General features: G+C 28.3%; 3 protein-coding genes and 1 long non-coding RNA gene across 5 annotated transcripts in view; 3 read left to right on the top strand and 1 right to left on the bottom strand.

Annotated features, from left to right (window-relative positions):
* The window catches only part of LOC129961748 (uncharacterized), a 5,579-nt gene extending 3,211 nt beyond the window's left edge, over positions 1 to 2,368 (top strand). The window contains exons 3-4 of the long non-coding RNA XR_008783823.1: positions 577 to 693; positions 1,699 to 2,368. This is a non-coding gene — a long non-coding RNA (uncharacterized LOC129961748). The remainder of the gene's footprint in view (positions 1 to 576; positions 694 to 1,698) is intronic.
* Positions 2,369 to 15,971: 13,603 nt separating this feature from the next.
* Positions 15,972 to 21,449, top strand: LOC129959023 (uncharacterized). Its single transcript, XM_056071797.1, has 3 exons — positions 15,972 to 17,121; positions 17,769 to 20,813; positions 21,205 to 21,449. The coding sequence occupies exons 1-3, from the start codon at positions 15,972 to 15,974 to the stop codon at positions 21,447 to 21,449; spliced, it is 4,440 nt and encodes a 1,479-aa protein (XP_055927772.1).
* A 4,175-nt stretch (positions 21,450 to 25,624) lies between these two features.
* Positions 25,625 to 34,663, bottom strand: LOC129961952 (piggyBac transposable element-derived protein 4-like). Of its 2 annotated transcripts, XM_056075600.1 has the most exons (3): positions 34,622 to 34,663; positions 29,975 to 30,004; positions 25,625 to 25,987 (listed from the first exon to the last, which is right to left on the bottom strand). In XM_056075600.1, the coding sequence occupies exons 2-3, from the start codon at positions 29,988 to 29,990 to the stop codon at positions 25,680 to 25,682; spliced, it is 324 nt and encodes a 107-aa protein (XP_055931575.1). In that variant the 5' UTR covers positions 29,991 to 30,004; positions 34,622 to 34,663; the 3' UTR covers positions 25,625 to 25,679. The 2 variants fall into 2 exon arrangements, with proteins under 2 accessions (XP_055931575.1, XP_055931574.1); XM_056075599.1 differs by lacking the exon at positions 34,622 to 34,663 and having other exon boundaries at positions 29,975 to 30,205.
* A 407-nt stretch (positions 34,664 to 35,070) lies between these two features.
* On the top strand, positions 35,071 to 62,678 carry LOC129958478 (ubiquitin carboxyl-terminal hydrolase 31-like). The gene is made up of 11 exons (XM_056070978.1): positions 35,071 to 36,177; positions 41,905 to 42,147; positions 44,928 to 45,017; positions 50,488 to 50,681; positions 52,020 to 52,128; positions 52,763 to 52,941; positions 53,126 to 53,249; positions 55,159 to 55,278; positions 55,989 to 56,235; positions 57,784 to 58,062; positions 59,303 to 62,678. The coding sequence occupies exons 1-11, from the start codon at positions 35,329 to 35,331 to the stop codon at positions 59,530 to 59,532; spliced, it is 2,664 nt and encodes an 887-aa protein (XP_055926953.1). The 5' UTR covers positions 35,071 to 35,328; the 3' UTR covers positions 59,533 to 62,678.
* Positions 62,679 to 72,089: the final 9,411 nt, after the last annotated feature.

Here is a 72,089-nt window from a genome sequence, read left to right as displayed (position 1 = left end):
AAATTTTGTGAATATCTTTATGCAAAAAAGCTTGACAATTATACTTCAAGCTTGAATTTTAACCAACTCGCGTATAATTAGGAAACGGAATCTTATGAAATGCAGTTAGGAGAGATTCCATGGGGAGAAGCAAGATTAACCCCTCTGCATGCGGAAAAGAATCGGTAATCAAAATTATTAGTTAACATAAGGACTTGCTACTATGAAAAATACTTATTCTAGTGTTAATTTGAATTTTACCGAAAAGTAACCCTTCGTGCTTGGATGGTGCCCCTCACTCGCCGTTCAAGTCTGTGCATCGCTAAAATTTTATTCTCTTAAAAAAAAAAAAAACCTAAAGAATGGTAAGGCAATAGACTTGAATGGCGAGTGAGAGGCACCATCTGAGTACAAAGGGTTAACTTTCTGCTCACCTCAAAATACCCTTTTGCAAACTTTTATTGTTTTAATTCCGATCGTGTTCGATCCGGGCGAGTACGTGGTCATGATACATTTGACTTTTCAAAATTTCTTGCATTCTCAAATTGAAAAATATAAATCGTGGCAGCATTTAATCGCAAATGCCTTTTTTCACAGGTTATTTCCGTCGAAGCTCAACTATTTGCTCTTGCCAAAAAGTAACAAGTGCCGAAGTGTGACGACTTAAACCTTGGAACTAAATGCTCTGACCGCAACTGAAGGAAAACTTAAATGGTGAGTTCTGAAATCCTTGATCGATTGACGGGAGTGAATTAACTGTGCGTCTTCCGTAAAAGCAAATATATTTGCAACTGAATATTCAAAGATGGCATTTGACTTAATGGGAATGTCTAGTAACTGCCTGTAATGTTACTAATCCTAATCTTGCATCGTTAAAATATCGTATGCTGTGTACTTGGAAGGGGGAAAACTATTAATTTACAATACACAGTTTACACTATTTGTTGGTGCATCTCTCGTGTTTCTCTTCTCATTGCGAAACATTGTATATGAAGTTCCGTAGGTCGAAACAAGAGGAATGGAATATTCATAGATTAAACATATTATGACCGTTGTTAAGATTGGGTAATCTAGCCTCATTACTTTCGTGATGACACTTCAAATGAAATGCTTGGTAGAATCTACTTATGCTTGAGACGCTACGGTCAGATTTTAGTTCGTAATCGCAAACCACAATTTGTAAATAAAGTTAAATTCTCGAAAATGCCTAGAGGGCTGAATCCGAAATTCGCGGGTACGAAGCCAGTACCTTGATTCAGCTATCAGCGCAACTATTTCTGCGTATCTAAATTCACTAGCTATTGTTCTTAATCTTTATAAAAGAATCCTAAAGTTGTACTACCAGTATTAAATCTTAGGATTCTATTTTCCAACCTGTGTCCTCTCCTTACGAGTTATAAGCATTTCTCTCAACATTCTATACATGTATAAGAAATTTGCGATAAAAATGATCCCAAATTTAAAACTCTAGACTCTAAGCTATGGGTATATTTAACATAAAACCAAACCTGGTGAATGAATTGCTTCATAACCCCTTTCATCTGCTACTGTAAAATGAATTGCTCCATTAGAAATCTTCCCAAGCCCGAAACCATTTTTAGGATGGCAGTACTGTTAGCTCGAGCATTAATTCTTTTTATGCATGAATTATTTGTCATATTTAATAAAATATTACTTTTGGCATTTGAATATAACGAGTGTCACCAATTTTCTTTTCAGGGCTCCCAGTGAATTCCATTCATGGAAGATGAAGATCCAAGTTTGCTTCAATCTCGATAATCGTGGATCATGTCGACTCTTCATTCTGAAATCCAAATAGTAAACTAGATGGTAAATCTACAAGTACTGAATTTACTATTGCATGCATGAATAAGACTGAAGTCGATGTACCTAGCTTGTATCGCGTCGTTTACGAGATAAATGAAATGTAAATTGAAGTTCTCAGCGATTAGTTTGATCTAGTTTTCTTCTTTAAGCTGTAGATTAAAAATTAACTTTAATTAGATAGTAAATGGTCATTAGCCTCTATGCAGGGAACTTCAATGCATCTATTAATAGTGTTTTCGAATCTTGTAAACTCCTTAATTAAATTTTCCGTCCTTAAATTCGGATGAAACGGACAAGACTTCCTCAAACTAGATGTCCTGCAGAATTTGGAGATTAGGCTCGTAGGCGCTTAACTGTTTTGCCCGTATGCCGTACGTGTATGGAATTTCGATAGTTGTAAGCAAAAATAAACCATCCAGAACGATTTTAATTAAATACAAGTTACTTAAAATACATAGATATGCGACGTATTCAATGGATTTCTTTTGAATCAAAAAGGTGTCATTTTATTAGATAGTACAGAAAACAAAACAGTTGTTCGATTCGGTGGAAAATCGGTATCGGAAACTACAAGTAAAACCAACTATATTAAACTGCCCAGTCGAAGGTCCTTCTAAATATTCATTTAGTTAATATGCGTTCTAGCTCTTAAGTTAAAACTGAACTATAGAATTCTTCAATTAGCATGCGTTATCATTAATTTAGTTCTACTACACTCGTTTGTATGGAGATAATTAAGGCAATAACCTCGAATTAGCAGGACGAGTATGGTTATCAACTTCAACACGCTTTCTTGCAAATAATTAACATGATTTGGTCCTTTCAGATAATTTCATGTAGGATTAATCTTGTAAAAAGTGTCTTAACGCAAATTTTTAAAAGTATTTGCAATATTTTCAAAACGTTCTCGTAGGAGATTCCTAGGCTTGATTTAGAAAGGCAAGTTCAGTGGTCAATCTAAGATTTTTATAATCGCCAGATACTGACTGATGTTTCCGTTTTATTAATTCAATCTTTGGCGTAATTCAATCTCGCAATAGCTCCAGGAATTTGGCTATTAAGAATCAATCCTTCGCCAGCCACTGGTTTAAAATGTCTATCCAATAAGTTTGTATGCGAGAATTTACTGCAACAGTCACTTTAAAATCGGCAAAAAAAAGACCGAAAGTTTCAGTTAGTATCTAAGCTGTATTATCGGTTCGAAGCTCGGTTATTTAACAAAATATAAAATCAATCGTTGAAGAGCTTTTGAATTAAAATTTTCTACGAAATCTAGCTATAACCACAGGCGGTCATGTAGGATAGAGAACGGAGTGACAAATCTCCAATTCAGTTAAACGAGGCATTAGTTAGGAATGTTAAAAGTAGAAATTGCACTTGACGGGTCCATCTTGGGTAGGTGAAAAGATAGACTAAGGCTTGGAGAATGGGTAGTTGGAACGGAGATTAACGCGTTAATATGCTGGTCCCTGATTACTTTCCATCTAGGCTGTTTGGGACCGGCGGTCTAAATGGAAAGTATCGGTCCCCAGGGAACCGGTATTTAACGCGTTGCCGATAAATTAGGTTGACGGTCATCTTGGGAAAATGGGAGGTGAAGAGGGTGGCATCAGTAGTTATAGTAATTTATATATTAATTGAACATCGTGGGAAGGAAGGGGGATTGAACCTGTCGAGTGTAATTTCTGCTTCAAATATTGTCCTGCGGGAGTGTTTGAATATACAAATGTGTTTATAACATTTTTTCTTAATGTTTTAAATGTGGAAATGTCCCATATCGTTTGTACTTTGCAAGAAATTCGTGTGCTACAGTAGCTTTAAATTCGATTTGAACTAAAATTGACTTGCGTAAATGTTCTTGCATAAATGTAGGAATTTTTCTTGCCTTTACATGTGAAATGGATGGTATTGCCGATGTCGGAATAGATCAGTTTTTGAATCTTCATCAAAATTAAATGTGCATTGAACGCTAACCGGTCAGTATCCTGTTCATCTACTAAATTAATCGCTAAAGATAATTTAAGTATCTCAACTTTACTAAATCGTCGGATGCTTCAAAAGTAATGAAATCTTAATGATGTTTGAAAAAACACTTTAAATTTCTCATTTAAAACGTGTCGTCTCTTTTTGTAGTAAAAATTACTCCTCAAACTATTTTAAAACTTTCAAGGTCTCGAATTTGGCAGGCGTTACAAATTATTTGCATGAAAGTGTATACATATTTTTATTCGTTTGTTCCAATACCAAGTGGCACAGTTTGGTCGAAGGCTTTTGGGCCCTAATGCACAATTCTAATATTAATGTCGCATCTACTTCAATGAATTTCTCTAAACACGTCTCGGTTACGATCATATTGACCATTTCGCCCCAACTTTCATGGGAATCGATCGTTTCCCTCGTCTGTTTACAAAAGGTTCTCGAAAATTACGACTAAAACTTTAATTGTGAGTTAAACTTATCAAAATATAGTACAACTCTATTAATGAAACGCCTGTAGGCTGAAGCTTTGAAGAACTTCTCTAAAACCAATCCACTTAATTCATCAATTGGTCCACTTCGTTTTGTGATTGTAAGTTAAATTTAAAACTGTTTCATTCGAATTTCAAGTTTTTAAACATCCGTTTAATCTGTTGGGAATGTTTAGTTAACTTAGCTCTCATTCAATTACCGTAATTTTCTTTGACATGCAAATTTAAAAGAAACGTTATTGGCGGATATATTTTCGTGGAATAACTAAAATTAAAAATTTCAATCCTTTAATTCGCTAGTTAACATCCGTAGTTCCTTTAAGATGTAATTTAAGAAATCGTTTAAGAATACTGAATTTTGAAGTTCCCTTGCCATTTTTTTTAAATTTAACTTTGTATTGTAATCTTAATTGAAATTCTGTAAACTTGATAAATTAATTGAAACTGTAATGTATATTGAATGTTTAACATTTTGAAGCTGTTATTTCTAAAACTGTAGACTTCAAACTGTATTAAGGCTATATTTTAATCATTTAAATGTATATTTCAGGCAACAGCTGGAAGTCCAAGTTTTCCTTGTAACTGTAATATTTTCGGAATTCTTGTATATGTATATATTTGAAGGCTGGACGCTGTATGGGTAAAATCGATCCTCTGAAAATCCTAAATTTTAATCGTTAAATTTATTTAATAATGTAAATGGACAAACTGCTCGGATATCTTTTCTTACAGGTTGATAAAGGTTTATAACGGAAGTCGAAATGATGTGGAACCAAGTCGGAATTTGTATTAAAATTCGCATGTCCAGATGTCTTTAATTTCGGCTTTTAACTCGAGTCGTATCTTTTGAAACTCCTCGCAGTATACCGGACTTAAGTTCTTAAACCTTCACATTACCTTATAAAGCTCGAAGCACTAATTTCTACGAAAATAGCTGCATAGAAAACGTAATTAGTGTAAAGATTCTTGTCTAAACCTGGAACTACTTTTGGAAATCTTCCGTGAATTGAGGCAAAATTCAACTTTGATCCAAATTTGCATTTTCAATTCAAATTGATTTTAAATCGATGTAATTAAAGTGGTTAATTCGCTCTTTATATTCTCGCAATGTAAAAACAGGCCCGCCAGCTTCACCCACTGCTGCCAGTCTCGAGTTTTTGACATCTTAATGTATTACAACTGATTTAATTTCTTGTCCCATTGAATAAACGATATCGTATTAAAGAAATTTTTAAATGCTGAATGGGAGGGATAAAATCTTTACATCCGAGGCATAAAAATTGACCAAAATCAAACTAAATTTGCTCTATTAGATCGCTAGGTCAATAACAAATTACAATCGCCACTCGCGACAACCGTTTGAATTATAAATTATTGTAACTTATAGAACCATTCCTATTGCGAAATAGTTAATGACCAATATTAAAGAAACTTTATCTTAAAACTCCAGCTATTCTATCTAAAATGTCCAAACCAGACAAGTCCGTTATCTGAATCGTAGACTAGTAGATGAAAATATTTTAAATTGGCTTTTCTCACGATTTTTCATGTTAAAATCTTTAATTTAAACTTACGCAGGATTAAACTTAATCGATAGGTTCTGCAATTTAAATTCCTCTTTAGCTGAAGGCAGCCTATAGCTTCGCCGGCAAGCTATAGCGACTACTTTCGGCTTTTATTAACAACTTGGGCATTTTGATCTTGATGCCTGGCCAACATCGGATCAAAATGTTCGGTCAAAATGAATTTTTCGAATCGGTTTTTTGAGCAGAAGCTTTTAGTAATTTAACTGAAATATTTCAAAATATAAAGTTTTGAAATGCAAAATTAGGGAAAAATCAAAATATTGATTTGTTTATATAAGATATCGTGCCCTGTTCTCGTTAATTTCAAGCCTATGGTGCCCTAAATCTTTCAAATATCTTAACTTTGAGTAACGCTTGAACAGCTATCCAATTCCATTAGGTGATTATTTTCAAAAATGGAACTTGTCTGGTTAATATTTCTGTGACAATGTCTTTAAAATAAACTTCTCGCATCGTATATATTTCAGTAATTCTAACTTCTCTACAGTAAGTTAATATCTGGCTTTAATGATTAACTCGTTTCTGTTAACACGAGTCCTCTCCTCCTCCCTCTTTCATTATTTACTTGTAATCTCATTCCGAGTCTTCTATTAATTAGCCGATTGAGTACTTATAAATCGCTATAAAATCGCGAGTATTCCTTAATTTTCGTATGCTCAAGTAATACATATCGGTTGGCGCTGGTTCTAGTGGTTAGTATAAAGTATTTTAAATTTAAGTCGGCTTAAAAAAAATATTGGTTGAATCCCCTGTTTGTACAGCGAGGTATGAATTTGCAAGTATAATCTCGACATAAATTAATTTTAAAAGGAATTAGATTAGGTGAGTAAACGATTCCACTTTTTATCTGGATTTTTATTGATGTCAAGAAAGAAGGATTTTACAATATCGTGCGCACGAAGCAAATCTATGGAATTGCAATATACATTAATTTTTTAATTGTACCACTTTTTGACAACGAGCTTTGAGAAATCTTTACGAATCTTAACTTCAGTATTGGTATAAGCAAATTCGAACACTAATAAAAAGCTGCTACTTGATGAATTTTTAATTCTCCAGAAAATATCGCCATGATTTTTTCTAGTAAGGTAATGAAAGGGTTTTTAACTCTTTAGATTTTCCCACTTCAGAACTTAAGCTTCTGAAGAAAGATTGCCAGCGACTGTGCTAGCCAGTTACTGACAGTCTTCTAAATTCCTGAAGACATTCTGAATTCGATGGCTGATCACCATCGAATTCAAAATGCCTGGGAATTTCGATCCCCATGGTAAAAATGTGTAGCGTTGTTTCGGATATTATGGCGATAAATGTAGCGTATAACGTCCAAAAACTCTAATTACTTTTCTAAAATTGCGCCTTAAGAATTTAAATGCCTTTTATCGGTTATTTAGCAGTACCTAATCGCATCAATTTTGTAGACTAAACCGTTAACGTAGAAATAGTCTTCACCCATATTCGAAAAATTCAAAATAAACTAATTCTTCGAAAGTCCTTAAGATTTAATTAGCATAAATGTCTTTATACTGAGACTGCATTATATAGCCTACGAAATTCTTTAAAAGAAACCGCAATCGCTTGTTTCGTTAATTAAAAGCATGTCCATAATGAACTTCAAAAAATTTGGCCTCAATTTCGGCGGGATTTATAGATTTGAAAGAAATTGTTCTGTAACCTAAGTATAGGGTGGGTTCTTTCTTCAATGAGTTAAAACTTCCGGTATTGTGCTTCAGTTCTCCTCAATCGTACAGGGAGTCAAACTGGCAATTAAACGAATGTTTCTTGAAACCAAAGTAGTCGCTTTTTTATCCATATGGAAATTTAGACTAAATTCTAAGCAAAACCTAGGATCTTGTTAAATCGAGGACTTAGTATTTGATAAATTGTTACGATAAATCGTTTAAATTCAGTATTATATGTTGCAATATTTTATCTTTTGCAATAGCAGAGGAAAGTGATCAATACTTGCAGGATCGATTCGGGTCTTGGTTTTAAATTGCGAAATACATCGTCCAGCCTTGAGTAGTTGAATGGAATTTTATTTTGACGTGCTAAAAGCTTTAGAGCATCATCTGGAACTTTAATTTTAATGATTAAACTGAAATGTTCGAATATTTTCTGGCTGTATAATACAAACTTTCAGATGTACTCTTATTGCTGTGCTTCTAAAGTGTTATGCTATGTCTTTAAGTTGACATTCTGCGTGTGCGATTCTGTAACCGTTTAAACTAAATGTCTTATTATTTGCTGTATATATTCTAATGGAATAAAAGGCTTATTTGTGTACTAAAACTTGTAGAAACGAGTAGTCTAGTGCAGTGCAACTTTAATGAATTTTCTCTTCATATATTCCGATTTAAGTAGTGTTGCGTTAATGGAATGGCAATGGAAATTCTGTGGAACTTCATTAATTTCCATATGTATTAAGAACTCTCAAATGAAGCTATTGATTTCTATCTAAATCTTGCATGGTGCATTAAACTTCGTTCCAGAGCTAGAATGAATAGCTTCTGATTTTTGGATGTTTAAAGAAATTGTATATGATCTTTAGCACTAATATAAATTGCTAATTGGTATGCATCTATAAATAAAACTTGTATATGTAAGCATATTCATTCATTGTACTGCTGTATAGCAAGTTCAATACATGACCGTTTATGAGCGCACTTAAAGCTGGCATGCACTCATACTGTAGTAGAATATCAATCCTCCGCTTTTCAGTATCTAATCTATTATTGCTATCTTTAATTTAAAAGACACAAACAAATTTGTAATGTATTAAAGAAGCTATCAAACGGAGCAAAATGCCACAATCAAATTGAATGTTAATTGGAGTAGTTTTGAGGATAAAATACTAAACTGGAGTCTTCAAATTTAATGCCTGGCTGTGTTTTTGTGCACTTCTCAAACCGCATGAACCAGCTACAAATGCTATTCTTAACAGCGATTCTTTGTTAAGAAAATTCAATTTTATCTACTATTTGTCATGAAGTTGTAATTGACTGTTGTCGCATTTGTCTTTAAAATTTAAACTTTTATATTCTATACTACATCTGCCAAGTTTTTCTTTCAATAGACTAAAATGTGACTGTAATCTTAATACTGTAATATTAGATTTCATTTCTATGAAACTTGTGTTAAATGAATTGAACATTTGGATGATATTAATGTAATGGTATGAATATTTATTCTGGTGAAATGTAAACTCCTACAAATGTGTTCGATAATAAACCTGGTTCTTTAGAATTCGGAGTGTTTATTTGCTAATATATTCATAAATATTTTTTGCTGTGAAATTTTATTGCAATTAATACGAAAATACATTGTATAAATGATTGAAATATTCAAGACTTAAATTTCTAACTCCTATTGAAATTTCAATATTTCTAATTAGATCCCTATTCCGATTATCTTAAGCAGGTCGCAAAGAATAATTTGATTCAAAGGTTGTATTTAATTTGAAATTTCAATGCCAACACGCGTATTTAAATCCATTTGCAATTAAAGCTGCTTTCCTAAACTAGCTTCAACTAAAAGATGGCTTAATAAGCATCCGCTTTTTTTCGTGTAATCAATCTGGTTTGTAAACATCTAATTCGCTTTTTAATGATTAGCCAACTGAAGTGCCAATGTGTTCAAATAATTAGTTGTGAATTCTTTGTCGTAACTAGTCTTAAAACTGCTCTCTACATTGCAATCCAGACTATTGCAAGGATTGTATCAGACTTGATATTTGTTGTGCAAACTTATTCCCTTACCGTTCAATTTGCTTTTAAGCAATATTTGAAGATGAAATGAACATTCCGACAAAAAAATGAATTTTCTTAAGCTTTTAAGCCGTAGAATTCCTTGTTCTGGCAAAATAATAAAATCAATATCGTCTTGAGTTGATTTTTCAACTTCATTCTTAGTAGCGTTGCTTTTTTTTCTTGTGCAAACCAAATGAAGAGCCTCCAAACCATATTTTGTCAAATTCTGCGTCTTCATTAGTAGCTGAACTAGCTTTCTTAATTTGAATTTTGCAGCTGAAATAAGAAATGCTTTTGCTGCCCCCTTGGTTTGATACCAATATATTGTCAGTGGCAAGCTTTATAATGGATTCACAGGTGGTAGAAAATAACTCCGCTGCTGGAATTCTTGATTGCGAAAAACAATATTTTTGTCACGAGAGGATATTAATATAATATACTCTAAGCTCGCTGCCTCCATAACTTAAATACTTCGTTCCATAATGCAAAGTAATGTTTAATGGCATTTTTACATTATCTTAAAATCTGGACGCAAAGGAGTTTTTTAATGCACAAGTTCATCTATAACATACACGGGTAGAAGTCTCATTACATAAAATAGAAATGTTATTCCTTTAATAAATTAAGTACTTCGTTAAATTCATTTTTTAAAATGTCGCTTTCCTAATGCAAAAGTTCTGAAATTTCTAACCCTTTTCAGATATGCGAAAAAGAAACTAAGATATTAAAGCGTTTCAAAACTGAATTTGTAACTTGTGATAAGGCAAATACAGAAAGGTTAATCAATTGATATAACAACTGAGATACTTAGCTTTTCCCATTTAAAAAGAAAATATCTAGCTATTTTGGGTATTAACCAAAGATTCATTTTCCACGATTATTAAAAAAAGAGGGGAATCCCCCATGTGTTTTTGCTAAAATATATTTTAGTCTATTCTTTTGAATACTGTTCTAGAAAAAGGCTTAACTACTTTTTACTTCAATTATGAAGAATATAATATTTATTCATATACAATTGAGTTTAAAAATGTTAAATTGAGCCATTTTTTAAAAATAAAACTTGGATATAAATTTTTATAAAGCTACTCTTGCAATCCTTAAGATAATGCAATTTTTATGCCTGGAATAACAAATGAAGTTTGAATTTGTATAAAGTTTCTAAATTGTGTAATATTCATATTATGCATTTGTTGCTTGCGAACTTGAATAAATCTGAAGCATTTTGCACTTGTAGAAAAATAGTTGTTTTATAACTTGATATGTTAATGTTTTTAAGTTAATACGTTCTGCAAATTTCGCTAACTCTTTCGCCGTCCTGTCCTGTCCGCGAAAATTTCTGTTTTTCCCGTCTTGCGCCGCATTAGAACAAAAATAAAAACTCCAAGTAAACATTTACCAACCGTTTAAAAGTTTTAAAATGTAGAACGCTTGAAGCGTGTTCGGCAGTCCTGCAGAAGTTTCACTTGAACGCGCTAGACGCGTTATGGCCGACGAAGAGATTAATATAAAAATTCGAAAATTGATTGACTTATTATGTAATTTGCTTCTTTTGTGCCAGTTGATCTTCTGTGCACCAAATGCTACACTTCAACACGACCCATATTTCTGTAACAGTTTCTCCCACTGATATAATTCCGATATTTTATTTTTGTTTTTAATTTTTCTGCTTGTTTATTGATATTTTATAGAAATAAACGGGTGAAGTTGCTAGTTCCCATATATAGAATACTTGACTCGGATATCAGTTTATTTGAGACTGTGATTTATTGTGATAGTTGACTATAGAAGTCAGTTTAAGGATAATATAAATTTGTTTGAGATCTCTTAGGTATTCATGCAAGGATGAGATTCTTTGAAAGAAATGCATGCAGAAATGTAATTAAAAAGTTTCAAAGTCCCCAGGAAAGGCTACACCTAGTGAATATGGAAGTAGATATATTTAAACTGCATAAAAGTGACATTAGCTTAGTGAGTACAGGTTTTAAAAGGAACATAATTGGCATACAACCGACTTTTACCTCACTAATAATTCGGATGGATTTTTATTGATGTCTTCAAAACTTATCCTGGAATATTCTCTCTACCTCCCCTTCCTATAACTCAGCAACTCTGAAATTGCCAATATATAGGAAATAGTTGGTATTTGTGTATCCTATGATCGGATGGAATTTAACTTCTTGTTCTGGTTATTAAATAGGCTACACAAGGATAGTTGTCATTTATTTACATTAAATCTAGATATTTTAAGAAAATATATGTAATAGTTATAAATATCAAATTTAAATTTTTTTATTTGAGGCATTTTGATTTTTCTGCTAGGCTATTATATCACATTATGTAAACTCTTACTATTATCCCAAAGTGACTAATCCGACGCATCCTGAGGCACACGACAAAATTTGAATGACCGGACCCCCTCTAAAGCATTAGCGGGAACTAAGGTTAAGTCCGAAGGGCCATCATCAACCATAGTTGGAAGCCTGTCCCGCCATCGGTAGGAGGTAACCAGCCCCTACCATTTCTGTATCCACCAGGGGGTGTAGAACCAACCACCATACTGGATACTTCTCATCCTCATTTCTGAGGTGCCCTTTTAGTTTGCCAACTTTTAATATTATAGAACATACTTGTTTGAATCTATTGTTATAGAATGTTTTTTATATGTGCGAACCTAACCTCCTGTTGTCTAGTCATCGTGGGCATGGTAATTTAATAAAACTTGAGTCCTCGATTGTGTAATTTGTGTACAAAGTAAATGTAATTTTGTTTAGTTGCTTTAAAACGGGATGTTAATATAACACCAGGACGTAATTTTGAACCGTGGTCAGATGGCGAGAACAATACCTGAACTGGCATCCCCCTCTCGAAACAACCACACCACACCATCGGGAAGACGTTTGGCTCCGACGGATTTAACGTGCACCAGACTCACTTCATTGATGATTCTTCGGTGGAATCGGGTCTCGAACCAGGAACCCCATCAGAAAACCGCTCCCAAGTAAATGTAATGGAACTACGTCTGCTCTAGGATGTAGATAAATGATACGTATATTATGATTGTTAAATCTATCTTTAAAGTGGGTTTTCCAAAAAAATAATTGAAAAGATGGTTTCTAATGTTTCCGTTAATTTTGATTCGAAGGCGTTCCCTTCTGCAGAGGGGGGGGGAGGATAACGGCCTTACAAACCGTCTATGGACAAGCCGTGCTTCTGGAAAATCGGCAGTATATAAAACAGTGTAAATTACTATCACACAGCGTAAGTGTTTTACAGTATATTGAATAATATATTCAGAATTATCTGGCTCTTAATGCATTTTCCTTTTATTTACTTTTTCTTCTATAATGTATTCAATTGTTGTTTATTGCATAATGGAAATTGCTTATGAAAATAACTGAATAAGGTTTAACCATATGTGCTAATAATCGACTTAGTATTTTAAATTTTATTTCGATTAAGTCAATTTTAAATAAATTTTGTAAATAAGGATAATAAAAAATCAAATACAATGTGATTATAATTAAACTTTCCCTATAAGCAGCATCCTACAACCTCAAATTGCGACTAAATTTGGTATATAGACTATACACATGATACACGCACGAATTTTCGAAAGAAATTTTTTGTTCCAAAATGATTAACAGGGGGCGCCTTTTCCGGAAAAATCTGTCTGGACTGATGATCTGTCATGGCCTTGAAATATCTTGTGGGGCGATGAGGCTCCTTCCTACCTCAATGATGCAGTCAACACGCAGAATTGCCGCATTTTGGCTAAGGAAAACCCGCGGGTGCACACTGAAATTCCCCTACATTCTCCAAAGGCAACTGTTTGTTGTGGATTCACGGTGACATTCATCCTTAGGACATTTTTCTTTGAGGAAATAACTGCACATAGTCCTGTTGCATGTTCCGTTACGGGCCGTCAATAACATGAGAGGCTGCAGACGTTTGTTGTGACGCAACTACAGCAAATGCAAGTCCTTGCACTAACCATTTTCTTAAAGGGCGGGGCGCCCCACATATATACGAGTCCATGAAGGCACTATTGCTCCAACACTTCACAAACGAACGTATTAGTAGCTTCTTTCGTGATCCCTTGCCATCACGTTCGCCGGACCTAAATCCGTGCGATTTCTGCTTATGGGGCCACTTAAAAATTCTGATGTATCGTCTAGGTGTTGCGACGTTGAATGACTTAAAGAATTCCATAACGCTTCATGTGCGAAGCATCGCAACTGACCAGTTACGAACTGCTGTTGAACACACTATCCATCGCCTTGAAATTTTGCAAGTGAGTGAGGGTGCACATAGAACACCTTTCCCTACTTCGTCCTGGACACGATCAACAGCTGCTCCTCTTGTGCAATTTCGTCCTAATCTGTTCTTGTTTCTGCAAACTGAACTGTTTTTTTTTTTTTTTTTTTTTTTTTTTCTTTCTACTCGAACAGCGTACTGTTATTTTTTCCTTACCTTTACTTAATGTGGTTCGATGACAAGATGATCCGAGACCAATCAATAAATATTAATATTGTTTCTGTATTCCGTTTTGATCGTTTATTGTGTTAAATTTAAGGTTTTTCCGGAAATGGCGCCCTCTGTTGGGCATTTTGGAACTATTTTTCCCCCCGATCCTTGAACGCATCTCGTGTATAGTCTGTATACCGAATTTCGTTGCAATCCGTTCACCCATTTGCGTTGTAGGATTCTGTTTATAGAGGAAATTTAATTGTAACCACCCTGTACAATAAGATAGTAAAATGCGGAGTTGATTGAGCGATAAAAATATTTTATGCATCAGATTATAATAATAAAAGCTTAAGTATTTCGACATCGTCCGAACTAAAGCTCGCTTCCTGAAATCTGCAACAGGTCTATAAAATAATGCTAGGAATTAAATAGATGCTTTTGAATTGTATCTTTTATTTCTGAAATTAAATCTTTACTGAATTTATCGCTTTTACTTTAAAGTCAAATATGCAATATTTCCATCAACCACTAAGCCTTAGCTGTGGTCTGACACCATATTTAGAGAAATATCCACAAGAAAGCAACATTTTTGTTATCAAGATTGTAAGTAAGCACATGCGTAAATGATTTAACGAAAATAATCATAAGACCATACCGAAATAGACATTCTCATTATTAGATTAATACCTTGACTTTAGAAGTCAGTGATTTTAAGCCAAGTGTGCGTCTCTGGTTTTTTCAGTAGCGTCAAGAGTACAACTTAGTTACACACACGTCAACCCTTTTTACGGGGCGGACTTCATTCATGCATTTCATTCCCTCGCCCACAAATTATAACTTAGACCTGAATCAGAGAACGATCAACTCTGATGCAGTATCCCCAGTGGTATTACTCTCTACATGGGGGACAGTTGCAACGGGAAACGAACAAACTTTATTCGTTTTCGTAGTTTCCTGTAATTCCTTTTTTTTATTATTTGTTTTATATATATATTTATGATGCATCTGTTCATTTCCGGTCTGGTGGCGCCAGAAGGGATTATTATTTATATTGGGTTTTTTTGTAATTTAACAGTTGTCTGTTAGAACTCCTGAAGGAGTGTTTGTAATTTATAAAACTGCATTAAAAGATGTTAAACAAAACGACCTCACTGCTTTTGTCATGTGGAGAAGTTATTGGATATTTTTAGGGTAGGCAAGCTCTATCCCGGACATTTTGGCTCGAACTTTGATCAGCAGAAAGGTATGTGGATTCTTTTTTGTTGATAAATAGAAATTAAAGAACATCAAATCCGCAATATGGCATCCCTGCCGGGATCAGAGCTTGATAAGTTTTTGATAGAATTTTATGAATAAGCATTTGAAAATCGAAACTTCGATTTATTGGAACATTTTCGAACATGTTTAGAACTTTATTTAGATTTGAAAATTAGAACATTTTAGAACTCAAGAACAATTTCGGTTTCAATTTTGAAATATTAGAATTTTTTCTAACCAACTGAATTTGGTGCTTAGAAAATTAGATTTCCTTTTAGAATTACTTGCAACTTGAAGCAATAAAAAGAACTTTTGAAATATTTATGAATGGTTGGATTTCTGACACTAGCATCAGGAATATTTTTAGAAACGAAACTGAATTTTTATGTAACTTCAATTTAGAATTTTAGAATATTTGAATTTTTATGAAACTTGAATTTAGAATATTTGAATATTTGAAATCTTGTGAATTTATACTTTTGTATATTTATAGAAACTGAATTTTAAATGTGCTTTCTATTTGAAATTTTGAATATTTGTTTTTGAAATTTAAATGTGTAAAAATTGAAGTATTGTGGGGAATAATTTATTATTGAAATTGAATGCTTAGATTAGTAAAGAGTATTTTTTGAGTATTTAAAATGTCGGAACAACAGCAATTTGATTTGTTAAAACGAAAACGGAAGTCTTTACGCACCGCGGTAACGAAAGCTGTAAACGATTTAGAAACTGAATTGGCTAATGAACAATTAAATTCTAAAAAGTTAGAGGAATTTTCGGAAATTCTTAATTGTAAATTCGAACAATTGTCTATAGTTGATCAACAACTTGAGCCTCTTTTTAATACAGATAATTTTGAGGAAGAGTTTGAAACGGCGCAAGAATATAAAGTTTTACTTTGTCTGTTCCGCACTAAAAAGAAAATTAATCATGTTGCTAAGTTGAACTTGGATAATTCGTCATTAGTAGAAAACACGGCTTTGACTATTCCAACAGAAAACTTTCTTCCCCAGAATGTTGAAAGTATCAAAATTAAAATCCCCAAATATCATATAGCCAGATTTTTTGGCGATGATGCCTCTAAGTGGCTGACATTTTGGAACAGTTTTGAAACGGCTGTACATAACAATGAGTCATTAAATAAAGTCGACAAATTTAATTATTTAAAGGCTCATCTTGGAGGATCTGCATTAAATACCGTAGAAGGATTTCCTATTTCAGCAGCTGCGTACGATGAAGCAGTTCAATTATTGAAAGAACGATTTGCAAGTACTGAAGTATTGGTTCAAGCCCATATGAATAAAATATTATCTTTACCACCATTAAAAGATTCTAACGACATTCGGTCCTTCCGACAATTTGTTGATAACTGTAATGTTCAATTGAGAAGTTTGGAGTCTTTAGGTATTTCAACCTCACAATATGGAAGTATCTTGTGTCCAATAATCATGAAACTTATTCCGGCTGATTTACTTTTAGAATACAATAAATCAGAAAAACAAAATTCAGGTTCTAAAATTGAGGAACTGTTATCCTTCATTACTCATGCCTTAGCTGCCAGAGAAAAAACGCAGTCTATTAACAAAACAAATAAATCGTGTATTGAATTGCGTAATCGACGTATGGAGTTTAAATACCAGGATCGCGAAAATAAAAGAATAAATCAAAAAGGTATCTCTACTGCTACTGCTAATGAACTGTTAGTGACTCCTCTCAATGAAAATAGAAACAAAACGAAGAATAGCTGTGTCTTTTGTGAATCGATGACTCATACTACGAATAGCTGTGGACGTGCGATGACAGATCTTTCTCTACAGGAAAGAAAGAATATTTTATTGCGAAACGGTTGCTGTTTCAATTGCCTTAAAATAGATCGGCATCTTAGTAGGAATTGTCCCATAAATAAAACGAAATGTGAATTTTGTTCAGGATTACATCACAAATTTTTATGTTTTAGACAGCAACACATAGAAAGAAAAAATCTGGTTCAGACTGGGTCGACAGATCTAGGTAATCAGAGTGAAGGAGAAGTTTTTTACAAACTTTGGTTGTTTACATCAAAAATGGTAATTGTGAAAGGCTAGTAAGGGCAATTTTAGATACCGGAAGTCAGAAGAGTTATGTTTCGCAATACATTGCTAAAACTTTGGGTTTGAAGAGCCTAGGAAAACACAAGGTAACGCATGGACTTTTTGGCGGTCAACAAATGACTGAAGTGCATGATAGATATTCTATTAAATTATGTAGTCTGGATAGAAATTTTGATTTTACTTTGGAAGTTAACGATCAGAAGAATATATGTTTAGGAATATCTAGAATTACTGACTATCGTATTTTAAAGAAATTAGAGCAACTTGATATTTTTATAAGTGATTCTACTGTGAATAACAAGCATTGCATTTTTGATAAAAACGTTGATGAAATTCATATTTTGTTAGGAGCGGACATAATAGGAAAACTATTTACGGGTGAGATTAAACAAGTATCTAAAGGTCTCACAGCAGTAAATACAAAACTGGGATGGACTGTTATGGGAAAATCGAACTCTAAATCCACTTTTGAATCCAAAAATTCATTACTGGTGCATTCTTTGCTTACAAATCAGACAAAAATTTCGGACCTATGGGAATTAGATTCTTTGGGAATTAAGGACCCAAGTGAAAAGAAAACGAAACTTGAGTTGCAAGATCTTACTTTAAAACATTTTGAGAATACGGTCTCGCAAAATGAAGATGGTAGATATTATGTATACATTCCTTGGATCGATGGACATGATAAACTTAGTGATAATTTTCAACTAGCCGAAAGAAGGTTGAAAAATACTGTAAGATCTCTAAAAGGTAATGGTAGACTAATAGATTATGAGCAAGTGTTTTTTGAATGGGAAAATGAGGGGATTATTGAAAGGGTTAATGAAAATGATCATGACAAAAATAAGAAAATTCATTACCTACCACACAGACCTGTGTTCAAAGAAAACTCTACAACCAAAATCCGCCCTGTATTTGATGGGTCCGCTCGTCATGGACACTTTTGTTCTCTGAACTCTTGCATTGAACCAGGACCTAATTTAATTGAAATAATACCTGCAATCTTGAATAGGTTTCGTTTAAGAAAGATAGGAGTAATATCGGATATTCGTAAAGCATTCTTGCAAATCGCTTTACACGAAAACGATAGGAACTGTCTACGTTTTTTGTGGTGGGAAGGTGGCGATCATGAAAAGGTTATTATTTATAGACATTGTCGAGTAGTCTTTGGAGTATCATGCAGTCCCTTCCTGCTAGCTGCAGTATTAAATTTTCATCTAAAACGGGCACCTGAGCATTTGAAAGCTGCAGCTGAAAAGCTACTAGACTCTATGTACGTTGACAATTGCGTAACGAGTGTGGAAACATTCGAAGAATACTTGTTTTTTCAACGAGACTCTAGAGAATTGTTGGCATTAGGAAATTTCGACTTACGTGGTTGGAGACATAGTAACATGCATTCACCTATTTTGGAGGAAAGCATTGATCAACATGATCTCTATTCGCCCGAGGTACAAGTTCTTGGTCTTTTGTGGAATGTGGAAAGAGATACTTTGTCCATCTCTTTCAAAGAGCCCGTTCTTGAAGAAGGACCCGTTTCGAAAAGAAAAATACTTTCCATTACTCATCGAATTTTTGATCCAATTGGAGTCACCTGCCCTGTCACTCTAATTCCCAAACTGATTCTGCAAGAGTGCTGGAAGATGGAAGCGTCTTGGGATTTTCCATTGCCTGAAGACATCGAGAAAAAATTTGAAATTTGGCAGTGTCAACTTAAAGACTTGAAAGAATTAGAAATTTCACGGAGGCTGTCACACCTCGATCTTAAAGACGCCAGCTTGTCACTAGAGGTATTTTGCGACGCTTCAAAATTGGCTTACGCTACGTGCGCATTTCTTCGAGTTGAGAAAGATGGCAAGGTGACCTGCCAATTAATCCAAGCACGATCAAAGGTTGCTCCTTTGAAAGGTATTTCTATCCCAAGATTGGAACTTTTATCTTGCATGATCGGAGCAAGGTTAGCTGATGCGATAAAGAGAGATTTGCATTTGGAAGATATTGAAAGCACTTTCTGGTCTGATTCAATGGATGTTCTACATTGGATAAAAAGAGAAGGCCCATGGGCTACCTTTGTTGCTAATAGAGTGGAGGAGATAAGAAAACTATCTTCTGTGGAAAATTGGAGACATGTACCTGGTATTTCTAACCCAGCTGATCTCCCATCGAGAGGATGTACAGTGAGGACCCTCATCAAAAGTCATTGGTGGGAAGGACCTGATTGGATCAAAAGGTCGAAAGAAGATTGGCCAAAATCTGCTCATTTTCCAAATATGGAAGTGGTTAATTCAGAAAAGAAGAAGACTATTGTAACCGCTTCTGTTTTACAACTTGAGGAAAAGTATTATCATCGATTTTCATCGTATGTTAAAATTGTCCGAATTACAGCTTGGCTTTTAAGGTTTCTTAAGAATCTGAAGAATGGGAGAAATCGAAGAACAGTAGGTCCATTGAATTATGATGAAATCAAGAAGGCTGAACGTATTTTGCTGAAACAAGTGCAGTTAGAAGCCTTTTATGATGAGAACGACAAAAGGTTAAAATCTTTACAAGTTATCAAAGACTCTGAGGGAATTCTAAGAGTGAAAACCAGAATATTTTTTAGGGAAGACCATAGAGATTTTCGTCTGCCCATAATTCTTCCTTCCGATCATCCTGTTGTCATGACTCTCATAATGTATGAACACGAACATCATGGACATTCTGGAGTTCAAATGCTTATGTACCATCTTAGGGAAAATTACTGGATTTTGAAGTCAAGAAAAGCTATTAAAAAAGCTATAAAGTCCTGCATCATTTGCAATAGATTTGATGCAAAACCGGTTTTTGTTCAGGAGGGCCTATTGCCTCAAGACCGTGTGAGAGATGCTGAAACTTTCGAAATCGTAGGATTAGATCTAGCTGGACCTGTCATCCTTAAAGAAGAAAGAAAGGCTTGGATTTTGATCCTAACTTGCGCGGTTTACCGTGCAGTCCACCTCGAACTTTTAACTTCAGTATCAACTGAAAATTTCCTACTAGGTTTGAGGAGATTTATTGCACGAAGAGGTCGACCATCTGTCATCTATTCAGATAATGGTACAAATTTGAAAAGTGCTCATCGTCTACTGAAGGAAGTTGATTTCGAAAAACTGAAGAATATTGAAGAACTAAGACCTATTTCTTGGACTTTTATACCTCCAAATGCCCCCTGGTGGGGAGGATTTTGGGAGAGACTTATCGGCCTTATGAAGCGGATTTTAAGAAGAACTTTAAGAAAGACATCTTTAAATCATGAAGAAATGAACACAGTTCTTTGTGACTGTGAAAGAGTAATGAATTCAAGACCACTTACTTATGTTTCGGAAGATGCCGAGGATTTGGAACCCCTTACTCCAGCAATGTTCCTGAGAACCGGTTATTAGAGAAACCGGTGTGCCTGATTTAGACCTAATTGAAGAAACTAAGTTTAATAAAAGATTGGCCTACCGAAACAGAATCCAAAAGGATCTAAGGAAACGTTTTCGATCGGAATACTTGGGACAATTGCGAGAAATACAAAAGGTAAAAAGAGAAACTGCTTTATGTATTGGAGACATCGTTTTGGTTGAAGATAATACCAAAAGATTGAACTGGAATTTGGGGAGGATTTTGAAACTGTTTCAAGGAAAAGACAATAGAGCTAGAGTAGCTCTAGTTAAGACCAAGTTTGGTTCTTTTCTGCGTCCTGTGCAGAAATTATATCTACTTGAAGTGAGCGAAAATGATAAACCTGTTGAACACAATACTAATTCTCCTCTAATTTCAGGTGCTAATAGACAAGAGACTTTTCCCATCTCTTTAGATAGGAAGACTTCCCTGATAGAGCCCCCTGATGGTCTTCCACTTCCTTCTAAAGAATCTGACTGTGGAACCGACATGGAGCCGACGATGGATTCTTCGCCTCTCCTTCCGAATGAAACTTCTCATCCTGTCTTACCTGACGGAACTGAAAAATTGGAACCAAGGCGATCCCGTTATGGACGATTGCTGAGACCTGTCCAAAGACTATGAACTTTTATTTGAGTTTATGAACAGCTTATAAACTCAAAATGGGGAGTGTTGCAACGGGAAACGAACAAACTTTATTCGTTTTCGTAGTTTCCTGTAATTCCTTTTTTTTATTATTTGTTTTATATATATATTTATGATGCATCTGTTCATTTCCGGTCTGGTGGCGCCAGAAGGGATTATTATTTATATTGGGTTTTTTTTGTAATTTAACAGTTATCTGTTAGAACTCCTGAAGGAGTGTTTGTAATTTATAAAACTGCATTAAAAGATGTTAAACAAAACGACCTCACTGCTTTTGTCATGTGGAGAAGTTATTGGATATTTTTAGGGTAGGCAAGCTCTATCCCGGACATTTTGGCTCGAACTTTGATCAGCAGAAAGGTATGTGGATTCTTTTTTGTTGATAAATAGAAATTAAAGAACATCAAATCCGCAATAGGGACTTTTTGACCATGACAGATTTATACGTGCCCCAGCCACCGCACACACGGAGAGTCTTCGGGGGCGGGGTTCGAACTCGCAACCCAAGGGACGCGAATGCAACGCCCTACCAACCATGCTATCCCGGCCATATTTATATGATAATATATAATGAATGATATGAATATAGATTTACGAAGTGCCAGTCTAAGAAGAAACGAAAAAATATTTTGTTTCAAGTGCTCCGGTATGCAACTAAATGATTTCAGTTTGGACTTGCGGGTGTAGTCTCCTCAAAACTTTCTCACATACTCTAATAAAGGTATAATCCTAGGAAATCTCTTGTATTGGATACATTATTTACGAAGTATTAACCTTCCGTGTGACTTTAGCATTTTTACTGTATCTATAGACTCTATGTATAAGAATATAGAATCCTTAGCGATTAATCCCAGGCATGTTAATAGTATACGAAAATCGAATTTGTCTTTTAAATACATTTTTTCCCGACCGATTGAAACAAAAACTTGACACAAAATCTACACTTGCAGTTAAAAAATTCCGAACCAAATCTGATATATTTCAATCATTCCGCTTTTGAATTATCGCGTTTACATGTTTTTAAAAGAGCAGACAGTCAACTCCTTAATGGATTTAGTTCAAAATTTGATAGTTGCCTGCATTATAAATTTTAAATATGCGTAGCGAAATTTATCCATTTAACACTCACCATTTTATAATTATCGTATTAACTTATATTAGAACAGTCAGGCGGACAGACTGAATGAATTTTGCTCGAAATTTGATAGAAATCTACAAATTTCGTGTAAAGACGGTATACCAAATTTCATCTGTCTAGCTCAAAGCCTTTTTGAATTATCCTGTTCACAGATAGACACATTTTTTTCTAAAAATGTGTTTATCGAAATCAGATAGGTCTAAACATTGGTGATTCGTCAAAATTTCGAGTTCGAATTTTTTGCCTGTTACAATACTTTTTTCATACTCCATATACAAGAAAAAAAAAAAAAAAAGAATTTTTGCCTTTGTTGAAGTTGAGAAAGTACCAACAGGCTTATTTAAAGCTATCCAGAGACAAAACGGTAGCAGTGCTAATAAATCGAATTTTAAAAACTGATTAAGAGTTAAAACAGATACAAAATGAATTGAAATTTCCACAAAAAGTCAACAAATCATCAGTATATTATATGTCGTATTTAGAATCTATGTGGTTTATTTGTTGGTTGCTTTCTGCAAAGATGCCACAGCAATTCTTATTTATTATGAAATCTGAAAATCCGAAAAAGAAATGCAAAGGAATCCTAAATTAAAACTGCCAATAATAAATGGACAGTTCGAAAACAGTTGATTTCATTGTAACAAAATTTCGTAACGTATATTCCATATAACGCACCACAAATAATCAGTAGATAATTTTTTAGGTATAAATAAAGTGAAAAAGAAAAAAAAAAAAGACAAGACCTGTAAACAGTTTGTTTGTCCATAAAAGATACGGATTGAGGTCATAAAAATTTTGTTTTGAAAATTTAGGATACACTAAACGTTTCTTCTTCAAAATACTTCCCATTTAGAATAAACATCATTACGGACCGGAAGTTGGGGGGGTCACACTTTTTTTTTTCATGTCTTTATAAGGAGGAGATGTGCGGATTGATGAGAAATGAAACAAGGAAGAAAAGTTAATAAAATGTTATCTTTCTGCTCTCTCTTTGCTGTTATTTAACTCTTTACTGATATTTTTCACTCTCTAATAGAATTTAAATGTAAAAAAAGGACGATAATTGACTGATTTAAAATTATTTTTAAATTGTGTCTATCTGCTTATTATGATAATAGTTAAAATCTCGACTTCTTAAGTGTAATTTATTGATTAAACATCAGCATACCAAGCACACAATCCTACCCACTGGTCCGATTTCGTAGATTTTTATTTCATATAAAAACGCGTGATGCCTGGATATATCATGAAGGATTGTTTCCTTCCAACACCTTCCATTTTTGAGAAATCTATAACATATTCGCTACATATTCTCTACGGGGAAAATCCAAGGCATAGTTCGCCAACCCCTAACACTGGACCAATTTTGAAAATTTTTGTTTCTTATGAAAGTACATGCTCCCTAGATACGAATGGGGAGGGGACATTTTTAGAGAAATGTAGGTAGCATTATTTCAGTCTATATTCTCTGTGAATAAAAACAATGATAGAGTTTTAGCCACAAACATAGCAAAATTTTCGTTTCATATGTATGCTCATGACTCCTTAATAGTTAATTATTTCAAATATAAAGATGGGAACCGAATAGCATGTCGCCGAAGGCGGCTTGTAAAATTTTATTAAAATCAGTGTATAACTCCCGATTGTACATTTCCTTCAAAGTAAATTAAAAAATACGTTAAGCTTGTAAATTTTAGGTTTAATACACAAAGTTTGAATGTTATCTGTTCACAGGACTGTTTTTTTTTTTTTAAATGTCAAAATACAAGTGATATAGCTATATAACGTAAAGAGCTAAATGAATAAAATTTTGTGCACAGAACTAAATATATGAACAAAATTTTATCTATTTTATTTATATTTCATATTCGAATACTTTCCAATATAGAGTTATATTTTAAATAGCATTTAAAGTGTAGGTTCGCAACAAATTTTCAAACCAAATTTGATAAGGGTAGACTTTTCTGTCCATCTGTATTTTTGTATGCATGCAAATAATTATAATTTTGCAATAATTCAAAAAAGTGATGTCTGGTGCATGATCTTGTGACTAAAATTGCATATCTGTGTCAAATTTTAATTTAAATTGGTCGTAGTGAAAGCACTAGAAATACATTTCCAATTTTTTTTTTCTATTTTTATTATTGCCGAAAGAAAAATCGCACTCTACATTCAGTAAAAATGATAGATTCACGCCAAAGTTCGATATTTCGTAATTAATGTTCGCCAATAAAATGCAAGTAATACACAAATACCGGTTTTCTTTACTATATTGCACAGCGTGTGACTCTAATGTTTGCAACTTCTGAAAATAAAAATCTGAGGTTTCGTGACATTCATGGTATTGCCAGAGAAGAGGGCATAATATATTTACTGAAGCGTATGTGGAAAATTTTTGGCAAAACTATTCCTGCTGGTTTTAAATTATAAAGCAAAATATTTGTTTAGAATTATAAAACAACATAATATAAAATTTACAAAACGCAATTAAAAACATTTTTTAATAATGTTCTGAAATTTAAGTTATACTTGTTTTTTAATTTGAATGCAATAACCTGTTAATTAACTGAAAGCCTAAAATTAATTAACCTAAAAATAATGGTTTAAAAAAATCAAGGTCCTGGAGTTATTGCATAGTTGCCTACCCTAACTATTTGATTAGACCCCATAACGATGACAGGACATACCTCAGTATAAAGAATTTATACAAGAGATGTATATTGCGGTCTTTATTGCATGGTTTCAGTGCAGGTGTTATTATTTGAGGTGGTCCAGTCAATCAATTTTTTCAAGATATTCATGTGTGAGTAATATAAATAGTTATTGTGATTTACACAATGATTCTTGAAATAAAAAATTGTTTTACAGAAAAAAATCATTTAAAAAATATTTCTATTATTTTGTTATACAGTAAAAGACACGATTTTTTAAACTACTTAATGTTAAATCATGATAAAAGAATTGGCTGGAAAAAAAATCACAGTAATATTTATTTCAATAAAATTGTTAAGAAAACAATATATTACATGCAACAAAATACATCTCCAAATGCAATAGAAAAACATTATTTACTAATAATTTTTTAAGGTATGATATCTTGTAAAACACTCCCCCGCATGCAATGCAACATTGCATAATTTACATACATAACGCGTCTCACGTCTCTGGCTGTGGGCTTTGCATACTCTGCAAACTCTAGTTGGAAATTTCTTACGCCCAGAGGGTGGAATTGCCACAGGATAATGATCTTTCATACCACCTGATAATCTCAGAGGATGATCTTTCGAAATTCTGTTAGAGCTAACAGATGGCGCTTTATCATCAGTGTTTTCCAAATGTAGAATATCTTCTGGTATTCTGGGCTTAATCCAGTTGCTAGCTAAAAGAAGAAGAAACTTAAAAAGTTTTAACTGCAATTAATTCCTATTTTTAAACCTGATTCTTTACACTTTCCATCTTTATAAGTCAAGATGGGAAAATATGTGAAAGTTTCAATTCCATCTTTACAAGTAAAAGTAGGACTGAAAAAGGATGCAAATCAAAATAGATAAAAAAAAAAATTCAAGGTTCTTTTTTCCAAAATGAATTAATTTTATAACACAAAAAAAGTAGTAATTCATCTTTAAAATGTTAGAATTAAAGTTCTGAAGTTTGATGTTTTTGTTTTGTTTGGATTTTTCCGGCACAAGAGCCATGGGTTTGACTACGCTGTGCCAAACTAGGGTTAAAACCATATCAATGTACAATAATCAAAAACGGATAGTGTACAAAAATACCCAAAAGCAAACAAGTTTAAATGAGTGCATAAAATTTGATAGAATATAAAAACGCAAAAATTTGAGCATGTGGTGTCTTACCAAGTAAGAAAGGTAATGGAGTGTTCGTGTTTTGAAAAAATAGCAAATGCTGAGCATTGAAATTTGGGCATTCTGACAATATATGTTGAACAGACATTTGACAGTCACACTGAGAATATAGAGGTGGTTGTTCAGCTAGCAACAAGTGGAAATGGGTGAATCTAGAATGCCCACTACGTAAAAGGGTTAACAGTGAGTCTGCTTTTCTATTCGCTAATGAAGACCACAGTTGCACATTTGATAAAATTAAATATTTTAATCTCACTGCAAAACAATGTTTAATTCAACAGACTATACAGTAAATTGAGAAAACAATTATTATTAATCAATGTGAAGATGATTATATTGTTTACAATGATTAACAATTAATCGTTCAATGTGGTTCTTTACATTTATAGAGAATGATAAAATTGAACAGAAAATAAATTCTTTAATGAATTTAAATGTCGCTTGATGGAGAATACATTATGTATATAAACCAATGCATACATTATGCAATGGTCTGTACTTTAGCATGCAAGGAAATGTGATAATTCAAAAACGCAGTGGCTTAAATCATTGAAACTGCTTGCTGCTAATAGTTGTTTCTAAAAGGAAAGACAATTTTGTGCAATTTTAATAAGTATGCAATCATTATAATAACAGTGTAAACGCTACATTGTTCTGTTGAGATCTAACAACTTCTGAAAAACCTGTGATTAGGAAATAAAAAGAATACAATACATAAGATGATTATGTAGAGAAATAACTAGAATGTAATATAATTCAATTTAAAGTCAATACATTATAAGAAGTGAAAAATTAATATGACATAAATATCAAGCAGATAACTGCAAATTTTTTTTCCACATTTCAATTTAACTTTTATTAAATAAAATAACCGTAGGAACTAAAATAATATAAATAATCAAAAGTAATGAATAATCTGAATGCAAACAGTTAATAAGGAAACATTAAAAAAAATGTATCAACAGATAGAAAATCTTTTACAATTAAGTCATTCAAACAGGCATATAGTGTGAATACTATTTCTGTACTTCATGTGACTCTAAAATATATAAATACCATTGATGCATTTGGTGTGACTTTTTGATGGTGAAAAAATTTTAATCTAAGATACTACTGTATAAATTATAGTTCATATCCAAAAATTCGCATTTGAACTTCAATGTATTCGATACTATAAAGCAGTATTTATATTTAGCCAATGTTGTTATACTAATAAAATCATGCACATACAAAAAGAGAAGGGGGGGGGGCAGAGTTTTTTTCTAGAGAATGGGGGGGAAATAAATCTAGAATGTAGAGACACACAATCCCTTTTTCCATATTTTTATTTTTTAATAAAATAAAAATAAATTTATTAATTTTAATAAAATTATTAAACATTTTTTTAATAAATAAAAGCTTAAACAATAAGTTTCAATTTTTTTCAGGAATAAAGATATAAAATATATCTCAAAATGAACAATAAAATCTGAAATCAAATAAAATTTAAAAATAATATATAATGATTTAAGATATACAGGAAATATGCACACTTTTGCTGTAGTTTTACTGCAAGACACAAAAAAATTTAAATTTGGCACATTAATTGCAAACAGGTCACATTTTTTTATTGAAGAAAATTTATCAAATCAATAAATTATATATACAATGTAATCTTTTCTATTCCTTTACCATGAATGAAAAACTTATTGCTGATTATAGAGATAAAAAAAAAAGAAAAAAAAAGAATGGAATGAATTTTATTATTTCTAAGGAACCATTCATCATTTCATTAAAAAAAAAGCAGATAACTGTTTTTTTTTTAATTAAATGCCTTTGTATACAGAACCCTGATAAAAAAGATTAATTTTAGAATATAATATTCGTGAGAAAATTTTAATTTCTCTTAAAGATACACTTAACTTTCTAATAAAATGGATATAAAAACAGAAACTGAAACAGGTATAAAACTTGGAAACATAAAGAACTCACATATTAAAGATATAAAAAAAAATAAAAAAAATTTACCTTTTGTAACTAAAGAGAAATATATAAACATTTACAATAATTGTACTATACATTTCAAATATTGTTCTTAGTACTACAGCTTTCATTTCAAAAACTTTGCAATAATGCTACATACAAAGTTATAAAGAAATTTATCCTTTTTATAATATTTTTCAATACAAAATACACAAAAATAAAATTTCAATTTAAATATAACTTTATTGTACTGATTAAATAAGGAAATATGAAAATAAGAAACAATTCGTATATTCAAATAAATACTGTGTAATATTCAGATGAACAGATGCCAGAAAACAAGGCATTTTTCAAAATTTTTTAATAATAAAGTATGTATTAATTTTTATGTATACTTAAAACTTTAATAAAAATATTATCAAATAGCTGTTTATTAAATACTTAAATATTTCTAATAAACTGCTGTAATTTCATCTTTTTAATTTGTTGAAATCTTTACCAACAATTTAGTTAAGTAAAATGCACCAATCTTGATTATAAAATACTCAGTTAATAAAAAAAAAGATAAAAAGTTAATACAATATTAAAAGAATAATTTGCATTAATCAAATTTTTTAAAAACCATGATTAAATCCTATGCATTTCATTAGAGTTTTAAATGTTTTCTTGAAGCTTGTATGGTTTATAGCACATACAAGAAACAAGACATGTAAATTATCTGTAATTTATGTATAAAGGACACCAAAACAATACTTTGTTTTTGGATATAGTTATTTATTTCCATATTATGTACATTTGTTTGAATAAATGGCTTCAAAATCATTTTGGCAAAAAAATGAGAAATGCAAGAAAATGTATATTTTTTTAAGATGAAAAATTTTAAATGTATTCAATTTTGTACATAAATATTCAACCAAGAAAATCATTACAAATTTAAGAACTTTCACAAAGTAAAATTTTACTTTATTTAATGAATAAAAATAAATTATTCAAAAATTCAACAGATATATTTAAAGGAGAAAAGAATTCTAAAAACTTTCTAAGATGGAAAGATAAATATACATAACATATGCAACTTTTGAAGGTTATTAAGCCTTCTTTTTCTAATCCAATTTAAATTTTAAAATATATAAAAGACAAAAAAAAAAAAAAAAAAAAAGCAGAAAACTCTTCAAAAATTTCAAGGAATTATACTAAATAGTCAACTAAATCATCTTTTACTTACATGTTGCAATGAAAGTTTTAAAATATACAGAATAAATATCACAGAATTTTTAAACAACTGTGAAAATGAATAAAAATTTATAAAAATTAAGCTAAACAACTTGTAATAAACATTAAAGAGTTTGAATTTTATTTGAAACCAATTTTAGTTTTCTTTTTGTGAATCCAAGAATGTTTCTGGAGAAAGTTATACTTAGGAAATATTTCTGGGCAGTAAAGACATTTATATGAATGAGTTGAATGAAGACGTTCATGATAAGTTATATGGCACTTTTTGTCAGTTGAATACATACAATACCGACACTGGAACTTACTATTATATGGCAGCATCTGTTTTGTATAAGCTGGAAAAAGAAAATATATTTTATTAAAAAGTCTTTTAGAATAGGCAGTTAAAAAAATATATGATTTTGAAACAACATTAAAATAAAAAATTGAATCGAAAAACATTTTTATACTAAAAGTTATTTATTATATAAGTGAATTTATGTACTAACGTTATGCATAATATTTATGTTCAATAGGAGCACTAATTAAAAAAAATGACATTAATATTCTATGTTGTATAAGATTATGTCACTTAAAGAATCTACTATTCATATAATAAATGCTATTCATAGAAATAAATACAAAGTACAGATCTAAGAAGAAAAATCTTTGTCTTTTGAATTAAAAGTAAACAAAAATGTAAAGAACAGAAAATAAAAATCTGTTAGTTTAATTTCCAATTGCACATCTTTCAATTTTAAAATTAAGTCAAATATTACGTGACATTTAAAAGTAATATGGTACTTCCAATTTTCTTAAGAAATTTTCCTTTCTTAAACTATGTTACATTATTGCAACAATAGTAATGTTCAGAAACAAAGAATCATTAAGTTTAAACCCTCAGTTAAAACATAGCACATTAGCTACTAGGAAGAAATATATAGACAGGAAAAAGAATTTTCATCACTTTTGGTATATTTTATCTATATTTACATTTTAATCTTCATATATTAAGGTATTTTAAATCTATAATGGGATGTTAAAAATGCATTTAATTTGGAAAATAATATTTTTAAACATATAGCTTTGAAATACAATTTTGATAACTTTCTAAAACTAAAAATAGTCAATAAATAAATTAGATTATCAATGAAATTTTAGAAAAAAAATATGAACAAATGATTCTTGTAGCACTAAGTATTCAATATATATAAAAATAAATTTTGACAATAATTTTAAGTTATAATAATATATCTGTATCAACAACTATTATGACTAGAAACAGTGATTATACTTAATTGAAAATCAAAAAAATATTCTTTTTAAATATTTAAAATTACACAAAATCAATCAATCAATCACAGGTCATAATAAATATAAAGTACAGTTGTAATTTTGAGAAAAATCTGCAAGAAAAAAAAAAGATCTGATTAAACATTTCAAGCAGAAATATTATTTAAAAATATCAAACATATTTTTTTTTTTTTGGTAATATAAGGAACAAAATAAAGATCACAGTATTTTAAAGACTCGGAATTAGAATTTTACATATAATAGCTGTTAAATGGAACATATATATTATTTGTAATATAAAAATTATTAAATTTATAAAAATGTACAAATATTAATACAAAATTTAAAAATTGACAGAATGAAGGTCTCATGCATTCCTTTAAAAAATTCAAATACCATTTTAAAGAATGGATGGTTTGAATATGAATAATAATAAAATATTTCTTAATATCTTTATTTGATACATAAAAACACACATATAATTCAAAGCAAAGATAATTTTAATGAAAGTGTGAGATATAGAAAAAAATAATACTTTTTGGTAGTTCAAAGTAGCTTAAATTTAGTGAATACAACAACTTTATACTATAAAGAAAATCACATTTTTCACAACTAATTTTATAGCATAAGGTAGCTGTGTGCATTTGTGAACCATTTATTACCTACTATATTTACTGATACAGGGTATTTAATGACAACAATGCTTTTTCTTTTTTATCAGTAATACCTGTTTAATGGTAATTGCTGCCAAGCAATAGAAAAGTACCCAAACTTTTAATAATAAATATAGTTGAATAATTCCAAATGCATTAATACGATGAAATTTCAAGCCTTGAATTTACAGTTGACAGTAGAAAAGAAAAATTTTGCAGAAAATAATATGCAATAATCTCAAATACAACACCTTATATATTACAATCAATATGCATGTTTTGAAAAGAGTACCAACTTGAAAACAAACATTCATAACTTACAATAATTGAGAAAATATACATAAATTGATGTTTTTCTTGCAATCTCCAGGGATGAAAATGTATTTCAAATATAACTGCAAACTAATTCATACAAATGCATATAACAAAACATTATACGTTTTTAGTTTTGAAACTTTAAAGAATGTTAAATATACAAATAAAAAAGACAATTTCAGATTTACACCTTTGTATGTATTTTTAATGCAAAATGAAAATAATTATGAGTATTTTGATTATTTTTAGGAAACAGGAGCAAACTATTTGTTTAAAAAATGAATTGTTGAAATAAACAAGTCTAAGATTCTTAATCAATAAAATGTAACATAATTTTTTTGGCAATTAAATTTTTTTAAATTTTAATTATTAGTTTTTATAAGGTGATATAGGCATTTCAGATACATATATCATCTTATTGTATCTTTTAAATTTATTATATATTTTAAAATCTACCTTAACTTTTTTGAACAAAATTATAAAAAAAACTGAAAAACTTTATTCACCTGATAATAGTAAAAACTATATTAGAATTGTTTAAAAAAAGGATTTTACTATTAAAAAATATTTGATATCAATAAACTAAAAAAAAATTATATCTTGTACTATATAATTCTTTTATATTTTGAAAAATATTCCAATGACATAAATTTTATTTATGGCAAATTAATTAGCAGCTGCACAGATCTTCCAGAAAGAAATAAGGTTCTTTTTAGAAATGGAAATTTTACATATTTTGCTTTTTAGTACCTGTGTATTAGCCACATGTCAGTAAATAATTTGAAAAATAAAAAGAACTCTCAAGATCCCATGTTAATAGATTCTTTTATAACTAAATATTTGCCATTGGCATATGGTTAATATATAGATACCAGCTTTTCTTTATGCCAGAGAGACAGGGGGGAGAGAAAAAAATCTTTCCCCCAAGAAGCTGTTATTTGCAATAATTGAAAAATTTTCTTTTTTATTCACCTTTACATGTAATAGTTAATCCTTACATCTGTATCTTTAAGTAGCCCTTATTTAGTTATCAAATGCAAATGGGGAGAAAACATCAAATCTCATTTACAAATGAATCTATTTACATGCAATCTGTGACATTAGTGACATGTAGTCAATAACAACATAGCATTTAAAATAAGTAGGAAAACTAAAGAACAATCACTCAACTCTAACCAGTAAACTGATTTAACCAATTTTAGTTTAATACAAAAAGATCATGACTTTTAGATATGTTATCAGCAGTCTCTGTTCACTGCTCTTCATTGTTGAGATAAATTGAAAGTTACTACTTTACATTCCCTAAAGTAAAACCGATTACAGTTCAAATCACAAAGGCTGTTTCTGTTCATTATGTTACAGTTAATTTATTATACTCACAAAAGTGGAGAGTTTAAAACAAATAAAAGTTTAAAAAAAAGTTTCAATTTCACAGTGCACTAAAAAATAACTTAATCACCTTCAATAAAATTTTTTAAAAAAATTAGGTTAATTTATTAGAAAATTATTAAAAAATTAGACAATACATATAAAAAAATCATACAAACCTCCTGAAAAAAAAATTAAAAGAAAAATTTTTAGAGTACATATATTTTAATACATCAGAAAATAAAAATTTATAATTTAAAAATTTAATCATTTTACATTATAAAACACATCATCTAAATAAATTAGACTGGTGATGTTTGTGCATTCTAGCACTATGTAGAAGTCTGAAATAAATTTGTTTCCTAATTTGATGTTCTATTTTTATAACTACGTGAAGGTTATTTGGAAATGAATATGATAATTTTGAACAGCAATCAGTTCACAAAAGGCAAATATTTGAACTAGACACTGCTCTTCAAACATCCAGCCGAAAAAGATTTGCTTTACCATAAAAGATTTAAAAATTACCAGGCCCATAAATACAGAGGATTTTTAATAAATCTATATTCCTCTGATTCCAAAGGTACAAAGTACCTTTTCTAGAAATAAAACAAATGGAGAAGAAGGGAAATAAAAGTAAGCACGGAACTAAAATAAAAAGTTGAAATTCATGGAATAAAATTCTTCCAATTAAAAGCTTTTTCTGATATTCTTAGTTATGATATAAATTACAATTTTAAATTTGTTTCTTTCGTCAAATATTAGATACCAAACACATACATATTTAATTAGATAATTATCATATATACATCAATTCTTCACTAAAATTTCATGGTTTTTAAAAATATAGAATCATCAAAAATAATCGATCAACTTTTAAAATTGTCAATTTCTTCATTTAAAAAAAATAAAAGCCAAAAACAAAGCGGCTATATAAATACAATTTAAATTAATGCACATCAATTCTTAATACATTCTACAAAATTCTTATTTCATTTAGATTCAAAGGTATACATTATTTATCTCCCGTTACGTTAATATTAAAGAAATTTTGCAGATTTATTTCCAAATAAAAATGAATTTACAGTAACAGCTTATAGTAAAAAAAATTCACAGTAAAAACATCTGTATAAAATCTATTCTTTTAATATACTTGCTATGAGGTTGCGACAGTGCAACAATAAGCTGTAGTTATTTAATTCTTCATGTTATTTAATAAAGATATGGATCAATACAAATCAAACAATTGTAGAATAATCGAAAACTAATGACACTATAATTTAGCAGACAACTGTTTTCGACAATATCACATTTGTTTATCAGCTTTATATCTACTTTTCGTACCTTTTCAAAGCTATAGATTCAGATCGAAGGAAAAAAAATATAATTTTCCCGCAATTAACATTTTATGAATAGTAGTTTATCTTATATATCTTTTATTGTAAAATATTTTTATGTGAATTTCAAATGAAAAGATTTTAGACATATTAAAATAGTTGCGATCATTTACTCATTTTTATATGAATTGGTTCATTAAATTGTATTTGAAAATACTGAAGAGTAACATGAGTAAAGAATTAGAAAGGAGTTAAGAAAACTATTTTAAGAATTCTTTCATATCAATGAATTTTTAATGGAAAACTGATTCAGATAGTTAGTAGAAAACATATAATTATGAAAAAAAAATTATCTTCAATTATCTGACCTCATTTTTGATTCAGAAAACGAAACTGTGATTTTTTAGTCTTTACAAATCTGGCAATACCACTTCGTTTGTTTTGCAATGTAGCGTTTGTTTGTAATTTGTATCTGCGATTGTTCATACTGTTTTGCAATCCATCATTAGGAATTCCAAGAAGGTGTGGTTGCCCGTGTTATTGGAAAGTACTTTTATTTTGATGTGTGGAATTAATTTCTATGTATCGCCTTGTTTTGTTTTCATTTGTAATTCAGATAATGCCTTAAGTTTTTATCCGAAATGAAGCCCTTTCTCCGACGCTGACGTTTTCCTCTGATAGTAACATTTTTAAGGATCATGGTATTCTGGAGAAATGTCAACAATACAGTATGCTGAGTGCAGTCGTTCCGTTTCGGATGGAGATCTCACCAGTGCTGAAAAGAAAAAAGCAAAAGAAATTGCATTTTCTGAAAATAATGATAAACAAATATTTTTCACTCTACCTCGATGGATGAGTGTTAGACGGAAGAAAAACAAAATAAAATATGTCAAAGTAGATGTTCCTTTCAATTCAAACGAGAATGAAAAGAGAAAATATGAATCTTTGGATTCCAAAAATATCGAAAAGGAAAAACATCGCGAAAAATCTTCGAATTTTATAAGGAAATTATTTCGGAGTAATTCGTTTTTCTCCAGCAACAGTTCAAAAAATGCGAATCGAAATTTATCAAAAGTTCCTACTTCACCGTCTTTGTTTTCATCAAATTCAGATATGCGATGCAGTAGTGCTTTTAATTTCAATTCTATTGATTACCAAGAATATTTCAAAGATAAAATACCAGCAGTTTGTGGTCTTAAAAACCACGGAAATACATGCTTCATGAATGCTGTGATCCAGTGCCTGAGCAATACAGATATGTTTGCTGAATATTTTGTGATGGATCACTTTAAAATTGATTTATTGAGACGGAACAAAACACATTCCAAACGATATGGAACTCGTGGTGAAGTAACTGAGCAATTAGCAGCTTTACTTAAATCATTATGGTCGTGCCAGTATTATGGAAACATATCAAATAAATTTAAACATTCTGTTGCAAAATATGGAAACCAATATGAAGGTAATGAACAGCATGATGCTCAAGAGTTTCTTTTGTGGTTATTGGATAAAGTTCATGAAGATTTAAATACAGCTCCAAAAGAAAAGTACAAAAAAACAAAGGTAAGTTATTTTTTACCTTAAATGCTCAAAAGTTTCTATTAATGTTTGTTATATTGGTGTTAAACAATTAATAAAAAAAGAAATTATGAATATTTATAAAATTATTTTACAATATGTTATAATTTCTATTTTTCTGGTGTTACAGTTATCTAATTATAGGTTAAGACCTCATCTGGAGTTATATAAAATAATATTTGTGGGATAAAAACTTTACCATGTCTTTCAAAATTTTGTTCTATTTGTCAGATAAAAAAATATTATCTCAACTTTAAAATATTTGTTGCAACAACAGTTTTTAGTTAATTTGTATGTATCATCAGTCAATGCTCATTTTCCAGTTGTGACTAAGTTTTTGTTGGTTAATTAATGTTGTGAAATATTTCCATCTTAAAGGTATATTGACTAGCTAAAGAAGCTCCAATTTAAGTCAACTAATTAAAATTGTGATAATGCGACTGTATGTAGATTATTTTAATATAATGTGTTTTGTATAATTAGTTTCATATTAGATTTATTCTGTATCAGCTTGCAAAATTATATTAAAAGTAAGAGTTTTCCTTCCTAATATTGTCATGAAACAAAATTCTCAAATTTGATATTAAAACATTTCACTCTTAAGTAATGCATTTTCTTTTTTTTTAAATAAATTATTGTAAATATTTTAGTTTGGAAAATTTATTTTGGAATAATTTATCTAAATCCCAATTACATCTAATTGCTTTATTTTGAAATTCTAACCACATATAAAAGTCTCATGTTTAATCTGGAACAAATTATATTTTACCTTTGATATATAAATATATATATATAGTTATGGTTATCCTTTTTCTCAATGAGTAGTTGATTTTTACTGAAAGATTTTAAATTATTTTGTTGAGATGTTTTTATCAATGATATCACCATATACAGAAAATATACTATCACCAACAGGAGTGACTCATAATTTCTGCGTCTTAATATTTTTTTCTATGATTGAATATAAATTCACTGTTATATAATTTTCTTTGCAGTACTTAAATCTATCTTAGTTTTAGTGCTTTCCATCTCCAGCAAATATTATGGAAAAATGGCATATAAAACTTTTCATGCAGGAAACATTTCTGTTTCCTGCACTTGTACAGTAATAAAACACATTTGCCTATATCTCATAGTGTGAAGGGAAGAAGGTGCTATGGAAAATTAAGTTCCATATATATTATTTTTACTATAGAAAACTTTCTCATGCATTAAGTTAGAAAATAAATAAGAAAGTGAAGAATGATTAATGATAAATTTAATAAAATTTTTCTCATAAATCAATAGAAATCATTTATTTACTAATATATTTATTTTCACTTTGCACTTAATAAGTTTTTTTTGTTCAATCATATTTGCATATTTTTTTTTTATATAAATGAGACTGAATAATGCCAAAAATATAATTGAAAAAATTTACTTTAAAATTCAGTTTTTAATTAAAAATTAATTAATGCTTAGTTGCATTTTTTGCTAAAAGCTGAGTTACAATAAGGCATTATTTAATTATTTTTTTATTAATTAATAATTTAATAATTCAAAAAGCCAAAATTTAATTTATATGAAAATATATTATTGCATGACAAGTCATAGCAGTCCCATTGTTACAATGCACTAGTTAGTAGAAATCATGAAATCATAGTTTTGTAAATCTGAAATAATTTAATAATCTTTTTTTTTTTTTTTTTTTTAGTAACTGTTAGAGAGATAACGCTATGTAATTGTAACTTTTAAATTTAATGGTTTTACATACTTTGTCGTAAAATATAATCTTAGAAAATGTCAATTACATGAAAACTGTTACATCACTTGTCAAAATACTAAAACCTGTCCAAGAACGATTTCTCTTTGCTTTTAAATATATTTGTTTTGTGAGATTTATAAGATAAAAAGTTCTTCCTTATGGTTAAATATATTCTAATAATTTAACTGAGAATAATATGCTGTATCAGAAGTTTAAACATATCACTAACGTATTTGTGAACTTTGATCTAAAAGGTGTTTAGTCTGTTATTTGAAGTGCTTGAAGCTATCTGTAGATTTTTACTTTTTATTTATAAAAAGAATATCACTCAACCTCTGACTCATCTTTTAATCAGTTATTCTCTCTGTAAGATGTTAATTTATCTGTGAAATGTTTTTAGAAGTATGGTATCTTGGTCAATACGTTTCGAATGATAACAATTGGAGAAAAAGTAAAAATAAAATGTGTGCTACTTATTTATTCTACTTCCCCAATATCAAGTGCTGTCTATTGAATGTATTAATAGATTGTGTGTTTAATAAAAAATGTGTGTCATTTTTTATTTTTCTCCTCTCAATTCTAGTAGTATGAGTTTATAGCTAAACTTATAGATTTGTAGGGATTTATTTTAATATTAAATTTCTTCATAAACTTATATTTCAAAGCTTTATTTATTTGCTTTATATAATTGCTGTTTCCTTCTGAAGGAAATTCTTATATAATGAAATGCATGATAAACTTCTAGACAGTTCTGTATCCTTAAAACTTGATGAATTCTGCATGTAAATATTATGCAAACTTAGGTAAGAAAAAATGTAATTTAGGCATAAGAAATATAATCTTTATTGCTTATTTGCATCTTTAATGACTAGCTGGTTTATTGGTACAATCAATAAAATTTACTCTTAATTAAATCTTCTCCACAGCTTACGTTTATGATTCTGGCTTGAAAGTAATTTTAAGAATCAAATTTAATGGTCATCAAAGCCATGCTATTTTAATAACATTATAGTTATCTGTTTATTGTATATATAAGCTATTTGGTACATGTTGATTCCCAGGCGACCGCTATTAAAACGTCGCCAAGAATAATGCCAAGCTAGAATTACTCAGTGAAAGTATGCATGATTGTTCTTAATTTGGCTACTTTTGGATGTTATTTTTACATGATTTGGCAGTTTATCGCTGTCACTGTGGAAATTAAGTTGTACCAATTATTCTAATAGAGGCATGTGACACAATATCATAGTGCTTTAAAAATATAATTATCTGATTCATGTATTGTCTAATATTTATAACAATGTAATTTCACTCTTTTATTCTTTATATAAAATAAATAGATATTAAAAATGAAAGAAAATCACATAATTAAGCATTTAATGAACCCATGAAAGCAGTTTGAATTTTAGTTCTACAATGAAATTTGTTGATGGAAATAAAGAAGGGGGGGGGGGAGTTGTTTGGTTTTTGATAAGCTTGGATTTTAATAAATTTTAAGCATTGAAATTCATAGTCATTGACTTTCTTCTTGTCTTGGAGATCATGTGTTTTACAGAATCGGTAAATCTGAATACAAGACATCCAAATATACATTTATGTTAATAGATTACCTGTAAAATTTTTTTATATAGATGCGTTTAAAATATTTTCTAAATGCTATTATTTTTATAAATTACTGAGAAACTGATATTGAATATTTGCAAATAGACTTTTGTTATATTTTGATTGCTTATCATTATCAAAAAAAAAAAAAAATCTGTTGAATTATAATTTTTTTTTTTTGAAGAGAATATAACTGTAATAAAATTTTATGATTAAAAAAAATAATATATGAATCTTGCTAATTTAGAAATTTCTTACAAAAAAAAAATACATTTGCATACATACTGAGTATTAAAAATGCTAATTTGAATTCTAGGTTAATTTCTATATAAGAGGTCTATAGTAATGTTTTAAAATCTATTCTTTTTATTTATTTTAAAATTCATTTAAATTTTTTTTTTCTAATATTACTTTGAACAATCAATTTTTCTTTGTTTCAATATCTTGAAACAATTTTTACTGGCATAGTGCTTAAAAGGGCATATATAATTTCTGGTTTCATTTTTGATGTAGTTACAAATTAAATTATAAGATTTTTTTTTGTAAAATTAATTGTATAAATAAAACTGATATTTTCATGATAATTATATAATTAGTTAAGGTTTTAAATTTAGTAATGACTTATTTATTCTGATTTGCCCATATTTTTTTACTTTATATTTATTTTATAATTTTTTTTTTAAATAATGAAATAGTTTAGGCAATGAAAAATTAATTTGATAAAGTTGCTTGATTTTGTGCTAACAACTAATATTTCAAAATATTTATCTGGAATATTCTTTATCTAAATAAAAAAGAAAACTTATGACATGAATATGGAATGTGTAATTTTTCATTACAGTATTTATACATAAAGACTTGCAATTTTGTTGTTGTTGATGTTCTTTTCTTTTTTTGTTCAAATAAAAATGTTTAAATAATGGATTCTTTAATACGGTTAGTGCTTTTAGAACGTTTACAAAGAAACATTGCCATTCTCCTAACAGCACCTCTCATAAGTTTTTTTTAATATGCTTGTTCATATTTTATAACTGAAAATTTAATTTAAAAATGAATTTTGTAAAGTTTTTATTTTTGAAATTCTTTGTTTTCTTTATTTATTCTTATTGTCATTTGTAACTAAAGAGTGTTGTATGTTGCAATATGACTTGCATTTCATAAAAGAAGAAGAATATTTAATTTTTAAAACTGGCTGTTATTAATTTTCTTTAAAATTGGAATTAATCTTGAAATTGACACAATAAATTTCTGGACAGAAAAAAAATTATACATTTTTTGCTCTTGCTGCAACAATTAAAATATGCACCAAATGTATAGCAACTTCTTATTATGAAACTTTATAAGTATACAGTAGACTCCCGATTATCTGCGCCTGCCGCACAAAGTTTTTTTTTTTTTTTTTTTACTGATTTTTTCAAAAAGGTGCAGTTTTACAGTCATGCTTTTGTAATTATATAATACATTACAGTATTAAAACAGAACATATGTATTATTTTTTCTGTGTATCCTTGACGCCTCTCGTAAATACTAAGCACTTTTCTATTTTCATTAACAAAATGCATTTTAGGTTAGTTTTGAGTGATATACTAAAATATTAAGCGTTAGTTAAACATTTCCTGCTGTTTATTTTACGTTTTTTTATTGTACATAAAACGATTTTTCAAATTTGGAATGACTGTTTCCTTTTTTCGGATTATCCGCGATTTTTGTTATCCGCGGCGGCCGCGCCACCCAATTCCGCGGGTAATCGGGAGTGTACTGTAGTATTTTAATAAACTTAGATTAATATCAATTTATTATTGCTGTGTTAATGTAGGCTTCAGTTTGTGCAAACTTTTTTGATTGGTTACAACAAATGCTATTGGGAAAAAGTTTTGGTTATGTTTTTTTCTTTACCCATTTAAACATCAATTTCTATTTCTTAATTTTTAAATAACTTTATAAGAATTTTAAAGTTACTCGGAATATATATGAGAGAAGATGTTTAATTTGATGCACCTTTTATTTGTGTTTCATTTAATATTAACCTATTATCTATATTATTCTTCTACATCATCTTTTATATGGATCTGTTTTATAAAATAATTAAATATGAAAATGATTAATTATAAAAATCAATGATATTAGTTTCATTCTTTCAATTCTCATGTCATGCGACTAAGAATATTTTACAATTAAATTCAACATTTCAATTTCTGTTTTCATAGTTAAATAGATACCTATGTTATATTCTATAAGGGACTTTGTTTATAAACTCACATTCTCAAAGTAGTTAAAATGCAATATTTGTGAATTTCTTAATTGTAACTTCAAATAGAAATTTTATTTTCAAAATATAATTGATTTTTTTCTTTCCTTTTTTAAAGGGAAATTTAGGTCGTTCAGATGAAGATATTGCTGCAGAAATGCTTGCAAATCACTTAAGATGTAACAGTAGTTTCATCCACGACCTCTTCCAAGGCCAGTTTCGCTCTTCTCTTTGCTGTTTAGGATGCGGTCGCTTCAGCAATACTTTCGATCCTTACCTTTGTGTTTCTTTACCCATTCCAACATTTCATACCATTCCAGTTTACCTGTATATAATATTTTTAAATGAAAAAGTGAAGATGGTAAGAAAATTTTCTATTTAATTTAAGAAAGTATTACTTCATTTTGATTAATAAATGTAATCTGGTTTGCTTTTAAAATGGTTTGTAATAAATGTAATCTGGTTTGCTTATATATTGTTATTATTCCAGGGTGGTTATAATTAAAGTTCCATTTTGAAATGACCATAAAAATAAAACTACTGGACAAAATGTTATCAAACGTTATGGTAATAGTTTAAAAAAAGTCATGGAAATTTCTTTTCCTCCAAAAAAAAAAAAAAGTTCAAAAACTCAACACAGGGATGAAATGGGACTGTATGCAATATTGTTAAGCAAAATAGAACACAAAGACATGATTTAAAATGTGTTTAATCATTTCTGAAACGTGTTACAAAGCTTGCTCAAGTGGCATCCACCGTTTCCTGAAAGCAAACTAAATCACAATAGCTCTTAGCTTATCAGGAGGAATGTTATGCACACATTGGTGTATTGCTTCTTTCAGTTCCATTAAATTGTTTAATTACCATAAACAGTGCTTTTGAGATAACACACATTGAACATGCTTTGTAACACGTTTCAGAAATGATGAAACACATTTTAAACTGATGTCTTCATGTCCTATTTTGCTTAACAATATTGTATACAGTGCCATTTCACACCTGGTGGTGAGTTTTTGATCTTTTTTGGCAGAAAAGAAATTTTCATGACCTCCTTTAAATTATTACTAAGTTTGATAACATTTGGTCCAGTAGTTTTTCTTTTATGACCATTTCAAAGTGGAACTTTAATTATAACCCCCCTGTATTTCAATTCCTTTAATCAAATTAGGTACTAAAATTTTTAAATTATATATATATGATTTTGCACCATTAATTATTGACCAATGGTAAAAATTCTGAAGTAATTAAATACTTAACATTTGACATTAAAATATTTAAGAGTGCTGTTTTATATAGGCAAAATCTTACTTTAATTAGATATTAACTGGGCTACTATTATTATAACTATACAGAAACATAAAACCACAATTTTGCCTATTTTGTTATAAATTGTAAATGAAATTCTATCACTTTTTAAACATTTTATTGAATTATAAAAATTACTTCCAAGATTTTTCCTCATACTCCAAAATAATTAGCATTTTTGAAACTGACAACCTGTAGGTTAGAATGAAAAATTATTTGTATTAGTATCTTTAAAACATCAGAAAGTTCATTTTTCTATGAAGAAGTATTTAAAAAAAATCTAATGATGATGTAAATGATGAGATTTTTTTTTTTTTTTTTTTTGCATTGAATATTGTTATTGATTAAAGATAATATGCATTTGGGTTCTAAAATAAGCATTAAATTCAATAAAATATGGTAGTGTATGCCAAATTTGAAGCAAAAAGTTTAAATTTAGATGTTAAAAAATAAAATATTAATAATATAAGTAGCTTAGGAGAGAAATGGATACAGTTCAGTGATCTATGACTAAATATTTTCTTTGTAGAAATAATAATGTCTTTCTAAGATTTTTCCATGATAATTTTTAACAGCTGTATTTTTTTAATGTTAATGTCCTGTTTCATAATCATACTAGCTGTGTTTATTATATTCTTTTGGTATAAACTCTTTTAAGTAAATAATTTTGCTCTAAAATAAAGCTTAATTTTCCTCTTATTTTTAGAGGAAGTAATTTTTTTAAAAATCATTTTGTTATCTTGCAATATAACCATTGTCTTTTTCTTATTTTTATATAGCAAAACATTTTGTTGCTTTATAGATTTTTGTTCATTGTTTTAATTGTTTTTTAAGTTAATCAACATTTTAAAAATCTATAACAAAATTTACTTTTTATCTTTGAAATAAAATAATTTGGTACTTATTATTAAAAGTCTGTGCAACCAAATTTGATCTACATAATACTCTGATTAGAAGATTTTAATTTACGTTAAAAAAATAAATCCATATTTTACTACAAACTGAGGTATTTGCCTTATCAGTTAATCAAAAAAAATTACAGAAAACAGTTTACTTAGTACATTTTATTTTGGTATCATTGATACACATAATTTAATAAATATTCTTCAAGTGTTACAAGAGAGGCATTCATTGTTTTGCTTGTTCTACTTCAGAATATAGCATTGCAATATTAATTTGTTAGACATGTTGTGTTCAAACTGGTTAGATAATTGGTGTTCCTTATATAAGTTAGCTTTTTCAGATGATTTCGACAACCAAGAATTGTCAGGAATTAAATCAGAAAAATGTAGATTCTGCTAGACTAGATAATTATTGATTTGAAGTGGTATTCCTACAAAAATCTGCTGGGTATATGATTTGGATGCACATTAAAATTGGAAGAGGCATATGTTCTCCTATTGGTATGGTAGGAAAAATATGTTGAGGATTTTGACTTAGATGTCATTTTCTATATCAGATCATTATTCATAATTTAAAAGTTTATTCAAAATCCAATGTAAATTCAAATCAATAATATAATGCCATCAGTAATTAATTAGGGTAGTTTCAGATCATGACATTAATCTAAATAAAATCTAAATTTTAATTTTTTTAAAAAAAATATTTTAAATGTGCTTAAAATGTCTTTAAGGTCTATTTTAACTAAGTAATTTTTGGCAAAATGCCATACAAAATAGTAATTCTATTTTTCATTAAAGTGTTCAAGTCCTGTAATACAAAATATAAGTAATAATAATAATTTGTTATATTCTGTTTAGTTAAGGAAATATTTTTATGGTGAAATGTTATATTTTTTAATAAATATTATGTTATAATGAATATTACATTATGTAGAATAAAGTGGGTATACTGATTGATTCCCAAGCCACTGTTTATGATTTTCGAGAAAAGCTGAGCACTTCCTTTAAAACTTCAAAAGAAAATGTAAGTCATTTTCCTATTTTTATAAAAATTTATTTTTGATCAATTTATATTTGCTTACTAAAACTATACATTTATTTTAATTTTATTCATTAATAATATATAAACAAAATTATTAAGCATGTTTTATCTGAAGTTGCTTATTTAATTTGCTTCTTATGTATTTTTAAGTGAAATTATGAAACCATTTCTTATGTGTTTAACTATAAAGGTTGAATTTCATGTAATCTTTTTTTAAGAATTTATATAATATATTCATTTGCATCAGCATATCCATTAAAAAAATATTTGTATTCTTTGACAATATATTCAATGAAGATTAAACAAAAAAAGACAGACTAGATTTTTATAAACAAGACTTTTTTTATTAAATTATTTGATTTATATTTAATATGAAATGCCTTTAAATATTAACAGGGGTGTTTGTGCTCCGGGGAAACCCCGGAATTCCGGGGATTTTGAACTTCGATACCCGGAAATTCCGGGGATCGTCGTTCAAAAGGAAGTAGGAATAATAATGAATTATTTATTTTGATCTGGGTAATTTTGTTTGCTTTGAAAGCAGAAAACGCAAGGTCAGTGTGTGTGGTGAAAACTTTTCCTTTCTTTCTCCAAAGGCAGTGATAATGCGTGAAAAGGGGGAAAAAACTTTTTTTGTTCTTTCCTTATTGCGAGTTATGACTTTCCTTATTGCGAACCGGGGGAATGAGTTATGACTCATTCCCCCGGTTCTCGGACATTCTCTTCTGAATTCTTTTCGGCAAGTAGGCGCGGCTGAAAAAAAAAGGGAGAGACTTCGTTCGACCAGATGTGCGATCACGTGACCTGGGTTCAAAGGTCTTAATTTTGCAAAATTAATGGTTATTAATTTTGCAAAACAAAGTAATTCATCGGACTTTTATAATTAGGTCATTCAATACTTCATAATCGTAATTTTTCATTTCTCCCCCCCCCCCTTCTCGAAACTCCAAAATGTCGGTAGTAAGTCCGTAAAAGTTTCAGGGGATTTTTTGGGGTCCCACAAACACCCCTGTATTAAATAAAATTTGTTTATTTTTTGGTTGTTTAATATTCAGATTTTTTCTAAATATTTATTAGGAATAGAATCATAAATTAAAATTACTGAATTAGTTTATTTTATTGATTTTTTTTATTCCTAATAAATATTAGGAGCATATAATTTTTTTTAGATATGTAGCTTACTGAAAATAAATATTGTTGCCAGTGAGATTGTTTTCTTTCTTAAGAGACACTTCATTCAGTATTATGCTTTAAAATTTGCTTATTTAAAAATGAGAAAACTTATTCATTGCATTTGATGTGCAAAAATACTTTCAATGTATACATTATAGTTATATTAACCAAATTGCAATGCTATGATTAATTCAATGTATCATTTTGTAGATTACATTATTTAATTTTGTTAATTAGTTATACCCATAACCATAGAAAATCTATTTCTCTGGTTAAAAGACACAAAAGAAATTTTTTATTTTAGTGATATTAAAAGCTTTAAAAATACATTTTACTTGAAGAATGAATGTAAAGAGTTTTTAAAGTATGTTCAGTTGTTTAAAAGTATGATAAATAATAGTAAAATCATCTTCTTGTGATTCATATAGAATTTATTTCACATTACGTCCTTTCACTTTTGAATTTTGAGGAACATAACATTTTTCACATTTAGCATAATAGTTATTAAATAGCTCACTAAGTTGCTACTATTATTTCCTTTTGTATTAAAAATTAGTTTATTTCAGGCTGGGAAAATAATGCTTTTGGTAAGCATTCAGTGAAATAACATTGTATAATAATGTATCAACCTGATACTTTGTATCAGATCTGCAAAAATATCAGATAGACACAATTTGTACAATTAAGAGAAATATCAAATACTGGTATCAGGTTTTTGATTCAATTGATAGAGTATTTGATATCATTCATTTTCATTTGAGTGATAGTATATACCTACAGAATATTAGATTGATATAATCAAATTTTTTGTCTTGCCTTGGTGACATTATGAGTTTACATGATTTTTTACACTGGTATAGTTATATATATACATTATCCTTCCCTCATCTTATGTAACAATTTACATAGCATTGAAGAATTCCTTCTTTCTTGTGTACTGACTATATCAGTAAAGCCTTTACTATCCTCTTCTCAACTATCATCAATCACTGTCAAAATCATGGCTGTCATCAACAAGTGAATCAAAGTATTTTGGAAGAAGCAAAATCTCAATTTGGAATCATATTTGACATACATTTATCAATATCAGCTACCAGTTTTGACTATTGTTAGTTGATACTTGTATTAACATGAAGCAAAGTATTGGGTTGCCTTGTGGACAGTATATGTATGTGCTATATTATCTAATTACATGCATATATTATTTTTTCATGTTTACCTGGAATACAAGTATTTCTAATGTTTTTGTTTATCTTTCCTTGCTGTATTTATTTAGTTATAAGAAAAATAAATGTATCGCTTTAAATAATTTTTATGTTCTAATGAAATAGGTAACTGAAGAAACAGAATTATTTCTATAAAATTAATTGAAAGCAGATAAAAATTAATCTTTGAATATGAATAGAATTTTTATAGTATTATGATTTCAAAAAATTCACTTAAAAATTAAAAAAATTTATGTTTTTAAGCTAAAAATATAAATATTTTTTTTTTGATAAATGTATGGTAAAACATTTAAAAATAAAAAATTAAATTAAATCCTTGCTATCACTCTTTTAAGTTTTATAAAAGTCCTTATTTTTTTTATAATGCTTTAAACAACAAATTAAGTACAAAATTATTATTAACAACCAATGTTACAGATAATGGACAATTTGAGGAAAGGTAACAATCTTTAAAACTAATATCTATTAACAGATTTTATTTTAATACCTATTGATGGCAAATGTATCAAATATAAAATCATCAAGAAAAAATTCAAGTACAATTGAGTATTAGTATCAATCTGCTCCTGATACTGCACAATCAAATATAAATTTAATCCTGTGGTGCATATATCAATATCAATAACCACAGGGAACCCAGTTTTATACCAGTTGGATGAGAATTAGTTACTGGCTGTATAATGTAGGTTTCGGTATCAGTATTAATATATACCTGATACAGCAAAAGCAAGTATTAACCTATCCTTGCAATGAAACTTGGTTGTAAAATAGGTTATGATAGATTATGTATATTTTGTTTTCTGCCAAGTAATTTAAACATTTGAGAATAGACTAGTGTTTCAAACTGCAAAATTTATTTTAAAGTTATTTTAACTGAGTTTTGTGGTGGAAATTTTATTATATTTAAATTTCTATTTAGTGAATTCAAAATTGAGGTGTCTCTTTAGTTATATTGTTGAACTTGATTTTTTTTTTTTTTTTTTTTTTTTTTTGTCATTTTTGTGACACTCATAACTAAATATAATCTCTGTACTCAAAATGTTCGTGATTTTCTTTTTTTTCCTTTTTACTCTATTTCTGAGAAGCATTGGTATGTTTTTATGTAAATATTAACTTATTGAATATATTAGCTATTTTAAAATGAATATATATAAATTGTCAAAATCATTTATTATTTAATTTTCTCTTCTATCTTAATTGTTTCTTTGCTAGCTAGGGTTAATGTATGGAAATATAATGTGCATATTTACATATAATTTTTTAATGTAATGAAATGAGCTTAATTAATCTTAACTATTTTTTTTTCCCTATTTTTATTTTGTACATTTTGATGTGGAATGTAGGTATTCAAATGACTTGCATTAATTTTCAAACTAAAGTGAAATTCTGTTTAGTTCAGAATTTGGAACACTTTATCTGATATGCAACAAAATAAATGATTAAATTTTTGCAATGCAAAAAATTATATTGTAATGTTATTATTATAATATTTTGGAATGCCACAAGTCTTTTTCTTTAATTTAAGCATATAGATAAAGTGTTCTGAAATTTTTTTATAGCATTTGCAATGATTTGACTTCAGAAGGAGGCTAAACTATGATCCTGTGTACAGAAAGTATTTTACATAACTGGGGTTAGGTATGAAGCATGCTCTCTGTATATGTCCCTTCCTGTGTTTGGAAGCATGCATATTTTATTTGATTCTCTCATGGATCATTAATTTTATTGCGTAAATTTCGACTGCAGTTACCTAAAATTTTTTTTGTCTAATATTAGGAAGTTTTAATAAAAAAACTAAAACTTTAGATATGAATGAGCATGTTTTTGTTGTTAGTAGTGATTAAATTATAGATATTTAAACTGTAAAATTGTTCATGTAATTAGTTTTTTTATGTGTTTGTAGAAAATGTATTGTGTTTTTATTTTTCACTTAGGCTGTAAATAGATAAATAAACTTCACTACAACAAATAAGTTGGTACATGGTTTTTCTTATTAGCTCACCACCCTACCCTCATTTATAAATGAAATATATAGTTTTTTTTAGAAATTTTATATGTGATCAGTCATGTGTGCCAATTTATTCCTGTTTTATTTCTTAATATTAACTTTTAGGATATTAAGACTTTTAGATCATTTCTGTGCTTTTATAATGAGTATTTAGAGTATATTTTTATATGTAATGATATTTCTTAAGTTAATTTAAATCTTCATTGATTCCTTAATTTTTATCTTAAATTAGCCCATGCTACTTTATTCTAAAATGTTCTCTTATTTTTTGATCCAATTCTGCTTTTTTTTTATTGAATTAATGGTACACTCGCTCTATAAAACTGCTCATTTCAGTATTTTCTCACGCTCTGAGTGAAAGGATAAAAATCCTTAATGCTTGCAACATTCTTTTAAAGATACCTAAGATTCTCTTTTCTAAGTCATCACATGTCAAAAATATTCCTATCAGAATTTCATAGTAAAATCATTGAAAGGAAAACTTCTTGTCACTTTGTTCTTGTACCATGATGTAAATAGACATGTCATTTCATCATCAGTCATCTTCCCTTTGTAGAAAATATGGTTCACGTGGTGAAATAAATTGAAATTCATTACAAAAATTTTCTTTTTTCAGCATGCATTTCCAAAATTATGTTTACATTTTTATATTTATATTAATGGCAAAATTAATAAGCAATCTTTATAATTGCTACTTTAATGAATTTTTGTTTTGTGAGAAGTAGCATGCTATTAAATGTGAATTAATTTATTACTTATATATGAACTTATTGTAATTTTAAGCACAATATTTGCAATAAAATGTGATATGAAACAAAATTTGCAACTCAATTTTCTCTCACTCTATTCAAATCCTCATTGGCGTCTGTATTTCTTGATAAAATTTGAGACTGTCAGACATATCAGGATATTAATTCATTGCAACTTTTAATTGAATTTCTTTATAAATGTTAATCTTTATACATTTATTATCAAAGCCAGTGAACAAAATAGGATTTAGAATTATCTTTTCTCTAAACTTTTGTGCTCTTTTTTGTCACTCTAGCTACTTCTTCTGGAAATCATTAATGGAGAGTTTGAGAGAACATTTTGTGATTCTGATCTAGTTGCTGATTTCAAAGACAGTAAGCATTTGTATGCCATAGAGACTCCACCTGGAGATAAAAATGTTAGCATGGAAAGTGAAAAAATTTGTTTGGTTATCTCCAATAAAATTGAAAAGGAATCTAGCTGTGAAATGTAAGTATTGTAATACATATACATATCTCTTAATAGATTTCCTCATTCAATTCCCACTTTTTATTTAATTATTTGTAACATTTGTTCTTGAAAATTGACTACTTATGTACTTTCTCCAGTATTAGTGTTTCAAGTATACTAGTGTTAGGATTTTACAATGAAATTTCTAACACTTGTACATACCTTTCAAATATATCTAAGATTCCCTTTCCTAAATAGACATGTGGCAAAGAAATCCCTATCAGAATCTTATTCTAAAATCACTGAAGGAAAAAATTTCTGCCACTTTGCTATATTACAATATTGAGAGATGTCTTTTCATCATTGTTTCTTCCTTGTACTTTATATGCCTCGTGGATTAAATAAATCAATAAAAAGTTTCTTCTTTTCGGTCACTCATTGAAAAAATTATGTTTATATATATGTATAGTAAAAACAAAAATATTATGTTTTATGTATGTTATGATATTAATTTTTCATCCTAAAATTATTGACATACTCTATTTTCTTATCAGTTCTGGCAAATAGCCTTGGGTATATAGAACCACCTTCTACTTTATATGTTATGCTCCAGATTACAAAAATATGCAACTCAAAATATTTATACATAGACTTATGTTTATTTTTGAAAAATGTAAATACTAAAAGCCAAATATTCATGCTGTCAGTTACCTTAGAAAATTTCAGCATCCCCCATTATAGTTCATAAAATGTTAATGTTGTTTTTTCTGCAATATATGAATTCCTTGATTCTCAGATATAAATGTTATTTTACTTTCTGGAGGCATGAAATGTTGATTCATTTGCAAATCAAAAAATTTATTATCTCCTCCCCCCCCCCAGAAGTCTCAGTATCAAATTCAGCATGTTTGGGATAATTATCTGCTTGATTTAAAAGTAAAGTTCATATTTATATCATACAATATTGGACATAATACTTTTTGGAAATTTACTAAAAATATAAGTTCCTTTAAATCTTCCTATCTGTTTTATGATCTTGAAACTTGGAAGATTGTTTCCGTAGCAGCATTTAAAAGCCAGTCTAACTTGAAGTATCGGATTAAGTTTCTGGAACCCCAAAAAACATTGTACATTTTTCCCTTATCAAGTCCATTTTGTTAAAAGGTAAGGTAACCTTTTGATGCACAGTAACTAAGAGAAAGTATATTGTTATGAAGTTAAAGAGCATAATATATTGAGTGCATCTCATTTTGTTATGAATGGTATTCACTAAAATATTTTTTTTTATTTGAATTTTTCTTATCAGGACTGATGACTTTAATATTACATTTCTTGAAATGTATTGTATGATTTATAATAATATTCTTCCATTTGCAGGCTTTGGAGACCATTTGTTCTAGATGTGACTAGAGAAATCAGTTATTCAGAATTAATGAAAATAATATTGGAAGCAATGCGTCATCCTTTTGAAAACATCTTTGATTTGGTATGCTTATTTTTATTGTAAATAGAAAATCATCTGCACTGTATTTAATTTGTTAGTGTTTTTTCTTGTAGATAATAGTTTTGTAACTTATAATATATATATATATATATCAGATCAAAAAACAAAAAAGATAGTTTTCAGTTCAAAAACATTATTTATATTTAGCAGTTAACACAACATAATTTTAACTAGAAGTATTTAGCATTTTAATTTAATAAACTACATTATTAAAAATTTTATCTATTTAAATATTTTATCAAAATATCTCAGTGTGAACATATCAGTCAAAATCAGTTATTAAACTTTTTTGATTTGAAAAGATTATGTTTGTGGAATTTTTTTTTTCTCTCAAAATGGTTTGGATTACTGGAGTTTAAATGATTGAAGCTTTACTGTAGATTCAAAATAAGTTTTAATCTGGTTAAAACTTGGGTCTTGGAAAATATTTGTTGAAAATTATTTAAAGTATTTTTCTCATTTCGGTAGGTATTTGTGTTAAAAAAAATTATTGAATTATTATTTGTTAAACTGTATTCTGTTGTATGCCACCAAATTGCAGTTTCATACATTATTATTGTTTTGTATGTATTAAAGTATTTTTATAAAAAAAATTGATTATGTTTTTCCCTGAAAGGATTTGGAGAATTGTTTTTCTTTATGCATCATTGATGGTGAGCCAGTTAATGAAACCATATGCTCTTCAGTGGATATGCCATTATACATGCCTGCCATAGATAAAGCTCTAATGTTATGTACAGGAGCAATACCTCACGTTAAACTTTCTATTGTTTGGAATAAAGTTGCCAAAGATATGTAAGTTTTTTTTTGTAAAATGCCTTTTTTTCTTTTTTTTTTTTTCTGTAGAAATAAATATATTTTTTTCTTTTTGATTTCATTTCAAAATTCAAATATAATATATGTTCATAGATTATTATTTTTTTTTATGATTATGTAATCATAAAGTATTTAATTTTCTCTATTTTGATTTTTTATTCAGTTTTCCAATGGAATTGAATTTCATTGAAGAACATGCATCAGTGAATGCTGTAAGGAATTCTAGAAAGCAATCTGATGATATCACTCTGAAGGAATGTTTTGATTTATATTTCAATGAGGAAAGAGTAAGTAAAAAAAAAAAAAAATGTATTTTTTGTAGCTAAGTGTAGCTAATAAATATTTTATTTCCCATATCATTAATTTCAAAAACTATAAATTTTCTATTTAACAGTTTAATAAGACATAAATATTATTCTGTACTATGCCAATATAAATGTAAAATTTATGCTAATAATATCAGTGAAAAAAAATACAAGAAAAAATATAAATTGCTTATAACTGCATATTATATGTATAAAATATATCAAGTACACTTCTATGTTAACCTTTTTCATTTTACATATATGTAACAGAACTAAATATTACTTTATTTTTAGAAGTACCTTATTTCTCTTACAATTCTCATTATGTGTCTTTTGAGAAATTTCAGTTGAGTTTCTCTGAAGATAGCCCTTGGAATCCATACTCTCCCTTTGCTTTAGATATTATATGAATATGTGCCATAGAGTATTGAGGAAAATGCAGTCATGATAAAAATCCATAATCCAGTTTGTTTTAAATTTGAAACTTGTAGCATTAAAGATGAATTTAATTTTACTCTTCATATATTTATTTTTGTTGATAGGCATTTCAAAGTAAAAATAGAAGATGACATCATTTCAGCAACTCAAAAAAGAAAATTTCCCCATTTCAGAAGTGAAATTTAAACTAAAACTAAAGAATTGATTTATCAACTTTTCAGATAATTAAAACTACAGCTTTAATGATTTTTAAGGTTAAATTTTAAGTGGATAAAAAAATAGATTTTTTCAAAATATGGATAAATTGAATTTATTGCATTTACTTGTATGATATTTTGCATATGTTGCAGTGTAAACACAATATATAGAATAATTTTGATTTGATTTAAATCAGTAAAGGATATGCTGTGAGGAGGGTTAAAATTTTTGGCCAAATTCAGCGATGAACTATCCAGATATAAAGAGATGTGTGGAAATTTTTGTTTCTCCGTAACTTCTATCTCTATTGAAGCGAGATAGATTATTCGAATTAGATAAATTATTGCCCCATTAAACAAACAAGTATTTAAACATTTAACAATTATTTTATTTACATTTAACAACTATTATTAACCATAACAAACAATCATGTTCAACCTTTTTGATAGCTGGAATCCTGAGGGGATTGAAAAGTGGCTTTCAGTTCCAAACTTCTAAATGATTGCAATTTTACTTTTTGACTGACTTTTGCATAAGTCATGATTAGAAAGCTCTGATTAATAATACCTTCCATCCTGTTTAATTTTCATATCTCTAACCCATATGAAATTAATAGTGGAAATAGCATAAAAAGAAATATTTTCCCCCCCATTTCCAGTGAGGGAAAAAAAAGGCCAACTTTTTTTCCCCTTTTACAGTTAAGATTGGAATTTATGCACTGAACAAAAAGATGTTTTGTCTGTTTGATATTTTCATATAAATATTCAATATTATTTCATAAGTGCATTTATCTGTATCTTATATTCTTTCTTATTTAAATATTTCATAATGTATTATTTTAGAGTAAAAATTCAAATTTTTGTTGCTTTATATAAATTTTTACTACAATATGCAATTTTGGATTACATATTTTTTTATTAAAATCATGATTAATTTTGAATTACTTATTATCCGTTATTTAATTTAAATGTTTAGCTATATTATAATTAATTTTTAAGTTATTTATTCTAAAAGTTTCAGAATTGGAATGAAATAAATAGATATTTTTTTGAATTTATATTGTGTATCCAAATATTCTTTATAAATATTATTTATGTATCATCTATAAATTTCCAAATTGTATCTGGAACTTAAAAGCTAATATGATTTGTTAAACGTTATAAAATGAAACTGTAGGGAATATTTTATGTAGGATAATTTTGTATTTTTCCATAAATATTTTAAATTATTACAATTTTTTTATTAAAATTCTTAGTTGGAAAGTGAAGATGCATGGGTCTGTGCCTACTGTCATCATCGTTTACCATGTGTAAAATCACTGAGCTTATGGACTATACCTGATGTGTTCATTGTACACTTGAAAAGATTCAGGCAGGTTAGTAATAGTTTTTTTAATGAAATGGAAATTTATGTGAACAGGTATTGATTCAATTTTTAATAGTAGATTCAATAGCAAATGTGAAAACTTTCTGAAATATGTCATTGTGGATATATCTATGCAAAATTTTTACTAGTGTCTTTATTCTTATGCTATGAAAATGTTGAATTTTAGTGATAGTTGAAACAAGTTTTATTTTTCAGTTAGATATATTCTGGCTCTTATATGTTTACTTGCTTTAATCTTTATATTCTGTATCTTTTTTCATGATTCTTAAATATATTTTTTAATTTAAAATAAATTATGATTTTTTTAATTACCATCTTTACTGCTTTAAAATATTTTTTAGAATTACTCAAATTAATTTGTTTCAAGAAAATGTGTTTTAAAAATCTCTTAGAATCTATAAAAAGTTTGACATAAGATAATTTTTTTTTCATTAATAGTAATAAATAATTTCATTGTTAACATTAATTTTTATTTTGTGATTTTTTTTTTCAAAATTAAATCATTCAAAATAATAAACCATTTTTGAAAATTCATTTTGAAAGGAATACTCTTTTGATAAGCAGTCAAAGCCAGGTGTATTTTGATATGGATTTGAATAATTTATTTTTAATTTCTATATTCTTATGTTCCTAAACAAATGAAGAATTTTATTTTATTATTTAGACTAACTGATTCTTAATTTAACTTATATTCTGTAGTCTGCTTCTCAGCGACTGAAGATGACAACATTTGTGAACTTCCCATTCTCAGGCTTAGATATGAGTCCATATATAACAACAAGAAATCAAAATGTTCAGCAAATGCACAACAATTCATCATCATTAGCATTTTGGTCACCTTGGAAACGTCCTAGATATCGTCCATATTCTCGTTTAGAAGATAATGTTTATGAGCTGTATGCTGTTTGTAATCATCATGGCAGTATGCAAGGTGGCCATTATACAGGTATGCATGTTTGAAGATGAACAGTTAATGATAATTCTCACATAAACTATAAATGTTTAAAATAATAAGGGAAAACCAATGAATCAGTTGCCTGGTTCCGATTTTGAAGTTTTTCAAGTTCATAACCTCTAGATATGTCATTAATGATTGTCTGGCCTTCATCATGATCGGTTTTGAAGGAAATCGAAAAAATACTGTACCACTGTACATTGTCAATGGGATAAATCTGTAGCACAGTTTGAACTCAAACTCAAAAAATCTGTCCCAAGAACTCAAACATTTTAATTTCATGTGAAATTTCATGACTTCTAGATAAGATCATCAATGCTTGCTTGCCCTTCTCCACTTCATGCTGTTTTAAAATATATTTGTATAGTAATGATAGAATGTTCTGATTGATCAGCTATGCTTGAAAAGGGGTTAAATTGACTTAGCTAATAAATGGCATAGCTCTGGCAAAGAAAAATGACTCTTTATGATGTATTTATGAATCGCGAGTTTTCATATAAAATAAAAATTAGCTTTAACCCTTTAAAAGACTATTTTTTTAAAGAATCATGATGTTTTAGAATATAAGATAAATTTAATTTGTTTAATTAATAATTAAAAAACAAATCCAGGCACCCATTTTGTGTGAGATAAGGAACTGAAAGTTCTAAATTTCTGTCTTATTAAATGCAAAGAATACTCAGAAATACAAAGATTGATGAATTTTGGGGGAAGCATACTTCTCATGGTCCTAGAAAGGGTTAAATAATTTTATTTAATTGTTGTAACAGATAACTCTGCTAAAATTTTTTCCCAGAGAGAATGTTTGATAAAAGAATGTTTTTGAGATTTTCCCAGAAATGGGTAGTAGCTGAGAATTCTGTATCATTCATGATGTCATTGACATCATGTGAATTAAAAATTGATACTGTCATTGCAACAGTGGATTGGTCTTACAAATAATTTTAAATATTTGGTCAACCACTATCCTCAAGAATGGTTTTATTGTGCAAATTATCTTTTTGCCTTTATTTATTTCATTATAATGGCACGTAAAAGGAAATTTAATTTTAAAAAACTATATGTATATTATAATGTCGATGTAAACATTTTTTAAGAAAGTTGTAAATGTTCTTAAAAAGCATTTAAATTTTTCTAATTTATATGATTTTTGATTCATGAGAAAATAAACTATAATTTCAATAAATTGATTAATATTATGAAAATGATTCTAATTCCTGACTTTTTAGAATGTAGAACTTTGAATTGTATATATCTCTGATTTATGTTGAGTCTTTAGAAGAAAATGTTTGGTGACTTTTTATAATTTCTAAATTAAAAATACACTTAATTTTTAACTTAATAAATTAATAGATGAAACCAGCTTTTTGTTAAAAACTTGCAACAATAATAGCCTGTAATTCTTATTTTTGGATAATTTCTGCAAAAAAAGTGCACAGAAATTGCCATTTAAAATGGGTAATTTCTTTTTAAAAATGTTTATTTTTGAGTGCAAAAATTTTTATTACTTCAAAAAATAATTATTTGAATTTTTTTTAGCTTATTGCAGGAATCCAGTAAATGGTCATTGGTATCATTTTGATGATACAAAAGTGCAGGAAGTTCAAGCAAGTGAAGTGATTTCTGCGGATGCATATATTTTGTTTTACCAACGAAGTAGTTTAATCTCACATTCTTGTGCCTCATCTTCTTCATCAGGATACAGCAGTGCCTCTTCAACTTATTCTGTGGGACCTGAACATTGGGCATTCCACATGGCTGCGTTTTTCCGAGATGTGCCTATTACTAGTAAAAGTCAAGATAGTTTATATGATGCAGGTAAATATAAAATATGATAGATTTGTGATTCTTTTTAAATACCTTAGTGTATGTTAACTGTTAAAATGAGTACAACACTATATTTTAAAGAAAGATTATTAAATAATGATATGAATATTACTTTGTTTATTTCAGAAGAAAAATCTAATGAAACTGGATGATAGATAATTGTGCTATTAAGGTTTATAGAAAAAGATTATGATTTGTAGTTCCATTAAGAGAAATAAAGTTTAACTCTTTACATATACTTTGGAAGAATGAAAGTTGAATGTTAAGAATAAATTTATGTCTCCGATTATTTTAACTTACACCACCAGGTTGAACTATTATAATCAATCATAGAGAATTCATTAGCTGAATAGATATAATGAGGCTAATTGCTTATATATCGTTATACAAGCAATTCTTATATATATATTTGTGTCGTGCATCTCGAAAAAAGCTCTAATGATTTGGATCAAATTTTATATTTAAATAAGGTTTTTCAAGATTTTCTATATAGGTGTTTTTCCTGGAAGGGAAAGAAAGACCGGGAAGGACCTTTGATTTTATAGAACATAAAAAAAAAGCATTTTTCACAACCAATTACTAGAATAAATATATTCAACTTAAATTTTGAAGTGTGTGCTGTGTAGTATAGTGGTCACAACAATATGAATGACGTGTGTGTTGTGGGTCCTTGGTTCGAGTTGCAGTTTTTTCTTTATTTTTTTTATTTATATTTAACACTTTTGCTTTTTATGTTAATCTATATGTATGTCTTCCCTGAAAAAATATGATTTTACATACACACACACACACACACAAACCCATATTTTTTTTATAACTAACTATTAAAGACTTTTTTTATCTGCTCTCATACTGACAGTGCCATCTTGCATCCGATTTCACCATGGTAAAACTGTGTGTAAGTTCATAAATATAAGTAATAATAGATAAACTGTAAATAGAATAGTTTAATATACTACATTGTTTTGAATAACATGTTCAACAAAGTACATTAATTTTTTGTATTTAAATGACCAGTTCATATGTAGATAAGATTGAAAAATATTCATATCTAATGAGTATGTGATTTGTATTTAAACATTTTCTCCAAAAAATAAAAAGATTAAAAAAAAGTGCAAAGAAAGTAAAGAAAAGAAAAAACCCTGCCAAGTGAAGTTTGGTTTTTCAGATATTTATGTTATTAAAAGTGCATATAAATTTATCTTGCTATAAAAATAAAATATTTTCTTAGGAAAAACAGCATCCTTGGATCGAAGAACAATTGCTTCACACCGTCCATTTGATCGTTCTATGAAAGCATATTCTACATTACATCCACCCAGTACAGATAAAGCAAATGCTGTGAAGCTGGATTTAACTGATAGTAATATAAACTACCAAGAAAATAAATCAGTATTGAAAGATGAAATACCTCCACCGCCACCACCAGCTAGACATTACTGGACTGTTACATCTGTGTAGTAAAAAAACTTCATTGTTATTTTTTGAATTTTTTTTATTATATTTGAGCTAAAATATTGAGTTTTATTTGTTTTGTATCCTTTACAGTTGTTTTTATGTTATTTTCTTTCTAGTTTATACAATTATTTCAAGAGTTTTAAACTCTTTAATACAAATTTATTGAAATAATCAGCATTTTAAGTACACATGCCAGTGGCGTTTTCAGAAAAACATTAAGCAGGATCTTTGCATTAAGTCAAATAAATTTATACCAAACTTTCCTTTTATTATTGCATAATCTTAAATTGATATAAAATATATTTGGTAGGAAAAGTTTATAATTATAAATATATATAAATTTGCCTTACCAAATATAATTTAAACCTCTTCTTTTCTATATTAATTAGTTTAATTTGTTTATAAACAATGTTTACATGATCATATTGCCATTTATAGGGATACCTGTCACCTCATGTTTAATTAGAGTAATCAGAGTAATTTTGTAAATCATGATGATTTAATATAAGAAATTAAATTTCAGGAACAAAACATAGTAGTTTCAAAACTTGGCCCCATTGAAAATTTCCAATTTGGACTAAATGGAAAATTTGGGCTAAATGTATATTGAGGTCAAGCATTCTCACATTTGTATGATGTCGAGGTTTAGAGAGTAATTGTTTGCTTGTGTATCATTCTTCTCATCTATTCATGGTTCAGAATTACACGGTCTATCCAAAAATATCCTCCATGTGATTTCAGAATAGGAAATTAATCTGATTGTATTAGCAAAATAATTTTGTAACAAATCCATTATCTAATAGTATTATTATAATTATTAAAAAATAATATAGGATTTAATTCTGAATTATAGTTAAAGCTAAACAATTACTCTACATATAATCTTCAATTTTTCCTACATTTGTTTTATTACATTTTAATTTATATTCATTTCTAAAATAACTGTTCTTAATTTTTTAGATATCTTGAGATATATGTTTTATATTAATAAAAATAATAGAATAAAAAGGAATAAATAATTATTGAATAAATTTATCTCATGCTTTAGTACAAGGAAGATTCACTTTTTAAAAAAAAATTATGTCTCCTGTTTTCTTATATTCTGGAACTGCCACTGGTTGCTATGATTGGTCTTTAGAATTGGTTGTATTTAAATTAAATTTAAAATAAGTATTGGTTGTACTTTGGTTTTATCTTTTAAAATTTAAGTTAGTTACATATTGAGTGTTTTTTGAAAAGGTAAATCAAAATTTCTCAGGTAAGTTATACATACAAAATACTAAAATTTTCAATTATTACCCTCTTGAATGGGATTACAGTTGATTCTACAAATTTTTAAAAGGCATGTAAAACATTTGTGCCTTATATGCATGTATCATTCATTATCTTGATATAATAATTTATGACTCCTTTTTATAAATTGAAGGAAAGGAGAAGGCTGTATTTATATGTAAATATTTATATTTTGAAAATTTAAATGACTATCAGAGTTGATTTTTCCTATTGTGAGCGTGTATATATAACAAGTATCCCTTAAAGATCTAGATTGTATTTGTTAAGTTATATCAAAAGTTTAATTAGAATATGAATTTGCATTGAAATGCCTAGAAGATGAAATAATATTGAATTTTTATTATCTTTGCCTTAATGCAGAAAATTATTCTGCATTAACATAAAGGCAGGGGGCAAGGTGCTGAATTTTTAAAAAGAAAGTTACAATGGAATTTAATTTCAAAAGTTACTATAAATAAATCAAATGATGAATACTAACATGCATCTCAAATGCATTTATGTAAATTCTGCAAAAGAATAAATAATTTTTAAAAAATGCAGATTTTTTTTATCCAAGGAAAAATTAACAGTTCAATATTAAATTTTTTTTATAAAGGTTGCAAAATTTCAATAACATACATACAATTTATCATCAATAAAAAGTTATTCTTAAAACTGTAGTTTAATGGCAATAAAAACCCCTACCAATTACTTTTTATTAAAATGTGAAATATTATATTAAAGAATAACTTTTATTTTTGCTTTGCAAGTATTGGCATTAGCTTGTAACACATCACAACAGATATTTTTGTTTAGTTTGTTCAATAACTGAGTGCTGTTGACTGTTATATGCCATTAAGTGATGTATATTGGTGTGGAAAAAATAACATTATAAATACATAAGATTATCTAAGATCAGTTGTACAAACTAGGACTAAAGGGAAATTATTGTTAATATTTTATTCACTGTTTTAAATATGTTGTTAAATTATGACTTTTACTAATATGTTCAGAGATTGACTATTGTATATCAATATGTCTCCAAGAAAATCCGTAATAGAGAAAACAAGTCGATCATTCCTTATATGAAAAAGATTGCCATATTTGTAAATTAAGTAGTCTCGTATATCTTTGAATTTTTGTTTTGTTTTATTGATTTTTACTTAATCTTTTGTAATTAAAAAAAAAGAGCTATGCATCAGTGATCAAAATTAATAGATATTATGTTTACATTTAATATTATTATTTTCAAGATGATTACTTCATGTCATTAATTCTTTTATGAGTAGATGTATTGTTTTATATATAAGAGAATTAATTAAATTGAAATGCATTCTACTTTATATTAATTTTAAAATAATTTATATCACCAAATTTCAAATGATATTAAATCATTTAAACATATTAATTCATTGAAGAATGAGTTATAATTTTATTATAATGAATTATTAAATGAAAAAAAATAAAAAATTAAGTAAAATGCAATTTATTTTATGTTTTTTAAATAGATAATTATTGATATTATGTTCCATAATGATAAAAATTATTTTATTTGAAAAATAAAATTGCCAAAATGTTCTTTTTATTACCTGTACTTTTGTAAGCTTTTATAATGTTATATGCATTTTATATTATAGAATGTGTAATTGTCATACATATGTATAATTTTGTTTATATGCTATGGGAATAAGGTATTTGCACTGTGCTTTTACAAGCATATTTTAGCTTTATTGTTAGAATCTGTGTACATACAAGTTAATTTTAAAATATTTTATTCAAATAGAGAATATAGATATTTTGTTTAGATAATTTGTTCTCTTTAAATCAAGTGAGCAATTTATGATCTCTAGTCAAATTTTATAGCACATATTACATTTTATTGTGAATTAAAATATAATATGCTTATTGAAAGTATTATTTTTGCAGAGTGTTTATTGTTATGATTTTGTTGATTTTTGTGAATGTACATATAAACATTTTTTAAGATGAAAATATGTTTAAATAAATAAAAATATTCCAGATTTACATGTTTCTTAGTGATAATTTCATATTATGAATGCATATTTAGTGAAAAAAAAATTGTTTGCCATTTAAAATCTTTAACATGGAAAATTGTATATAATAGTTAATGTAATAACTCTGTATCATCTTCCTCCTTCAATTGCATGAAGATTATTAAAAATATATACTTACAAAATAGCTATAAACTATAATTTTCCTGATTATTGAAGGATTTAGAAGTTGTTTTACAATTAATACTATTTCTTAAAAATAAACTTGACAGATAAAGAATGTTTTAATCAAAATAACTGATGTCTGGAAAGGAAATTTCCGAACATTATTTATACTCTATATAATTCAGATGCCTCTATAAGCAAGAAAATAAATATTTTCTTTTAAATTATTCTTGTAAATTAAAAAGAAAAATATCTGAAAATATAAGTGAGTCATAATTTTTAGTTAAATAATTTCATTTTAAATGAAGGCTATATTTGACCTAAGGTACAAAAAAAAAAAAAATCTTTATAATGCTATTATAGTAGATCATATAATTTAACCTATTAAAAATAACAAAAAGCCCGAACTCGAAAACCAAAATATAATACATAAACTGAAGTTTCAGCTTTCCAATTACAACTAGTATTAGGGAATTTTTATATTATAAGTTGGGAGTAAAAAAAAAAATTTCAAGTGGCATTACAGCTTCAGACCAAAGCATCATGATTGAAATGAAATCCAATAATTTATAAACAATATATATAGGCATCTAACTCCAAACTTTTACAAAAGTATAAGAACATTTAAAGCATAATGAAATCAAATTCTAAATAGATTCATATGCTTGGCAACATTTAGCAAAACAAAATTCTTTAACCTGCTATACTTAAATAGCCTTGTCATGTTTCCTATATAGTACCATTCCAACATATTACTTGTCACATTTAAAGTTTTAAAAATATCAATCATCTTAGTGATTAATGATCTTGATATGATGACCTTCAATTCAGAGAGATGTCCTTACACATAGGATTATCCATGCTTTTTAATATATAATACAACCCTTGTAATCTGAAGAAATTTTTAATGCGGGGAAAAGTAAAGAAATATATAGATAAAAATAAATAAATTGGCTGCTTTAGATAAAGAAATGAGCAGAGGAGATGACAAAAAAAAAAAAGTTTAGTTATAAAACAAGTTTATCTACTTTCATAAGTTTTTTTCTTTTATTTACATGAAACAATGTTGGTAATGTTTATATGCTAAATTTAAAAATAAAACATTTTAATTCAACATAAACTTTTTCCTGGATTAAAATTATAGGATTCATCTACAGTTACACAATATAATTAGTATAAATCATTTATACTAAAATTATTCATATTGTTAAATATAACAGCTGAAATAGAATATATAAATTGATAGACAATTCCAAATTTTGTTGTTCACAAAAAATCATCATAACAATTACATCTCCAAATGAATGAAAAAGCTTTGTTACAAAATAATCCAAGCAAACAATAATGTTCATAATGAAATATATTGAATGTTTTTTTGTAAATGATTTTATTTTTAAAAAAATCTTTGAACTCTTGAATAAAATATAGTAATAATTTTTTTATCATTGTTCCAAAGTTTTGTAACTTTTTTTTTTTTTAAAGTTAATTGCTAGATTACAGAAACATGATTAATTGTTTGGGGAATAAGCATCTTTGTTTTTTTCTCATTATAAAAATATAGTTTTTACTTTTGCATGCCCAGTTATAAAATTCTTTTAACTAAAATATCTACAGGTATAAATTGATTCTATATACATTTCAAAACTATATATTTTTTGAAATTTTCAATGAATATAATTTATAGACATTTATTGATTAAATGTAATAAAATTAAGAGACAAATGTGTGAAGGAGTTCTATAAAATGTACAAGTATTTTAATTACATTTCTTAGATAATCAATTATTTAGATATAATAAATCTACATTCATAAATAATGTTCTTTTGGAAGCTGCAAGCAGGGATAAGGATATCTATAATTATGAACCATGGCCACAAAATGAAGATAAACAACAAAACCATCACCCCACTCTCTCAATTTTCATCCACATAAACAGATTTAAATCACTTTAGTCTGATACAGAAAGCAGAATTGCGAGTCACGAACTCAATTTTGAAACTGCAACCACCACTGCCTGGTTACTGTAGCCTCATATACCAAGGAGGAAAAGCACATTCTGATATATGAATAATCAATTTCTGCTCTTACTAATATAGCACCAGAACAATAGCAACACAAATGTAATTAAGGCTTAACAATTTTTAAAATAAGAAATATTATATATATATATATATTTAAAGTTATTTTGTCAAACACTTTTTCAATAAAAATTTTCTTGAACTTCAAATTTTAATGCAAAAAAAAGTCATTATAAAGGAATGATGTGATTGCAAGTATGTTTAAATAAAAGTAATTCCTCTGAAACTAGGATATGTGAATTGACAAAGTTTTCTTTTAAATGAAAGTTTACCTACAGCTTCCAATACTTAATTTTTTAGAAGTGGGAGTGAAGTTTAGAAATTATCAAGTGAATATAACATTTAAAATGGTAGAACATACATTTTGATTAAATTATAAAATTAAATTAATATCGAATTTTTTAAACTTTAAAAAAGCAGATATTGTAGTACTGAATTGTCGCAAAACAAAAGAGACATCAGAGTTGGCATCCCCTTTCCAAACTTCCACATCACACCAGCAGTTAGGCATTCAAACTGATGGATTTATGTGTAGCTGTTTCATTTAACCAAGTCCTGAATATGGCTAATGAATTTACATTTACACCAAACATATATTCTCAAGTATGGGTGGAATATGCCCTAAATATTTATGATCAAATATCATTTTATCAAAATCAAATATTTTTATATAATGCTTTTTATAAGCAATAAAGGATATCATTTTTATTATTAAGTTTTAAATTTTAATAAAAAGACACTTCTTTAACCTAATCTTTAAGAAATTTCTAAAGGATAAATTATATATACAGATTTTTTTCACTTTATTGAAACATAAGTTTCAGACAAAGCTATAGCTTACTTCATTTAATGTTGTTAAATATGACAAAATTTTTATTTGCATCAATATGATTTGAATATATATTCATACACCATTATGAATTGATTTTCTTATAAAATTCAAAAAATACAATTCTACATGAAAAATTTTATTTTTATAGTTTCAAGAAGATTACAAAGCAATGGATTGAAGCTGAATTATCAATGTGATAAATCTTGCTTTGAATGGCAATTCTTCCTGTGGAAAATTATTATATTACTCTACCTGAAATAAAAAAGACATCAAAATTAAATATATATTTAAGACTGTATCACAGTTAAATAGTTAAAATAAGAAATTATTAACATATAATAATGATCAAAGTAGGAATGAAAATAAAACATATGATTAATAAAACCATCTCTGCTGTTAATCTTTGTGCACTTTAAACTTTAATTTATTTAATACAATTAAAAAATGGAAAAATATAATTATAGCTTTAATTTCAATAAAAGTTTAAAACCATGCATTTGTAAGCAGCGTTCACACAGTGCTACCTATTATGGCACATTACAAGGCAATGCTTATCTCTGCCAGATCATGTAGCCCAATGGCAAATAATTGTTTGATTATACAATTATTTGCCATTATCCTGATCATAATGTATCAACTATTCCTATTAGGGCAACACCAGGAAAACAGGAGAATGACAAGTATTATATGCATTAGTTGGCTTTGTGTGAATGAAGATTTCAATATTAAAATGGCATTTTGGATGACTAAAAATTGACCTTTGTGCTGATTAAAGGCTATGTGTTGGATGATTACTGCTGTAAAGTAACTAACCTATCTAGCAATAAAAATTGTTTATTTAAAACTTGAAATAATGAAGATATAAAATAATAACATAACCAATTCTCTCCATTCATTCTCTATCCAAAGACTCAGATAAAATATTTGTGGATTTTTTTCCAGTATGAAATGTCATTCTCCACAATCAGTTAAGACGTGGAACAGAATAAGATAATTTTTTCAGCGGTAGTTGAGGTCATTGTCCTCATAATACAGTAGGTAGCATGTAAATCTCATTATCATTGTTTACACAGAAATTTAACACAATGCTTGTATACTTATATATTAGCTAAAATCATGATTGCAGAACTCAAAGTTACAATGTCATTGTCAAAGCCAATCCTGATTGCCTTGATGTCACAGCCACAAAATTTGTTTTGCTGTATTATATCATCACAAATAAATAGTAAACAAAAACTCGACAATCCAACTGAATGCTTACAAATAAAGTTAACTTTGCATCTTGAAAAACTTGATTTGAATATAAAGAGCATGGTATATATACAACAAAAGCCCATTATTCCTTTATTGATTTGTTTAGTTGATTTTTAATATACTTATAAATGATTTTATCATTAAAAAATTTATAAAGACAATATTTTGACTATTCATTAAAAAAATACTAATTTATATATTTATGAAAATAATAGAATGGTTCAATTTCATTTTACCTCTGGTACATTTTTCTGGGGAAGTTATGGTAAAATAATTAAGAAGAGTATTATGGTATATTTTTTCTGGGGAAGTTATGGTAAATAATTAAGAAGAGCATTATAGAAAGTCCATAAAAATTGTATAAAGAGAAATAAAACTTTTTAATGGATTATTATAATTTAATGCTGCAATGAAGTATAATAAAATGTGTATATTAAATTTAACAATTCGAAAGAAAGAAATCACTAGGGGTGGCTTTTTCCCCCCTACCTTCTTTTACATATTGAGTGGAATAGTTTAACAGCATGAACTGCATAACTTTCAAACTTAACTTTCCTTATTTATATTAAATTTAAGATTTCCATAAAACTTTAAAAAAATTAAACAAGATAAATTTATAAAGTACATAATATTTAATATGAGCATTAAACAAACTTTTCCATTAAAATTAAAAGATATTATATATTAAATATATATACCAGTGATTAATATTCAAAGATGTCATATCAGTAATTAAATACCAAAAAATGTTATTCTATTGACTTTCTTAGTCAATGATACGCAAGGGCGATTAAAAAAAAAAGTTTTTTGTTTATAGATTAGTCACACACACAGTCTGAGCTATTTAATTCATGTATTTTTTGTTTTTGTTTTTTGTTTTTAAACAGTTTGTTTTTATATGTTCATGGAGGTCAAAAATAGTGCTTACAATATTGAAAAAATTTTGAATTCATACATGTACACTTCAATAATGTCTGTAAACAAATATTCTACACTTTTATTCAATTTTTGGCTTTTCAAAGTAGTTACAGGTATATTTTTATTTAGTTTAAAAAGGAAATTACTTTCATTTTAATTTTTTCAAATTGTAGTTCATGATTTTAGATATATCTTAAAGGATGTCCCGTGCATCGCATTAAAACTGCTAGAAGTTTTACTAGCAGTACTAATTTTTTTTTCAGACAGAAATAATTTCTAATCTACTTTGTACTTTTAAGAAGAAAAAAATTCTATTATTAAGACAAATTCATATTAATAATTTTTCAAAATATAAGCATTTTAAATTTGTCCCGTGCATCACACATCCTTATCCTGTGCATTGTTCATGTTAAAATAAGTGTTTAAAAAAGGGGGAAAATAAAAGACATTCCGAAATTTTTAGTGTTTACATATATATTTATGTTAAATGATAAAAAAAAAAAGTTTTTAAAAAATACAATTTTATTGATTGTTGTTACAAAAACATACATCTGTCTTTAATATAAATCTGAAAAACTGTAGTATCCTCGTGAATTTACAATTTCAGGAGCTTTTATCTTTTTCACTATGTTATTCTCTGTGTAGAACAGTTTGTCTTCATGTTTAGGTCATTTCCAATATGCACCATTTGTGCTGTTTGTCATCACAGATACTACAGTTTCTGCACCTATAATTTGAATTACCAGTCCAGGGTATTCCTTACCATCATAATTTACCAAGATCCAGTTTACTATCTCTATGTTGGTATCACTATGAGATTGTTCCTGCATAATTGGGTTAGCTGCATTTAGGAAGAGGGATAGTCCATCATTTCGTTTGCATTTCATTCCGTGTAACTTTGAAATGTTCAAAATAGGCACAGCATTAATCCATACATCATTATTTTGTGGAATATTTCTTTCTTCAACAAATAAAACTTTTGTTGCTGGCATTAAAACTTTTACCAAGTAGTAAAAATCAGAAGCAGATTGTACAATACCAGAAGATGTTTGCTTGCTCATAACTTTTTGACGAACAAGTGATTTTGCTCTTCCCCCTATACCGTCTACAACCTACTGGCAGTTTTTTTATGTAAATAAATATCTGCATCATGTGAATACATTATTAGTATCTCACTTGTCATGTATTCTCTAAATATAACAACCTAAATATATTGAGAAATGTTGTAAATATCAGGTGTGTGCAAACAAATCACACTTGTCCCGTGCATCACAGCCAAAAAATCAACATAAACTATTAATTAAATTTTATATTTACTTAATATTGAGTACACATCAATCTACTGATTGTTCTTTCATTAAAAAAAAATTATAGTCAGTAAATCCAAGAAACATTACAGAAATTAATATTAATACCACTATGATCAGAAATTCTGATTTTTTTGTGAATCCCGTGCATCACGCATGCATTTAAATTTTTTTGTTTGCCTAATTTTTAAATGTAGAAAAAAAATTCATATCAATTTGAAGTGCAAGTTAAGGGCTTATACCTCATAATTTTCAAAACATTGAATTACCTTAATTTCAGTAAAATTTATTGATTTAAAAACATGTAAATGTTCCATGCATCACGTAAGAATCGCCCAACTGAAGTTCATTAATGCCATGCAATTAAACTAAAAGTTTTCCAATAACATGCTTAATACACAAGTACCAATTAAGTATTTATTATTTGAACTGCCTTTTTCAGCTTACAAAACTTCTATTCATAAAGGGATTCAAACAAGACAATTTAATAATTAAATACATTGTTTACTTATCAATTTAAAACATTCACGGTAGCACTTGGAGTAAATTAAATCACCATTGACAAATCTTTTAATAAAAAAATTAATATTCCACATCATAGTTATACTGCAGGTTATTTAAACAATACATTTAAACAAATGCAATATTCTATCTATTATAATCTAAAAATATTCCTTTTTTTTTTTCTTTCTTTTTTTAAATAAATGATGAAAATCAAATAATAAATTTGAACAAATGCAATATTCTATTATTTATTTTGATCTAAAAATATTCTTCAATTTTTTTTATATGAATGAATTTGAACAAACGCAATATTCTACTATTAATTATGATCTAAAATTATTTCCCAATTTTTTTTTAATAAATGACGAAAACAATCTGGAATAAATACTAGTTATACTCTATAAAGTATTGATGCATGTTAAAATACTTAAGAGATAAGAGAACATGAAAACATTTTTCAAAAGAAACATGCTTTATTTAATAAATAAAAAAGAGTATTAATATTTTTTAGCATGCAAATTTAAATAAATCATAAAAAAAAGATTATTCAGATGTAAAAAATAATTTTGGAATACAAGTTCATTATTAGGATCAAATCAAAATATAAAATCATTGATGAATATCCTGAAATCACAAAATGTTTAATTGCTGGACAATATTTGGTAACTTCAAAATATTGTCCAGCATTCAGATTATTGCACAGCATAGCGCGTTATAGAATATCATGTACTAAACGGGTACATAATTTTTAAAAAATGTTTGCTTCATATTAAAAGAATGAGATTAAGAAAGACTAATCTTTCAGGTTATATTAAGGATATAAAAAGTTCCAATTACCTATATAACTAGATTACTGGTCATCTTCTTTGAATTTTGTATTATAAATAGGCATGTATTGAAGAACTAATTTCCAGTCAGTGAAATATAAAAATGCTAATCCGCCGGATGCTCCAAAGCATGCTGCTGTTTTCACCCTTTACAAAAGAAAATAAGTACACGAAAATTAAAACATTTACTCATTTATAGAAAATTGACATAAAAATGTACAAAATATGACCTTGCAATACACGATTACATTGACCTTTACGAACAGATATAACAAACAGCAAACAGTTCACTCTTACCAATTTCGGGCGAGGTTAATGTTGTGTTTCCCAACGAGCCGAGTGAGCATTATTTTGGCAGAATATTACAAAAACAAACTGTTTTCAGGCAAAACGATACTACAGATAGAAACTCTCACGACCGGTTGTATTTACTTACAATTTTCTTTGGCATCGATGACGTTGTTGCCAGCTCATAAAATACTTAAATCAATATAGTCAGATTTAGATACTTAGAAATCACGTGATAAAAGGCAAAAGACGTTGCTTTATCTTTTCTTTCTGGCAAATATTCATAGCATATATTATTTGAAACTTGCAAATCTTTCAAAAATAAAATTTTCATGATATTTTTGCACTTGGAATGACTGAATTATAGCATATGCAATATTAAAATTTTATTTTGTTTGAATATTTGAAATTATTTTATTTACTTTTCTATATTCCTTTCACTGGCAATATTTGTTTAAAAATTTGCACAGTTGCATTTTATACCTTCAAGTATACTAAGTACAGAGACAATACTTTATTTGTCAAAGAATACGAATTCCAGACTTTGAAGATCTTGTGCAAGCTTGAGGTTTAAACTCGCAACGTTAGGGTTCATAGCCGAGTAACAAAGCCACTAGAGAAAAGTGTACACACCTTTTCAGAGGTTGTTATCTGGCTTATGAAGTTACCACCACAATAATCACCCATCAGTGAGTCGGTGGGGTTTATCGCTCCAGTTATAGCGAGCGACGAACATGATTATCGCACTAGGCGTTATGGCAAGTGACGGCGAGCGTGTGTGAGTAGTTGCTGCAGGTAAATGGAGCCACGAGAGCTGAATGAAATATGAGGTTGTTCAGAACAAGGGTCACCAATGTGCAAGCTTGAGTGTTCGAACTCACAACGTTAGGGTTCATAGCCGAGGAACAAAGCCACTAGACAAAAGTGTACACTCCTTTCCTGAGGTTGTTATCTGGCTTATGAAGTTACCACCATAATCTCTACGTGAAATTGGGTTTATATTAAGCTAGCTCCAGTCAATCGAGTAAGAACATGCAAACGCAGAAAATCTTCAGCAGCACGTATCTGTCCATTTGAGACAAATACTTGCTCATATCCACTCA

Source organism: Argiope bruennichi, chromosome 2, assembly GCF_947563725.1.
Source record: "Argiope bruennichi chromosome 2, qqArgBrue1.1, whole genome shotgun sequence".
NCBI lineage: Eukaryota > Metazoa > Arthropoda > Arachnida > Araneae > Araneidae > Argiope > Argiope bruennichi.
This window is presented reverse-complemented; position numbering and strand designations above follow the sequence as displayed.

Coding starts and splice junctions, on each gene's coding strand:
- LOC129958478 (XM_056070978.1), top strand. CDS start 35,329: ATGTCAACAATACAGTATGCTGAGTGCAGTCGTTCCGTTTCGGATGGA. Junction 42,148..44,927: donor TAAATGAAAAAGTGAAGATG/GTAAGAAAATTT, acceptor TACATTATGTAG/AATAAAGTGGGTATACTGAT. Junction 52,942..53,125: donor AATAAAGTTGCCAAAGATAT/GTAAGTTTTTTT, acceptor TTTTTTATTCAG/TTTTCCAATGGAATTGAATT.
- LOC129961952 (XM_056075599.1), bottom strand. CDS start 30,110: ATGTTTTTCGATTCAATTTTTTATTTTAATGTTGTTTCAAAATCATAT. Junction 25,988..29,974: donor ACAGATGCTGCCATATAATA/GTAAGTTCCAGT, acceptor TTCTTCTTTTAG/CTAGCAACTGGATTAAGCCC.
- LOC129959023 (XM_056071797.1), top strand. CDS start 15,972: ATGTCGGAACAACAGCAATTTGATTTGTTAAAACGAAAACGGAAGTCT. Junction 17,122..17,768: donor TACTACGAATAGCTGTGGAC/GTGCGATGACAG, acceptor ATATTTTGTTAG/GAGCGGACATAATAGGAAAA. Junction 20,814..21,204: donor AGCAATGTTCCTGAGAACCG/GTTATTAGAGAA, acceptor CTCTAATTTCAG/GTGCTAATAGACAAGAGACT.